General features: G+C 35.3%; 2 protein-coding genes across 2 annotated transcripts; one reads left to right on the top strand and one right to left on the bottom strand.

Annotated features, from left to right (window-relative positions):
• Positions 1-31,105: 31,105 nt before the first annotated feature.
• On the bottom strand, positions 31,106-34,430 carry LOC110730727 (gibberellin 3-beta-dioxygenase 1-like). The gene is made up of 2 exons (XM_021910549.1): positions 33,937-34,430; positions 31,106-31,670 (listed from the first exon to the last, which is right to left on the bottom strand). Exons 1-2 carry the CDS (start codon positions 34,428-34,430, stop codon positions 31,106-31,108), a joined length of 1,059 nt encoding a protein of 352 aa, XP_021766241.1.
• A 13,926-nt stretch (positions 34,431-48,356) lies between these two features.
• LOC110730690 (histone H4) lies at positions 48,357-48,906 on the top strand. The gene has a single exon (XM_021910509.1). It carries the CDS (start codon positions 48,457-48,459, stop codon positions 48,766-48,768), a length of 312 nt encoding a protein of 103 aa, XP_021766201.1. The 5' UTR covers positions 48,357-48,456; the 3' UTR covers positions 48,769-48,906.
• The last annotated feature ends 23,183 nt before the right edge of the window (positions 48,907-72,089 follow it).

The following is a 72,089-nucleotide window of genomic DNA, read 5'->3' as shown; positions in this document are numbered from 1 at the left end:
TCTTTCGGCGAGAAAAGGATGAGCCGAAATATGTAGAGGATAATTCCTCGCTTATCCAAACGGTCCTACAAAGCAAGAACTTTGACCCTTCGAAGCTCATCACTCTAGCGAAAGGATTAGTGCAAGGATGGCGCAAGATGGTCAAGGTGACTACTCTGAGTGGAAGAAAAATCTCGATAACAACAGGCCAAGGACCAATGTTTGAAGAGTCGTCAGAGTTAGAGTCTTTTCCTGTAGAGTCTTCCAAGTCTTTAGCTATAGCAACCCCTATTTCAAATTCTTCTATTTCTACTCCTACGATAGTTAGCAATCAAGTCCCTGAGGACATTTCCCTTTTCGATGTAATGATTTCAGAATTCAATAATATGTCTTCTTCCTCTTACTCCTCGTGTTTTTCAATGGCCCAAGATGACGAGCATTGCTTAACTAACGATGAAAATGATAAAGAAATTATTAAAGCAATGGAAACACTTGAAAAGAAAACATCGATAATTGAGGATACTGAAACGATTGATATCTCAAATGATTCAACCATTAAAAGAGAAGTTAAAATTGGATTAACGCTTAATAAACAAGAAAGAATCGATTTTATTAATCTACTCAAAGAATTTATCGATGTATTTTCTTGGTCATATGAAGATATGCCAGGCATTAATAGAGAAATAGCTCAACACACTATACCACTAATTCAAGGAATGAAACCTGTAAAACAAAAGTTGCGTCGAATGAAACCCGACGTAGCTCTTAAAATAAAATAAGAAGTTCATAAACAAATAGCTGCAGGTTTTATCAGGGTATCCAAATACCCCGAATAGGTAGCCAATGTGGTCCCAGTTCTGAAGAAGGATAGAAGGGTAAGAATGTGTGTCGACTATCGAGATTTAAATAAGGAAAGTCCAAAGGACGACTTCCCTTTACCACACATCAATATTTTATTAGATAATACAGCAAATCATGCGCTTCTCTCATTTATGGATGGATATGCAAGGTATAACCAGATTCTCATGGCAGAAGAAGACATGGAGAAAATAACATTCATAACACCATGGGGTACTTACTGTTACACGATAATGCCATTCGGGTTGAAAAACGCGGGTGCTACTTACCAACGAGCAGCAACTACCCTACTCCGTGACATGATGCACAAAGAGGTTGAAGTATAAGTAGACGATATGATTGTTAAATCAAAAGATCGCCCAGGACATCAAGTAGCCTTAAGAAAATTCTTCGAAAGGCTAAGAAAATACAACATGAAGTTGAATCCATCAAAGTGTGCTTTTGGAGTCACCTCAGGAAAGCTCTTGGGATATTTCATAAGCTCTAGAGGAATAGATATAGACTCAACCAAGATCAAGGTGATCATGTCAATGCCACCACCCAAAACCGAGAAACAAATTCGAGGATTTATTAGCCGGTTGCAATATATAAGTAGGTTCATATCGAAGTTAACAACGATATGCGAACCAATATTTAAGAAGCTCAAAAAGAATGTGCAAGTAATATGGGATGACGAGTGTCAAAAAGCCTTTGAAAAGATCAAAGTCTATCTCGCAAATTCTCCCATATTAGCACCAGCACTTCCAGGGATCCCTCTTAGGCTATACTTAACAGTCACCAAGTGATAGGCCGTCGTCGAGCCTACCAAAGATAAAAACCTAACTTGGTCTCTCTAATGGGTAGAAAGGGCAAGTAAGGGTCGATCCCACAAGGACTAAGGGGAGCACTAACAAATATCAATTTGTGATAAGTTAAGTTAAGTGTTTTTAGGTTTTAAGTTATAAAGAAAAACTACAAACATAATAAAAAGGATCTTGGGAAGGTATCCACCAATTAAGTCATTAACTACAATTTAATATACAAAACATAGGAAATTTGGGGATAAATTAGGGGAAGTCATCTAAGGCACCCAACTACTCTCTCAAGCTAAAGGGATTACTTGAGTCATTAATACAACCTACTCTCGTGGTTACAAAGTATAAAACAAGTGTTAAAGCATAATCACGATGACATAAACATTCCCTTGACTGGAAATTCCAATTCTCATGGCATTTCAAGTCAATTAAGCATAAGGGAGCTAACTCAAGTTCATCTCTCGATCCTTCGTTGAGAAAGCTTAGATAAACAGTTCTAGCAATGGCCACTTACAAGAACTAACAATGAAACCACTTAAGCTAAACTAATTAACATCCCACATTAGCTAAATCAACACATGCAAACAAGTATTTGTGAATTCATCAATGGTTTCAACCATCCCAAGTAAAAGAACTACTCACAAATCATAATAAATTGCAAAACTAAATGAATAATTAATAACTAAGAACATGAAATCAAACACTAATATAACATAAACAAGTAATAAAACAAGAAAAGATACAAAAATAAGCAATTAAAGCAATAAAATAAGAGAGAAAGTGATAAATTCTCATTGATAATGCAAGAAATAATCAAATCTTCAAGTCTCTTTCCTTCAATTCTTCATATTCCAAGCTTTCAACAAGTTTTTCCCACTTTATCTTTCTAGAAATTGAGAGTTTCTCTCTCTAAATACCTAACCTAAGCTAAAACTACCCTAAGAAGATCCCCCCTTTACAAATGAAGCCAAAGGGGTATTATATAACCCCCAAGTAAAAGGACGGAGAACACGAGGAAACGACCCGTCTACAGGTTGGCACGGACGTGCCAAAGGTTACATGGACGTGCAGACCTGTTAAAATACGAGCAGTAGCTACTGCCTGACCTTGCACGAACGTGCTTCATTTGGCACGGACGTGCAGGGACTTGCATGGACGTGCAGCCCTTTTCTAGCAAAATAGCTTATTTTCGGAAGGTCATAACTTCTTTGTTACTCATTAGAATAAGGAATGTAACTAGTTGTTGGAAAGATCCTTATATGAACTTTAATCTCCAATTTGAATCACTTCAAAATGTTGAGTAAAAAAAAAAGTTATGGTCAGTTGAAGTTGACCCTTGTGCAAACAACCCTTCAAGGCTTTTCAAAAGCTTTTCATTTCTCTTGAAGGCACTCATCCTTCTTCCTCCATTTCTCTATCAACCAACCTTTCCCTTCACCGTGTTCACTTATGCTTGATCACGTCCATATATAGTGCTAAAAATAGCTACATTACATCAAAAACACAAACAACCCGTGAAGCATGGATGGTACAAAATTTGTATAAAAATAGGATAAATAATGAACTTTGATGTCGAATAATCACGAAAACAAGGTTCAAAAGTACCCTAAAATCATACCAAATAACAAGTTATCACCAAGGAGACAATGGGGGCTATGCTTGCACAAGAAGTAGAAGGTAAAGAAAATGCAATCTACTATCTAAGCAAGAAAATGTTCGAGTATGAAGTGCGTTACACCCCGCTTGAGAAATTGTGCCTCGCATTGGTGTGGGCCACAACCAAGCTAAGACACTAAATGCTCGTGCACACAGTCTTTGTAGTTTCTCGAATGGATCCACTTAAATATCTATTCGAAAAGTCTTCACTCAATGGGCACATATCAAGGTGGATAGTCAATTTAGCTCAGTTCGATGTAAGATTCATGCCTCAAAAGGCTATCAAATGATCTGTGGTCTCGGATTTCCTAGCAGATTTTCCAACAGAAGATTCGACGTCAGTACATGACAATGAATTTCCAGACGAAGACTTGATGGTCACAGAAGATGATACCTAGACTATATACTTCGATGGAGCCTCAAACCAAAAGGGATGTGGCGTTGGAGTACTATTAGTATCGCCTAAACAAGAACACGTTCCAATCTCTATAAAGCTAGATTTCAACGTTACCAACAACGCTGCCGAATACGAAGCATGTGTGGTAGGCCTTGAAACAGCTTTGGCATTGTAGACACCCATTTGTGTCTCCCCAAAACCAAACCCAGTGATGAGTGCCTTTCGCGTCGAATCATAATCGAATGAAGTGAAAGTGTGGAATGTTTAGTGTTGCGGATAGTTTTAATTTCTTTTCTCTTCTCTCTGTTTTTGAAAACTTATTTTAATAAAACAGCCAATCCAGTTTGGTTGGTCCATGATATGGGTCCAATAGTAGTATAGTTGGATGGGGCTTGACAAGAACTTTCCAACGATATATTATAAGCCCAATTCCGATGAATATTGAGGAAGTTATGGTCAATTTAATAAACTGGGCCCGGTTTGAGCCTTATATGCGGCCCTATGATCTAGGGGAGGGCCTAATATAGATTTATCATTCCTAATGAAATTAGGAATGGTTTTAGTCTTCTAGATTCTTCTAGAAGGTTCTTTTTATTCCCAATTCAATTAGCATTGATAAATTGACTTTTGTTGACTATTCAGAGTTTTAATTAAAATCAAAGAACATATTTTGAGGGAAATACGATTTTATCTTCCTGTACGACAATTTTTATCTGATTTTAAGAAAACGCGTGAATTTCCAAATCAGCATCAAACACCAGCTGTAGATTCTGGCGCTACGCTTGGCGCCTGGCGCTAGCATTGGCGCCTGGCGCTAATGTTGGCGCCTGGCGCCAATAGCCAGCGTTAGCGCTGATCAGATTTTATGTGCACCAGAACTTTGTTTTGATATTTTATCTTTTTGGCTGATTTTCTCTATAAATAACGGGCTAAAAACTCCGTTTTCGATAACCAGTTTTCACCTACAATCACCGATTCTCTCTTCAATTCACCAACTCTCATCAAGATTCTCTTGATTATTCTCTCTCTCTCTCTCTCTATCTCTCTCTCTCTCTTTTCTAAACTAGCTTGTTTCTCAAATACAAAATTCCGCATTCATTAGATCTAGAAACACCTAGCCATATTCGAAGTTGCCTTCGCCCTAGACGTGAAAGAAAGAGGTACGAGGCATCAAAGTAAGTATTTTAATGGTTTTTATTGATGTTATGATATAGAAATCATGCTTAGATTGTTAGTTTGATTCCTAGTATCATGTCTAGGGTAACTTTAATATCAAGTATGATTAAAAGTATGATGCTTCCTATGTTCTTCCTAATATTTATGATTGTTAGTATCATGTTAGGGTTAAAGATTTGATTTTTATATGCTTAGTGACATGCTAGGGTTTGTTATTAATCTTGCTAGTATCATGCCTAGGATCTTGCTATTATTATGCTTTAACATTATTATGATTATTTTTTTATGATTTATAATTATAATTGTTATAATTATTGTTATGATGATTATTTTTAATTATGATTGTTATGATTATAATTTTATTATTTTGATTATTATTATGTTGCTTGATTACATATTGTTATTGCTTAATCACGCCTTTTATGCATGTTTAAAGGGAATTGGTACTTTTAATCATGCTTAATAAGATAATTAATAATCTTGTTAGGGTTAATTTGGTTATAGTTCAAGTGATCGCCAATAATAGATTTATTTGTGCATTAAATTCAACCAACATAGATAAACAGGTTTAGGGCTAATCCTATTGATTGCATGTTAGTCAGAAAGCGCACATGAATACGATCAGAATAAAGTAGAGGCCTATTATTAGGGCAAGTTCAATCTCTTTTAGGTTGGATTTGTACCTTCATCCCCGAACCCTATTTAGTTCCGGACCTATTGGAGTTGACGATCTCTTGGATCGTTAAGGGGTGTAACCTTCACCTCGTGAACGGTTTACAAGTTCCTAAAAAACTTGTTGGCGACTCTTTTTCTCTATCTTCTTCCCTTTTGGATGCCACCGTACTTTAGTGTATTATCACAGTGGGGTTCAAGCTAGGGGGTTAACGCTTGAAATATTCCCTACAGTTTTTGGCGACTCCACTGGGGAGGATTTTTATTTTAATTCCTGAATTTGTTTCGGCAATGATTTAGAATGAGTGGATGATACTCGAAACGTTCTAAGTATTTCATGTGCGTAATTTTGATTAACAGTATTTTCATATGCATAAAAAAGATCTCATTGGAAAGACCATCCGTAATGAGTTAAAAACATAGGATTTTACACGTAGGAAATTTGAGAAATATCTTTCACAACTAGGACCAAAATAACACTGCGCGAAACTGGAAAATTTTATCGAGCACATAAAATTGTTGAGGCATGTAGGAATTAGCGTCAGCAACCAGAGCATTGGCGCCAGACATTTAACTGTAGCGCCAGACGACAGGCTTGTCGCCAGGCGCTACAGCTAAAACCTGGCGCCAAGCTCTGTTTGTTGGCGCCAAATTCTTCCAATACCGAGCCAGAAATATGCGTTCTAATTTCGACCAGTTTTTCATATTGTTTGCTCGATCCTACTTCCTGATTGAATTTTTTCTCACTTTTCCGAAACCCATATGTGTTCTACATATGGAGATAACCCTCTGGGAATTCATGCTCCATCTACCTGATTGAACGCTCTGAGCAACAAAGGGTACATCCGAGAATGTTGAATTCACCAAACCATGGAAGCGAGTTTTTCTAAAACTCGCGGTGTCCCATCCACTCGCGCCAACCCTTCACGGTTAGGCTTCCGTGCGGTGCATCTGGACAATTAACCATGGACCCTCTATTGACTAAACCATATCCCGAACTTTAGGGAACTAGAGCCATGGTTAGGTTGTAAACTCATTGCATCATATTGTGCCTACTTGACTAATTGTGCATTATTTGTTGAGCATATATATGTTTTCTTAACCGTTTGTTTGACTTGTGTTGAGATTTAATAAATTAATGACTTAAATAACTTTTCCTAATTAATTAATTAATTAATTAATTTAAGTAAATAAAGTCTAATATTTTAATCAGAATTGACCTAGTACGACTTTAGGCATACCCCTGTTGATTAATAACATCGAAAACATTCTCAGATTGAAGCTCCAGCATTGGTGCCAAAAGATGAGCTGTAGCGCCACTCTGTGGAGTGTGGCGCCTAGCGACAGCTCTGTCGTCTGGCGCTACACTACACAGTGCAACGCCAGTCCTGTCGTTTTGCCGACAATTCAGATTATTGGTCGAGTCATCACCTAGTGTCTAATTAACCAGTTTGCTAATTAATTCGGTTAATTTTCGCTGTCAATAGTACTTGGTTGAGTCATTAATCGAGTTTAGTCACTAAGTCCCATGGTCTTACACAAGATTCCAAGCATGACACTTACACTCACTAGTCTTAGCACACACTTTGAGTATATGTCACCATGACTATGTCTTAGGTTCATGCATAAGTCAGTCTTTTCCGTCATTTAAATTGGGGGTACATTCTATTCCTAGTTCTTCATATCCCTCCATCTACATCATTTTTCTTCACATTCTATTCCATCTTTCTTCAATTCCTCCATCCATTGCATGTTGAATAAAGTTTGAGTCAAATAATTAACAATGAATATCCCCAAATTCCTTTTCCACAGAACTTGGTCGAGGAGAGAAGGGCGATTAATCAAGGACAACACCTTTATTCAAGTCTCACTTTTTGATAAACCAATTCGTTAAAAGAGGAAGGCTAAAAAGATAATGGCAAGTCAAGAAGAATTCAATGAACTTAGGAGTCAACTGAATGACGTGACTAAGGTGTTAAAGGCTTTAACCCTCAAAATTGATGACCCTGTGAAGCAACAACATGAACCTCATGCAAGAAAGTTTGAGAAAGCTGTCTAGTGACTATAAATTTCAGGGCATGAGTTCACAAGGTGTCTCGCTAGACAAGGAACTTCTTCCGCATAAGTTCAAGGCAACAGATAACCCTTACTTCCATCTAAGAGCTTTCGAAACTATAATGAACATTAAGGGTATCGATAAGAAGGCTTTCCCCTCTCTGTTCCCACTATCTCTCGAGACCGTTTGCCAGCAATGGTTCTTTTCTCTCGAGAAAGGAAAAAACTCCACCTGGGAGTCCATAGAAAACGCTTTCATACATGGATATAAGTGCAACATCCAAGACGAGACGGACCATAGACAACTTGAGATGTTAAAACAAAAATAAAACGAAGGGTTCACTTCTTTCTTCAATAAATGGAGGGAAACTTCTGCTAATATGGTCAAGCTCCTACCAAAAAAGAATCTGTGAGGATGTTTATCAAGAACCTCCAAGGGAAGTATTCAACGCACTTAAAGTACCAACACAACTTGAATACTTTCAAGGCTGTCTATAATATAGGCATTGACATTGAAGATGACCTTCTGAAAGATAATAGTGCGAAAGGAAAGAAGAATGACCATCCTTCTTCTTCCTCTCCCATTAATGAGGTACGTACCACGAACGCCTCTAAATCGCGAATCAAAAGATCAAAAAGGGTGTTCACTCCACTTGGTATGAGTTATGAAACAGCTTTCGAGAAGCTACACCACAAAGGACTAGTCATGCCCATAGGGCCTATCAAAGATCCAGTTATAGAAGCCAGGCCACCCAAGTGGGACCCCAATAAGCACTGCAAATATCACCAAGGAAAGGGTCACGACACTAAGGAGTGTTGGAAACTCAAAGAAGTTATTCAATATCTGATCGATAACAATGAAACTTCCGAAATTCTAGCCATCGAAGAAGATCAAGCATCCTTCGATCATCACTTTTTATCACACCTGTAGGAGAGCCCATGATCGAGACAGCTTATATAACCTCTCTCGATGAAGTGGCCATGATTGGGGAGGATGAAAGTACTTTCTTATATAACACCAGGGAAGACTTGTCAAATCTAACAGAGGACGTTCGAAAACTGCAAGATGTTGTTGCCATGCTCTTGAATGTGGTAGAAGGACTAGCAAATCGAGTGATGGTCATCGAACAAAATCCTCGCCAAGGGTTTAATGAAGAACTCAATGCTCCTAACCCACGGGCAAAACGGATCATTGAAGAATACACACCAATAGGAATGACTTACAATGAAGCTTTTGACTCTCTTCACGATCAAGGTCATATTCACCCCATTGGTCCCAACCAAGACCTTCCATCTGAAAAACGTTTTCCCAATTGGGATCCAAACTCCTATTGTCGATACCATAAAGGTCGCAGTCACACTACTGAAAAGTGTCTTGCCCTCAAGGATCGTGTTCAAGACTTCATTGATTCTAATCTCTTTCATGTTCCTCTGCACGACAAGAAGGCCAAGATTAGTAACAATAACAACAGTGGCTGTAAAGGGAAGAAGAACGACTATCCTTCTCCTTCCGAAAACACCTACTCTAGCAACAGTGTTGGTACTTTCGACCTTAATGAGATCTTAAGATTTAGAAAGCAACAAAAAAGGGATTTTACCCCTATTGGAATTAGCTACGATGATGCTTTCGATCGACTCCATGCCAAGGGACTCATTACTCCTATTGGACCTCTTCAAGATCCCCCGCTTGAGAAGAGAGTGCCTAGTTGGAATCCAAATGTGCGCTGCAAGTACCATCAAGGTAGGGGTCATGCTACTGAGAGCTGTTGGAAGCTAAAGGAGGCTATCCAACATTTGATTGATAATAACAAGCTTCCCACACCTCCAGTTAACAAGAAGAGTGAGTGATGATAAAGCAAACAACACAAGACAAGAGGCGAGCTTCAACGACGAGATTTCATGACATCATTTTTTTTTCTTTTTCTTATTTACCCTTTCCCCAATAAGTCTAGCATAGGAATCTTTTCTTTTCCTTAGATTAATTTTGTATATTCTTTCTTTTTCCTTTTTTAATAAAATGAGCATTTATTTCCTTACATATGATCATTTCATTACATTGCATAAAAAAAAAAACAAAACAAAAAAAAATCCATGTCGAATTAAGCACAAGGTATACCGATGATTTAAGGCACCCTTTGTAGCCACATCATATTGCCTTTCACCTTTCTAATTTACAATCCTTTCTTGATAAAACCCTTTGAGCCTCGTCTAACAATAGACCTTTCTTTTTTCAACCCACATCTACCTAACCTCGGGATGGGATGGTGTGTAACTTATGCAATCTCAAAAGCTTGAGTGATTTCAAAAGATCAAAATAAAAAATAATAGCACAAATAAGCAAAAGCAAAAAATAAATAAAAGTGTACAAAAGGGTAAGTGTTCCAATGTCTTTGATATGAAAATATCTTTGATAAGAACACGTCTCAGATTGTGTCTCTTATCGAGTGCTCGGTACCGTGCCTGAGAAACATGAATGCCAAGTGAGTGATAGACTGCATGATCGGGATTGCCCACACTTATAAAAATAAAATAAATGCTAAATCAAAAAAAAAAAAGAGAGCTAAAAAAGAGAAGCAAGCCTCAAGCATAAAAATATAAAGACTCAAAATCAAGGTTGCACACCTTGGGGGCTTATCTAGGGTCTTGAGCCTTTTTATCTCCTTCTTCTATAACCTTTAGCCTAACCACGTTACAACCCTTAAAAAGACCTTTTTGAGGTATATACACACTTGTGCGAGGTTCGGCTAGAGCTACGTTCGGCCTGATTCCTAACGGATACGTAGGCAACCTCACATCAAGGTGCGGCTGTAATAAAAATGCATTCATATTCACACACTCACACCATGATCATATCAAGGGATCCCCTGTGCTCATCCCTATTCATTTAGAGCTAGACTTGGGGGCTTGATCCCTATATCATTAGCTTGCCTAGCCTAAGAGTCACCACCATTTGACTCTTTTAAAAATAATATCTTTCCACACATTTAGCCTTTGTGGCCTAACCTTAGTATCACTTTCACACACCGCACAGATACATGACCAAATATACTTTCCCTTAGGAACCCTTTGTCATGAAATCTTCACACAACACTGAAGCATTCCTTGTCATATCAACATCACTCATCAATCATAATTGTCATTGCATCACGAAGTATGAAGTGCTTAGCCTCCATGCCTAAGTTACCCAAATACTTTCGTCATTGAGTCAACCATTGAGATAGCCTAGGAAAGATTAATCCTTGCAGCTTGAGAGATAGTATCAAACAACATTTAACTAAGCTCATTCAACAAGCATTCGAAAACTTCGATTCTTTTTCGGGTCTTTCTTTTTCGGGAGAAAGTCGGTACCCTCCACAAAAATGACGGAAAATTTTTGCTTTTTTGCAATTTTGAGTCACGTTGAATCAACACTATGCACACACGGGTCATGAGTCTCATGTGTCAAACACTTTGAGTCAAGTCAACCTCGAGTTAATCACATACCTTGAGTCATGTCAAGTCAATGAGTCAAGCAACGCTAAACCTTAGGTCAACCCTAAGATAATTAAAGAGATTAGCAAAGTTCTATAGTCAAAAATAAATACAGGTGCAGCAGAATAGGGAAGACCCTACTCCAGCGCTTGGCGCTAGATCTAGCGTATGGTGACAGAGCCAATTCTTGGCGCCAGAGATGTTTCAGCAGCGACAGATCTTGAAGCCTCTCAGAAAGGTGATTTTGCCTTCATACAGCAATTTCGGGTTCCTTGGTACGCCAGTTAGCCCCTATAAGCAATTTGAAATGATTAAGTAGTCTGTTTGATTACAATCACAATAAGTGATCGACCTGATGAAAGATCGTCTCACTTAGCTTAAAGCGCCTAAGCGTTGGCTTATCACGGATATAATGGTTCACAAGCAGCAAACCGCCGACGTACTGGCATAGTGGAAGCAAAGTTCAAGCGAGCTTTAAAGATCGACAAGCATTAGTCTTTGGAAATTTTTCTTCAGAACATTATCGCGGCAAACGTTCAAGTATCGAAGCTCTATTGTTCAGAGACGCGTGGACAATCATTTCAAAGCTCTTTTGTTCAAAGACGCGTGAACATTTCCATCAAGCTCTTTGCTCCAGAGACGGGTGGGCATATCATCCAAAAGAACCTCATTTGTTCAGAGACGCGTGAATATTCCCATCAACCTCTTTGCTCCAAAGACGCGTGGGCATCCTATTATCAAGCTCTTTGTTCAGAGACGCGTGGACATATTATCAAAAGCTCTATTGTTCAGAGACGCGTGAACATGTATTTCAAGCTCTATTGTTCAGAGGCGCGTGAACATATCAAAAGAATATAAAAGAGAAGCTCTTTGTTCAAAGACGAGTGAACATCGAAACAGCAAGATGGCGTTCCTTAGATTGTGGAAAGTTGTCAAAAAGAAACTGAAGGTGATTTCAAGTGAAATTATCTTCGATGGTATTTCCTTGGACGTGGAGTATTATCATAGCGGAAGAGGATTGTTCCAAGCGAAGCAATATTCGATAGTATTCCCTTGGACGTGGAATATTATCAAAGCGGAAGAGGATCGTTTCAAGCGAAGCAATATTCTAAATCAGAAGCAGTTACAAGCGTAGCGGTTTTCAAGTGGGATGTAATTCTCTTGGCAAGAGGTCATCAAAACAATAGTAAAGTAGCAGCAAATCGGATACTTTAGAGACGTGTGAAAGATACGCGTTTCTTAACTCTCTTATCTGTTTAACTAACGCTAGTTTGCAGGTATCGGCGTTACAAGAGTGACTTAGAATCAGAGAACCTTCTGAATCATTCTCCGTCCCTATCGATACTTTGACTTTTGTTTTCGAAACTTGTGTTTCTCCAAACTCAGTCAAAGTGGGGGCTTCTATAGACACCCATTTGTGTCTCCCCAAAAACAAACCCAGTGATGAGTACCTTTCGCGTTGAATCATAATCGAATGAAGTGAAAGTGTGGAAAGTTTAGTGTTGCGGATAGTTTTAATTTCTTTTCTCTTCTCTCTGTTTTTGAAAACTTATTTTAAGAAAACAGCCAATCCAGTTTGGTTGGTCCATGATATGGGTCCAATAGTAGTTTAGTTGGATGGGGCTTGACAAGAACTTTCCAACGATATATTATAAGCCCGATTCCGATGAATATTGAGGAAGTTATGGCTAATTTACTAAACTGGGCCCGGTTTGAGCCTTATATGCGGCTCAATGATCTAGGGGGGCCTAATATAGATTTATCATTCCTAATGCAATTAGGAATGGTTTTAGTGTTCTAGATTCTTCTAGAAGGTTCTTTTCATTCCTTATTCAATTAGCATTGATAAATTGACTTTTGTTGACTTTTTACAGTTTTAATTAAAATCAAAGAACATATTTTGAGGGAAATACGATTTTATCCTCCTATACGGCAATTTTTATCTGATTTTAAGAAAACGCGTGAATTTCCATATCAGCGCCAAACGCCAGTTGTAGCGCCTGGCGCTAATGTTGGCGCCTGGCGCCAATAGCCAGCGTTGGCGCTGATCAGATTTTATGTGCGCCAGAACTCTGTTTTGATATTTATCTTTTTGGCTGATTTTCTCTATAAATAACGTGCTAAATACTCCGTTTTTGATAACCAGTTTTCACCTACAATCACCGATTCTCTCTTCAATTCACCAATTCTCATCAAGATTCTCTTGATTATTTTCTCTCTCTCTCTCTCTCTCTCTCTCTCTCTCTCTCTCTCTCTCTCTCTTTTCTCAACTAGCTTCTTTCTCAAATACAAAATTCTGCATTCATTAGATCTAGAAACACCTAGCCATATTCAAAGTTGCCTTCGCCCTAGACGTGAAAGAAAGAGGTACGAGGCATCAAAGTAAGTACTTTAATGGTTTTTATTGATGTTATAATATAGAAATCATGCTTAGATTGTTAGTTTGATTCCTAGTATCATGTCTAGGGTAACTTTAATATCAAGTATGATAAAAAGTATGATGCTTCCTATGTTCTTCCTAATATTTATGATTGTTAGTATCATGTTAGGGTTAAAGATTTGATTTTTATATGCTTAGTGACATGCTAGGGTTTGTTATTAATCTTGCTAGTATCATGCCTAGGATCTTGCTATTATTATGCTTTAACATTATTATGATTATTTTTTTATGATTTATGATTATAATTGTTATAATTATTGTTATGATGATTATTTTTTATTATGATTGTTATGATTATAATTTTATTATTTTGATTATTATTATGTTGCTTGATTATATATTATTATTGTTTGATCACGCCTTTTATGCATGTTTAAAGGGAATTGGTACTTGTAATCATGCTTAATAAGATAATTAATAATCTTGTTAGGGTTAATTTGGTTATAGTTCAAGTGATCGCCAATAATAGATTTATTTGTGCATTAAATTCAACCAACATAGATAAACAGGTTTTGGGCTAATCCTATTGATTGCATGTTAGTCAGAAAGCGCACATGAATACGATCAGAATAAAGTAGAGGCCTATTATTAGGGCAGGTTTAATCTCTTTTAGGTTAGATTTGTACCTTCATCCCCGAACCCTATTTGGTTCCGGACCTATTGGAGTTGACGATCTCTTGGATCGTTAAGGGGTGTAACCTTCACCTCGTGAACGGTTTACAAGTTCCTAAAAAACTTGTTGGTGACTCTTTTTCTCTATCTTCTTCCCTTTTGGCCGTCACCGTACTTTAGTGTATGATCACAGTGGGGTTCAAGCTAGGGGATTAACGCTTGAAATATTCCCTACAGGCATTGGGGGTGAAGAAATTGCGAATATTCGGAGACTCTTCATTGATCATCAACCAAATTTCCAAAAGATGGAAAGTAAGGAGTGAAAGTTTAGATCCTTACCAAACTTATCTAGAAACTCTCACCAACCAGCTGCAAAAGGTAGAATACACCTATCTACCTAGAGAGGAAAACCAATTTGTTGATGCCTTGGCAAGACTAGCCTCAATGGTTAGGATTCCTACGGAAATCGAGCAAATTCCTCTAACCATAGAGAAAAGGCATAAACCAGCTTATATTCAAGCCATAGAAGATTATGAGGTGGTCCAAGAAGAAGAAGAGGAAGAAGAACCGTGGTATACAGATATACTTAATTACGTCACAAAAGGAGAATATCCTACTCATGCTGAAAAAAGAGCAAAGCGGGCATTAAGACTCTTGGCTTTCCAATACGTACTCATAGACAACGAGTTACATAAAAGGGTACCTAAGGGTCGAGCTCTCCTATGTGTAGGAAAAAAGGATGCCCAAAGAGCTATGAGGATAGTCTAAGAAGGCATTTGTGGAACCCATGTTAATGGCAAAATTCTAGTCCAAAAGATAATGCGAGAAGGATACTATTGGACTACCATGAATAGGGATTGTCATCAATATGTAAAAAGATGCCCTAAGTGCCAAATTTATACCAATTTACATGTTCCTCCGTCTCTAATTTACACCTACACTTCACCATAGCCATTCTCGACATGGGGAATTGATATTATCGGTAAAATTACCCTTCTTGGGACAGAAGGTCACGAATACATCTTAATAGCAATTGATTACTTCACAAAGTGGGTTGAAGCACAATCATATGCTAAACTCACTGCAAAACATGTAGCACTCTTTATCGAAAGGAATATTATTTGTCGATACGGAGTCCCACATGAGATGATAAGTGACAATGGAACTCACTTTCAAGCTGAATGTGAAGAATTGTTACAAAAATATGGTATTCAACATCGTCATTCTTTCCCTTATAGACCTCAAGCAAATGGAGCAGTTGAGGCAGCTAATAAAAACCTAAAGACTATAATCGAGAAAATGACAGAAAATTACAAGGATTGGCATGACAAACTCCATTTCGCACTTTGGGGTTATCGCACATCAACAGGAAATACGCCATTCTCCTTGGTTTACGGAATGGATGCCGTACAACCTGTGGAGCTAGAAATACCATATCTACGCATTGCACTAGGAAGTAAACTCGATGAAGTCGAATGAACTAGAGCAAGGTATGAAGAGCTAATTCTACTTGATAAAAAACGACTAGAAGCTCTACATCATACCCAATGCTATCAAAACCGTATGGCTAGGAACTTTAATAAGAAGGTCAAGACAAGAAACATCAAAGTAGGAGACTTGGTGTTAAAAGCATTAAGGAAAAAAGTTTTAGATCTAAGAGGCAAATTTAGGCCTAATTGGTCCAGACCATATATCATCAAAACCATCCTATCAGGAGGTGCAACAAAACTAATTGACATGGATGGCAATGAGTTCTCAAATATGACGAATCTTGACCAACTCATAAAGTACTACCCATAATTACTTGAGTAGGACACTCAAGATAGCTACGTTTGGCCTAATTCCTTAGGAAAGGATACGTAGGCAACCCTTTACGGGGTGCGGCCACTTTAATTTTCACAAACCTCGCATCCTAGAAGTAATAGAAATTCGACAGAATAGAAGCGCCACATAAAGAGGTCTGTCGCCGGCCGACAGACTACAGCGCAAAACGAGAGCGCCTGTCGCTCGGCGAAAGACAGAAACGCCTGGCGACAGTTGCAAAACAGCAGCGCCGTTTTTCTGGGAGTATCTGGGAAAATTTCGGTGTTTTTCGGAAAATTTTCGACTTCCGTACTCGAAAAAATTTCTGGAAAATAAAATAATGTAATTTGTTTTCATTGCTTTAATAAATTAAATTTTTTAAAAAGTTGATTTAATTAAAAAGCTGAAATTTCATTAATAAAATAATATAAAAATTACATTATTGATAGAATTCAAATAAAAGCTTAATAAAATAAAATTGACTTTAAATTTAAACTAGTCTAATAAATTGAAAGTTAAGCAATGCTTCAATCTTCCTTCTCTTTCTTTGCCCTCTTCCAATTTTTATCTGCATCCTCTTCATCGTCCATGACTTTAGCTAGTAGGCATCCTTTAGAGGACCTACATTCAATTTTAGAGTAAATGGTTTCTCCCTTAGCTAGGACTCCATGTTTCTTTTCTACCCAAACCTTCTTTTCTGAACTGTCAGCTTTTCTTTTCCCTTTATCCTTTGTAGAGTCTTTCTTCTTCGGCATAGGAATGGCAACGGATCGAATTCGGGTCGGATGGAGCTCCACCCGCATCCACCCGAATTAATCATCTGCTCCACCCGATCCACCCGCCACCCGCAAAACCCATCACCCGCATCCGATCCATCCGTCATCTGCGGATGAAACGGGTGGATCGGATGCTTAACGGGTGATAATTATAACCCTACTCTAACTATAAAATCTAATACGTTAGAATAAAAAAATAAAAAAATAAAAAAAAAACTTTTAGCCAATTTTAAATTTAAAAAGTAAACCATTAATTAAATTTTTATTCCAAATTATAGCAATAATAATAATCATGAACTTACTTTTTTTTTGAACGGAATCATGAACTTATTTCGGTACTACATAATTGGGAATTGAGGGAGGTTTTATATTTTTTAAAATAAAATTAAAGAATTTTTAGAAATTTTTTTTTTTTAGAAATATACCGTACATACATAGTGTACTATACTAGTAAATAAGAAAATTAGAAATTATATATATATATATATATATATATATATATATATATATATACACACGGATGGACTACGGATCGGGTGACGGATGAAACGAAGCCCCACCCGAATCTGACCCGATCCATCACCCGCTTCATCCGTCACCTGCCCTTCATCCATTTAATGCGGATTTTCGTCCATTTATTTATTTCGAGTGGATCGGATTTGCGGATATCCATTTAGAATTTCCATCCCTACTTAGGCATCACAGGTGTTTTGAATTCAATCTTTTCACCCAAGCGTTCCTTAACAGGAATCACTTTGTCACCTAGACGATCCTTCACATTGATTCAACTCTGATTTTTCTTCATGTCCTTTATAGGCTTATTAAGAAGCCATCTCTTCACATCATCAGGCAAGGAAGGAGGAACATTTTGGGTAATCTACTATCCGAACTACTAGGGCGAGGGGAACTTGTATGCTTCCGAATCTACATCAGAATCCCCGGGAGAGTAATGATATATGTTACCTCCAAAATCATCCTCAGAATCTACATCCAACTCCTCGGAATCCACTTTTTGACCTTCGTCATCATCATCCCCAGCCTCTTCTTCTAACACTTCACCCTGCACCTGCTCCTCTTGTGGTTCACCCTCCTCATTGTCCTCATCTTCTTCTTCCTCATCTTGTGCCTCATCCTCATCTCCTTCCTCATCTTCTTCCTGTTTCTCTTCTACTTCAGGCTACACTTCCTCATGAACCACCAGTGGTTCCTGTGGTTCCTGATGAACCACCGCAGCAGCCTGATCAGCAACTCCCCCTTGCACCTCTTCAACAACTCGACAAGGGACCTCTGCAATAATGAACATCCTCATCATCCGAGGAAATATCCATGTCAACAACCGACCCTCAACATTAGCCACCACACCAGATGTCTCTCCTAAAACACCCACAGACATAGACACCTTTAACTTAGAATCAACCTCCGCCTCATCATCATTATCACTATCAATTTCAATAACACCAACACAGTCACTATCAACGCTAACCCTCTTATGCCCTGATCCTTTTTTACCAAAATCCTTAAATTGAGAAATTTCAGCCTCCAACTCAACCAACTCCCGCCGTAAAACATGACATTTCCGATCAGCCTCTGTACGGGCATGCAGATTCACAGCCAAGGAATCTTCAAGTTCAGGATTCCTCCTAGCCAAAGACTGGAAATACGAATTTTTATGTTCGCTTGAAACAGGAGGAAACTTTGACGAAGAACCACTATTAAAATCAGCCATTTTAAGCAGCAGATGAAAATTCAGAGGAACTCAAAGTTTTTTTCTTTGAAATCGCTTTTAGGAAGTAAAATTTGACAAAGAAAATCGCTTATGAGAAGAAATAATTAGCAAATTGAAAATATTATGTCAAATTTCGAGTCTCTTCATTTGCAATTTGCTACAGTGAATTAGTGCTATTGAAATTCGCAATGCATGTATCTTCATATTGTCTTTGTAATAACACTGCAAACGTACTACACAAGAATAAGAATAAGAACATTGTAAAAATTGATAAAAGGCTGAAAATATACTAGGTACATCTAATTAGTACAAAATCAATGTACCAATAAAATATCGCGCCGAAAAATCACTAGGGCATTTAAAACTTTTATTGCCTTAAAAAAAAGGACTCGTAACTTTCCACTTTTAAACAAATTACAACTAACGAATCGTTTACACTTACTTACAAGTTATTAAACCGACAGATCAAAAAAATCACTTAGATATTTAAAACTTTTATTGTCATTTTTTTTAAGTACTCATGACTATTACGCACAACTTACTTACACATGATTAAACCGACACATCAAAATATAATTTTTGTCAGTTTGTCACATCACGTTTAATTTTTTTTTTTTTTTTTTTTTGAAACTTTATTTCAATATAGAATACATAGTATTCCTACATTTAAAGGGAAAAAAATCAACCAAAACAATTCACTCTAAATTCACGAAATATCATTTCAACAAATAAGTCATTATATTCCACCACAACAATACGATCGACAATAACAACCTCCAGAATTTCCCATTTTGGACTATGTTAATAAAAATCAATTATAAGCTGCCACATGGTATAATTAACGTTAATGACTAACGGAGTTAATGGAAATAGCATGTTGTGACATTTTATTAAAATTGAATGATATATAGTGAATTAGAAATTTTTTGATGGTGTTTAATAATTATCTAGCACTTGCTAGAATTGGGTTTTACATGCATTGGATTAGAATTCCAGAAATATTAAAAAAGCTTTCTTTGGAAAAGGTAAGTTAATTTTGAAAATTGGGTTTGATTGAAATGTTTAACCATATTGTTGACTAAGCTTAACTTACGAATTCAACTATATTTTTACTCAGGAGCTTGACCCTAGTTATACTTGAGAATTTGACTTTGATATAAAGATTAACAAGATAAATTAGATTGAAATGTTTGACTTTGAATTTAACCAAAGTTTGACTTGATTGCTTTGACTAGTGTTAACTAGAAGGTTTACGAAGGTTTGACTTGCATGAGAGAGGATAGATTATCAATAGATAGAGAATAAGGAGGGTAGAATTAAGATAAATGGGAAACAAAAGAACTAAAAGATGAGAAGAAAAAAAAGTGCGATTTGAGATAGAAGGTTGTTAGTATATGACCATTAGAATATTTTAGATTTCTAAACGTTTGATATGAACTAGAATTCTAGAAGCTTTAGGACTTATGAGATAAATAAATAAAAAAATCTATAATTTTATCTTAAGTCATGAAAACTAAAGGAATCTGACTAATGAAAAACTAAAGCTAATTTAAAGAAAGGAAAGAAAAGTTGCGTAAAAATAACTAACCAAAAAGTTAACTAAGAACTAAGGGTTCGCTTAGTATCATTGTGGTTTTCTGTTTTTTGGTCTTTTGTTTTTTAAAATCATATGATATATGTTATATAATGAATCAAAAATTAGTCAAACTTATTAAAATCATGATAATTTTGAAAACTGACAACTAAAAAGTGGAAATACCTTTTTCTTGTTTCTTATGTTTGGTTTTTTGTTTTAAAAAAAACTAGAAACTAAAAATAAAAAACAATGTCAAACAAGCCCTAAGAAATCTAATTAAAAGCTACCCCCATTAAAAACTGTGAATTGGGTTTATATAGAAAACAAAACCCAATCCTACTCAAATACCTAAACTAATCATAATTAATCAATAACCCAAATACCAAGTAAGAGTCTCACGCCCAGATCAGCAATGGGCTGCCCGATCGAGCCCGTTACCTCTCGCCCAACACTCCACGAGTTGAATCTTTTCACTTGCAAGTGGGCTGATTCAAACCTTGAGCCCAATCTCTTCTTTCGGACTTGACTTGATTATTACTTGGTATGTGATACTAGTTTGTAAAACTTGGACTTCTTCCTCAATTGAGCCCTTAATCACAGAATCAAATTTAATTAACTCAGCCTTAGACTTCAAATATATGGTCATAAATTTACAATCAAACTCCAATATCTTCATAGTGGCTCAATAAGCTCGGGAATTATCATAAATCTGCAAATTCCTACAAAATAATACCAACTTTACAAAAACACTAGAAAACATATATTAGTAATAAAAATTAGCTCCGCAGAGCTCAAATAAGCACAAATATGACAGTGGGACGGGGAATAAAAATATATATAAAATAGACTCGTCAATTACTAAAAAGATTAAAGGTATCTAAATCGGTTGTCCAAATTATCTTACTAGGGCATGTTCTCATTGACTGAACTGAGCTGAACTGAACTGAACTGAGCTGAACTGAACTGAACTGAACTGTTCTGAAATGAATATTTTATAAGAGAAGGAAATTAGGAGCTACACTGAACTGAACTGAACTGGACTGAACTGAGCTAAACTGAACTAAGCTGAGCTGAACTGAACTGAACTGAACTTAACTGAACTGAACTGAATTTCAACGTAAGAGAACAGGCCCTTAGTCATGATATTCAATTACATATTCCCACTAAACATGCAACAGGTGATCAATAATAAATAGAATACAACATCATAATATTGTTGGAAGCAACTTCGCCATTGAAACAAACAATTAAAATATCAAAATCAATATAAAAATTGTTAATAGTGCAATAAAAAATAATTAAAGCATACGGAGTAATAGCTTACTTCGATTGTGTTCATTTGTTTGAAACTATAAAACAATAAAATAGTTAGTGATTTCAAAAATAGGTAAAATCAAATTAAAAAGGAAAAATTGATTCTAATAATCCCACTTTTGCCCGATTTGCTATTAATAATCCCACCTTTTGATTATTATTTAATAATCCCACCTTTATAGTGCATCTTCTTCTATTAGTCCCTTATGACCGGTAACCTGTACATTATGTAAACTCTTTTTTTTAATTTAACTAACATATGTCACTAAGTATTTAATCAACATTAAAAAAAAAAAAGAGTAAAGAAAACCTAAAATAAATTGAAAAAAACCAGCACATCCCCACAGCCCCCAACCCCCCGACCACCGTAACACCACTCCTCCAGCAGCCCCTACTCTGCACTCACACTACCGGAACTCAACCCTCCACCTAGAGAAAAACCGGCCCCTTTCCCTTAAAACCACCCCGATTTCCAACCCCACCCACGAAAACAGCCCTCTACCCTTTTTCCCACCTAAAAAACCATCCATCTTCCCTTCCGCAACGTCAAATAGCTCCATATGAATGAGAGTAGATTGAACATGGATTCGATTAACTCAATCATTGAAACCGCCATTAATGGAGCTCAATTTGAGTTGAAATCCAAATATTCTTCTACTAATTTTCAGATTTTTAGGCTATATGAAATATGTATACTTTTGTTCAGAAGCAATGAAATATATACAAGTATATAATAGCAGAGGCGGATCTAGCGGGGGTTTAGGGGCTATTATGGCTGAGCAGAAGTTCACCAAAATAACTTATATATTACTGTCAACTATCAAGTGATCAGAAGCTCACCAAATACACTATTTAAGTCTTTAAAGATCCAGAAGATCATCACCTACTAGAATTACAAGCAAGTGATTTATGCTTGGATAACAATTCTTTTGACTGGAGCTATTATATGTCAGCACATATGAAATAGGAGAAGAAAGAAAAACGTACAACTGCACAACATATGTCTCCCCATTGACATTGATCTCCAGAGGAGAAAATATTATTGAAAATTTAATAATAAATACACATGAAATATAAAGTTAATGAATAAATGATTCTTCATCGAAATTGTTCTCCAGAAGAGATAAACTTTGATTGTGATCCTCCCAATGAAATTAATTTTAATGAAAATTTATATACTAAGTTGGTATAGAATTAGACGCCCCTATAAAAGAGATATTTTACCAACTTAGGGGGAGAAGAAATAGCAAAAGTTGGGAAAATCGAAAAAAAAATTAAATAAATAAAGAATATTTATGATCCCTGTAATGGTAGTTTGAAAAGTTATATATATGCCAACTTTTGTATATATATTATCAAGATATGTTGCACATTTATGATTTGATTTGTATTCAGTTATGACTCATGTTGCATAGCATTGAAGATACATTTTTGTCATATTAATTATGTGTATACATTGAGATAAAATCTTGCCAATTGTACTTAAATCACTACACCTGAAGTGTAGGTTGTATATGATTGGTTCCAAAATAAAGATATGTTTAATAGATATGATATTTGGCAAGATAGTGCAGTTGACACTAATAGTGTAATAGTATATAAATACCATAGTCTATGAAATACCCTAAAAGTGGTATAGATATCTAAATTATTATAACAGATGGCCTATGATGTAAGAAAAGTTATGATGGTACAATGAGAAATGTATTCAGATATCATAGTAAAATAGCATGCGGAATGTAAGTTAAAGGAATTTTATGATACCGGTACATAATGAAACCAATGAATAATATGCATATACATAATGGAATGGACTAATAAATAAGGGATCTAAAATATATGTACATTTTGATGTCGACATAATGATAATGATCATAAGTTTATCATGGACCCGAAGTCCAATGAAATATGGAATTTTAAATCCACATTGTACAGTGTCTTGCATCATTTTGAGTCTTATATTCATGCGTATGTGATTCATAGGTTAATGGTTTATTGCATATGTAGGAAGTTAGATGCATTACTCATTGTATAATTTGTTTATATGTTATCATGTTTTATATATCTCATATTGCATAGATTAATTTCTTACAATGGTTGTGATGTATGTGAATGTTCATTCAAAGTATAGTAAGACATATTTACAAATTTGATGAAAAATTAGAAAGAGATATTTATATTCCAATGGACTTATAATTGTAATGAAATTATTGATGACACTTATTTAATAACATGTTATGAATCATGTAAAAGGAGTTCCTGAAGAACTTATATACGACGTATTAAATGCCCAACCCTACAAATTTTTATGTCTTGAATATTGCAATTATTATCAAACTCTTGAAAAGTCTATGTGACTACATTATTGACATCTCAACCTGAAGTTTGAGCATATGAGAGTTAGTAAGATTTACTATTTGTATTTACAAGAGAGTTATCCTGTCAATCATGAAACATCTAAATAATATCAATGGAATACTTATGCGCGAGAATGTTTTCTCATGGTCCAGAAGAACCATGATTAGCGTACATAATTACATATGTTATATTATAATTCATATGAGATTGAAGAATGACATTAATATTAACAAGTTTTGTCATCAAATTATTATTAATGAATGTTAAATCAAATAATAATCACCAATATTTATTATTAACGACTTCCCGAAGAAGTCATAACCGCATGAGTTTAACCTTTTTAATCAACTATTAAATAGATATTTGGAATGGTGATATTAGAAATAAACACATGTATGGTGAAATGAAGATACTTCACATGTTCACGTGAAGACTTGAAGAATTAAAGATGCAACTTCAGCTTAGGAGATTCGAAGATCAACGTATGATATTTTACTTACTACATATGAAAAGATATCCAAACATATTGGATTCATTGTTGCAGCACTAGAAGATCTCAAGTTATGTATTCATCAGGGGGAGAAAATAGGCGTTGCACTCTTTTCCCTTGACCATGGTTTTGTCCCACATTGGGTTTTCCTGGTAAGGTTTTTAATGAGGCAGCATCTCAAGCGTATTACGAAGAATGTTGTACTATTTTTCCTTCATTAGGTTTTTATCCCACATGGTTTTTCCTAATAAGGTTTTAACGAGGCACGGTTTTCGATAATGGACATCCAAAGGGGAGTGTTATGAAATATCGTATGGATGACCATTATGCTCCTTATATCATTTCGGAATATTCTAGATATATGATTTATTCTTATCTAAACATATTTGTGGATGTCCATCTTGTATCACTCTAGAACTTTCTAGAACTTAGGGTATATTATTCTCCAAGCAAACTCTATCAATTATTGTACTATATATATATGTATACCTCCATCATATGAAATACAAGTAGAATACACATTTCAATTCCCTCTCAATCTTTATATTTCTCCTTATTTTACTACATATAGCCTTTTAATCAATATATCTTCTAGTTATGTTAAAAAAAACACCCACGAAAAGTCAGACCCCCGATTCTCCTCCTTTCAAATTGAAGCTTCTCTAATGGAGAAATAATCCCAAGCTTTGCGCCTCAACAAAACACCTTCAGCAATCATCATCATCAAATCAACATCGTTTATCATCATCTCCTATCATTGAGCATCAATCAAGGCCGTTCGATTTTTATTAAAATCACGCGAGAACCTCGTGAAGAGGTTCGGTCAAACCGAAGGTTGGTGTGGCCGAATTATGGGTTGGTTCGGTCGAACCATGGGTGTGTTCGACCACACCTCTTCAAATTAGAAAAGTTCAAAAGTTTCTAACTGTTTTTTGCTCTTTTACTTCGACCGAACTTTTCAATATTTTACCCGAACTCGATTGATTTGGATTTGCTTTGATTTTTGCAATTGCAGGGGAGCTGTTTTGCTCTGATCTTGGGCGGCAATGGCGGCCAGAACTTGCAGGGGAGCTGGGTTGCTGGATGCTTGGTGATGCGGCTGCGCTTGAGGTGGCGATTGGAGGAAGCAGGGGGCTGCGTTGATTGTTAACGGTGGAATAAGGGAGCAGGGGAGTTGTGGAGTGAAAACGGGGCTGACTGGTGGCTTCAATTGAGGTGAGGGGTTGATTTGGGTTGTTTGTGGTTTTGGCGTTATTGGTGGGCTGCAGCTGCGATGGTTTTGGTTACTTGATTGTAATTGGTGGTTTGGGGGTGATTGGAGGTAACTACGGTGGTGCAGGTGGCTGTTGTTATTGCGGGTGTTGTGATTGGTAGTTGTGGTCAGGTGGCTGAAGTGGTGGTCTGGGTTGTGAGCTGCGAATCGGCAAAGGGTGAGAAGCAGCTTGAGAGTGAGATGCGGGGCATGGGAGTGAATTGGAGCAGACGAGTGTGGTGTGGGATAGGAGATGGTGTAGTGAAGGTTAAGGAGAGCAGCAGTCAGCAGCTAGCAAAGAACTGCACACACTTTGATTCGTCCCCGAGTTCCGAACTCACTTGACATGAAACCCGGGACCCTACACACAAAACAGAGTAGAAATCAAGACAAATAAAATAAAATAAGTAAAATGGAAATAAATAAAATAAAATGGAAAATAAGAGAAATAAAACTAAACTAATAAAAAAATAAACAAAAACTATACAAGCAAATAATGTAAAATAAAATAAGAAATAAACCACAAACTAAGGGTTCGTTTGGCATCACTGTGGTTTTCTGTTTTTTGGTTTTTTGTTTTTTAAAAGTATATTATATATGTCACATAATGAATCAAAAATATTTTAGACTTATTAAAATCATGATGATTTTGAAAACTGACAACAAAAAAGTAAAAACACCTTTTTCTTGTTTCCAGTTTTTGGTTTTTAGTTTTAAAAAAAAAAACAGGAAACTGAAAACCAAAAATGATGTCAAACAAGCCCTAAGTAAAACTACGAAAGTGACAAGGAAAAGAACGAAATAAAATAAATCCAAAGCAAATAAAATACGAAAGTAATCTAGAAACCAATTAGATAAAGAAATTAAACTAACACATACTAAAACTAAGAAATAAACTAGAAACTTTATTAAAAATAAAACAAGAGAAAAAAAAAAGAAAATAAGATAAAATAAACACGAAAAAGAACCTAAACACTTTCACTTAGAGTGACATAAATGTCACTCATCACTTGGTTTATGCAAAGAGATTTGAGTGTAGTAAGGACTCCTTGAGGTATATAAGGGAAGTATGGTGAATTTAAGATGACATTTCTTAGTTTAGACACCTAATTGTTTCTCCCCTAATCTAAACTCGATGATGAATGACCTTTTACCACCAATTGGTTAGGTTGGGCATTATTAGGATTTAAGAATTGCTTAAAATTCTAGTTCATTTCTATGTCAATCCATCTAATCCAACCCACTCATACCCCTAACATCGATTCATACCCTTTTCCAAGCCCAAATCCACAAATAAGAACTTAATATTTTTTTTCGTGACCACAGCCCAAAATCGAGCAAAACTGAATTATTGGCCCCATCACTTTGAATCAAATGATTTGGTTGAATATACCTTTGAAATAAGCTTTCAAACAATACATTTTATCGTACAACGCCACACTATTTTGTACGACAGTACATTAAAGTGTGTCACGGTACTAAAATTTCATGCTCGGTCTATCTTCTATCGTCTTCTAGCCTATAAATACGACATTCATTTTAGGTTTCCGAAGAACGGACAGAGAACGTGAAGAACACAACAATATACAAGCCTAAACACAATAATTCAATCCTTTTCTCATCATTATACTTATCCTAATCATAATCTTCAAGCACGCAATTCAAAGTTCCTTTGCAATACTTGAACTTCTACTCATCAACCTAGGCTTAAAAGGTTATGAGAGTTTGGAAAAATCTAAACTCTATTTAATTTAATTTAATTCTTTTTAATTTAATTTATCATTCCTGTAAGTTACTAACTATAGACACCCAAATGTGTCTCCCCAAAATTAAACCCAGTGATGAATACCTTTCATTTCATTTGATTATCGAACAAGGCGAAAGTGTGAAAAGTCTAGTGATGAGGATGTTTTTATTAAAATATATCTTCTTTCTGTTTTTGAAAATATTTCTTTTCTTACCTTATTTATGAAAAACGTGCATTCTAGTTTAGTTTGGTCCATGACAAGGGTCCAATAATGGTGTAGTTGGATGGGGTTTGAAAAGACCTTTCCAACGATATATTATAAGCCTAATTCCGATGAATAATGAGAAAGTTATGGTCAAAATACTAAACTAGGCACAAACCGGATTTTACCTACGACCCACTGATCATGTGGAGGGTCCAAAGGTCTAATCCTATTCCTAAACTAATTAGGATTAATTAGAAGCTTCCATAAGTTTTTAAAAGATCTTAATTATCCTTTTTGAAAAGATAAGATTAAAGAATTTGAGTTAAATAAAAATTTTCCTTTTTTTAAACTTTCCTTTTTCTTAAATCCTAATTCTATTCAAATTTAAAGATGTTCAAAGATAGTCATATATTATTTTCGTGCCTCATAATATTTATCCAAATTTTATATGGTTGGATAGATCTTGAAATTATCTTTCCAATGATATATTATAATATTAAATCTGAATTATAACGAAAAATATATGAATGAGATATAAAACTCTATCCAAAACTGACACCGTCCTACTATTTCGGCCATATATTTTTATCTACAAAAGATTTTAATCTGATTCATTTGGGTTGGAAAGTAGACTTCAAGAGCTTTTCAACGACATATCATATGCCTTATTTGGACTTCTAGATCAAAAGATATGATTAAAAACAAAATCCGCAAAAACTACTATCCATCGAGTTCTATTTCGATTCGAATTCGGATTCTCTTCTTATTCTTCGACCCTCTTTTTTCTCTATAAATAGAGGCCATATATCCCCTTTTTCAATCACCAATTCCCATCAAGAGTCTCTTGATTACTCTCTCTCTCTCTCTCTCTCTCTCTCTCTCTCTCTTTTCTAAACTAGTCTTTTGCATACAAAATTCCGCATTTACAAGATCTAGACACACCTAGCCAAGTTCGAAGTTGTCTTCGCCCTAGACATGAAAGGTTTTAATTTCTGAGGGTTTGGTCCCAAATCTAGTCTAAACTTTCTTAATCTTTATTTCAATTATTTAATTTAATTCTTTGGTTTTATTATTTTCCTTGAAGTTACTAACGTGTGTATTTTGTTATTAGAAAGAGGTACGAGGCATCCAAGTAAGTGCTTTAATTGTTTACATTGTTATTATGATATAGAAATCATGTTTAGAATATTATTATGATTACTAATGTCATGTTAGGGTGTTTTGATCTTCCTAGTATCATGTTTAGGGAAAAGGTATAATATCAAATATGCTTATTATGATTCCTGCGATGCTTTCTATTTTCTTCCTAATATTTTTGTTAGTATCATGTTAGGGTTAAAGCTTTAATCTTTATTGCTTAGTAACATGCTAGGGTTTGTTATTAATCTTGTTAGTATCATGCCTAGGATCTTGCTATTATTATGCTTTAACATGATTATTTTTATAATTGTTATTGTTATTGTTATTATGTTGTTTGATTATATTTTATTGTTATTGCTTGATCACACCTTTTATGCATGAAGGGAATTGGTACTTGTAATCACGCTTAATAAGATAATTAATAATCTTGTTTAGGGTTAGTTTGATTATAATTCAAGTGATCGCCAATAATAGATTTTTTTGTGCATTAATATTCAACCAACATAGATAAACAGGTTTAGGGTAAACCTATTGATTGCATGTTAGTCATAAAGCGCACATGAATATGATCAGAATAAAGTAAAGGTCTATTATTAGGGCAGGTTCAATCTCTTTTAGGTTGGATTTGTACCTTCATCCCCGAACTACCTGTCATGGTTCCAGACCTATTGGAGTTGACGATCTCCTGGATCGTTAGGGGGTTTAACCTTCACCTCGTGAACGATTTACATGTTCCTAAAACTTGTTGGCGACTCTTTTGCTCTATCTTCTTTTCCTTTGGACACCACCGTACTTTAGGGTGTATGACCACAGTGGGGTTCAAGTTTAGGGTAATGCTTGAAATGTTCCCTACACTAACGATTTTACATGATGTAGCAATTTAAAGAAGCACGAGCAATGTAAGTAATTGCTTAACTTATTTATTTTGCTTGTATCACGTTTAGGTTTATTATTATGATTTGGATGTTTTAATTAATATTATGATGTTGCTTCTAATTTTTTTTCGTACTAGTTTATTTATTTAGACCACCACTTCACATGTTTAATCAAACATATGTAATTGAAAATCACCCCTAATAAATTAATTTGGATAACCGGATTAGGTTCTCTTTTAATTTTGAAGAATTAAATAAGTGATCACGATACTTAGAATTTTATGTGCATTATATTTAATTAACTTAGTAATATTACTTTGGATCAAATTTAATCCTTATTTGTATGTATTCGAAATCACAAGAAACATTTATTCACTACAAGAATCGCGTAGAAGGAAAAACAGGCAAAGTTGACTTCCATGACTCAACTTCGTACCGTCATCCCTGATCCTTCATTCGTGGTTCGTAACAATATGGAGTTAGTAATCTTATGGATTATGAATAGGGTATAACCTTCATGGATCAAATCGTTGTTGCCTTTTTGTTTGTCCTTTACGTGGTTGACTTTAATGATCCATGCACGGTTTACAAGTTCCTAATAAACTTGTTAGCAGCTCCCTATTTTTTGTCACTAATCATAAATGTCAAGTCTCACTTCCTATAATTGTCAAACATATTAACCACATGCTTAAGTACGCATGCTTCAATTGACGCCTACAGTGAGTGCGTAGTAAGTATGCTTAAAGAGAATTAATTTTTTTTCCATAACTCGTAGAATGGGTCCTATATTTATAGGATAGAATTAATTTGAATTAGGAATCTTAGTATCAGACATTTAGACGTGTTTCTATAAGATTGATTGATTTTTTCCTCTTTTCCTTTTTATTTCTTTTTGTTATCACTTTATTGTCAAATTGACTCATAGTACTAAAAAAAAGTACAAATACTCCGTGTAAAATATGGTACTCGTTCTGTCACTAAATATTGCTCCAAGGTGATCATTTAACAAAAATACAAGTTCTCAGAATAGAAATGACATTTATTGATGAAAAAGTACTAATTCACAATATTTGATAATAATAATAATCATGGTATTAAGTGAGATTTATGTGTCTATACTTGTGAATAAGCATAAAATTCATGAAACATATATTTGAAACTAGGGATGACAATTCAATCCGAGTTCGATTCAAATCCGATAAAATTAGTCTGAATCCAATAAAATAGATCCAAATCCGAATAGGAGGCGGATCGCACTTGGACCCTATGCAAAGTCCGACCGAGTCTTACTCGAGTCCGAGTCTGATAGTATGAGCATATGATTTATAACTTGGGACAATTGCTTGCTTGTTTTGTAGCAAAATTTTGTTAACTACGTTATGATATACTTCACTCGGTATGACAATACAAGAAATTATAGTATATGCACATTACAAAACAAAAAATAACAAAACAAAAAAAAAGAGATCATTTCGGAGGTCCGAATAAACGGACCGGATTTGGAACCGAAAATTACAAGTCGGATTCGGACTCGAATTTGGATCCGAGTCTAGGGTTCGTTTACTAAACGGAGGTCCGAATAAACGATATGTTGTCATTCCTGTTTGAAACATTAATATAAGGAACAATGGTAAATTACATTACTCTTCATGTAAAAATTTAATTTATTCAACCCTCTCATTGTAAAACGGAAACAAAAGAACACTTAAACAAGTTCTTAACTCTAATTAATCCTAGTAACTTTTCCTAACAAATGAGACTGCCAAATCTAAGTACTTCAATTTAAGGCTTGCATACTCTTTCACCTTTATAGGCTTAAATTGAGGACCCCCACAATTTGGATAGTCCAAAAAGGGAGAGACTTCAAAGTCTAATGGAAGGCCATAAAAGTATGCAATGGATAACCTTTGTTTTTGTTTATTGTTGATAAGTGCCCTATGAATCGCACTTGGAAATCTTGCATTTGAAATTATGTGTAAGAGATCTTCCACATTCACCACCAAGGCGCATGGATGTGGGTTAACCGAGACCCACCCAAATTCGTCTTTGTATACTTGGAGTCCACTTGCATTTCCACTTTGGTGGAGGATTGTAAAGAGGAGACTATCTGTGTGGGGCCCTATGCCCATTGTTTGGGTTGAATCAGGGCATGGCGGGTACGAGTTGAGATTAAGTGCAATAATATGATCTTTAGGTGTAGCTTCTTCAGGTTCGGGTATGTTAAGTGATTTGAAAATCAAACTCTTGAGTTTGTCACCAAGGTCCTTCATCCTTGTTTGGTACTCAAATATCACTTCACTATATAAAGAAAAACAACAAATCGATATGGTTTTATAAGAAATAATGATATATTTAGTTTTTAAAGACACCTTGACTATCCAACATACCTGAAGTCGTTTATTATAACCAAATACATCTTAAACTAACATATTTAGGGTAATAAAATTGTGTGCAAGAAAATAGTATGAATATATGGGACAATTAGTGTAAATAGCGTATAGGGAGACCCGTATGTACAATATTTAGGTGAAGTTACTTCCCTAGCCCTCTAGGAGGGACCTTTCCCATGATATCATTTTTAAGGTTATTCAATAATCGCTCTAAATTGGACTGAACTAAAGAGGTCCGGTCATTTAGTTTGGTCTAGTCCAAAACCCCTAAAACAAGTATTAAATTTGACCTTATTTTATTAAAGGAAAAATTGCAAATTACCACCCAAAAATAGGTCCATTTTCTAAATAACCACCCATTAAAAATTTTATTTTAAACTACCACCCACTAAAATATTTAATTACGCAGATTACCACCTTTTTCAATTTTCCGTTTGATTTCAGGTGTGTGGGGCCCACAGTCGTTACTTTCCTCCTTATTTTTTTTCTTTTTTGTCGACTTCACTATTGCATGCTACTGAAGACTTCTCCTCTGTCAATTCTCTCATTCCATTCTCTCTGCAAATTCGCCCATCTCCGTAAATTCTCACCCACTCTTCAAATTAAGATCCAAAATTGGAGATTAAACCCTAAATTTGTTTCAATTCATATAAAACTTGCACTTTGTAATTGGGGTTTTGCGTGAAGGTTCTTTGCGAAAGTCGCCATCTTTAGGGCGTTTTACTGGGGACCACGTGCTGAGTTCATCACCTGACATTGCTTGCTGTCAATGGCGAGTTGGCGACATCAGAGGTAAGAACCCCCAATTCATAGAGAAAAACACAATTGGGCAAAGAACATGAACCCTAATTAACTAAACACCCAATTTCCCCCAATTCAAATACAATAAGAATCCTAATTTGCGAAAATATAAACCCTAATCAACTATTCAATCAGTCTTCCCCAATTTAAGCATAATAAGAACCCTAAATTTAAAGATTGAAATACTTTACCTGATGTGAATTAGCCTCTGAAATTTCTTGCGAAGCTTCAATTCTGCAATTACCAGGGGGTGAAATTCGTGTAAATTGGGGATAATTTGGAGTATAAATCCCAAAAAGGGGTGGGAGATATATTTTAAAAGAAAAAATCGGGGGGGGGGGGGAATTCATTTTGGAAGCATCAACTAGCCGTTAATAGCCCGTTATATGGGCCCCATACACCTGAAATCAAACAGAAAATTGAAAAAGATGGTAATTTGCGTAATTAAATATTTTAGTAGGTGGTAATTTAAAATAAAAAATTTAATGGGTGGTTATTTAGAAAATGGACCTATTTTTGGGTGGTAATTTGCAAATTTTCCTTAATTAAAATTATAAATTAAATTTATATACTGTTTAATGATCACCTTAAATTTTCTACGAATATATTACATTATGAGATACTTATTACACATTCGGTAAAATGGGTATCAAATAATAATATTTCATTTTTTATTTTCCCTTTTTTCTGAATTTATTATAGAGGAAAATAGTTCTTAAACTGGTGTTGTCCGAACTGATTTTATATAAGTCCATTCATGGTTCGGCCTAATCGTTTGGATTTAAATTTTTGAATTTTTAATATTGGCTATGTTTAATATGATATTGAATTCATAAACAACGAACTCTAGTTATTTCCACATTAAAATGGAGTATGTAACAATGTTCCACAAAATTATGCAACACTTGGCTAACAACTTAGCTATATATCTAAAATTTTATAAATATAATAATAAATGATTGCATACATGTGCTATGCATTAGAGATAAACAATGCACGCAGGGTGACCTTAACCATTTGTGGGGTCAATAACCTCCATTTTAGTTTATATATTTTTTTAATTTCCCTTGTTAAAATTGATTTCTTTTTCTTAATTAGATAAAATAATGCGTTATATGAATCCGCATAAAAATATTCAACTTTATTTTGACCCTAATAAATATTATTTCTAGATCTGCCAATAAAATGTATGGTCTTATCATTTTTATTTTTCATAAATTTAACGAAAAACAAAATATAAGAAACAAGAAAATTTGGTTCATAATTTTCTATTGTTAATTTCATAAATTATGATTATTTTAATTAGTTTCACAAATTTTAATTTAATCTTTTTAATGGAATGTATCATATGACTTTCAAAAAAATGAGCTTACCAAAAACCTTCAAAATCATTAGGCCAAAGTTTCTTAGCGTCATGATAATAAGAGTTACCCGTGATAGTGAACCCCTCATTCCACATTTGATTGCTGAAAAATAAAGCAAGTCTCGGATAACCATATCCAGTATCTTCATCAGGGGCTCGTAAAACCTTCATCTTTTGCTCAAATGGAAGATTGAATACATTTTTAGCTTGAAACTCGACTTGATCTAATAACTCTTTAGAAACACCGTGATTTGTGTCTTGAAACATCCCCCAAGTCTCACATGCATTAAAAATGAGGCCTAAAGCCTTAGGATCTTCAAGATCAATTATTGGAATAGAGATTAAAGCTCCAGATTTCTCATTATCGGGGTTGATTTTTGCATCCTCAAAACATTGTGCCCATATATGAGATTCAGGAACATTTTTTATTGAGCTAAAATCTATGGGAACAATAAGGTGATGTTGCATGGGATGATCCTTGTCGACATTTGAAAGAAGAGACATTTTGTTAAATGGAAAAGGAAAAAAAAACCTTAATAATATAGAGAACTTGAGGTTTTAATTTTTATTCTACTTTGTGAGAAAGATTTACGATTTATTCAAAATATGGGAAAATTTTCAATGGAAGCTTTGACAGACATATAATGTGTTTGTCTTTTGACTGGTGTGAACTTGTGAAAATATGTATTTATAGGGTTATAAATATTATATAAATAATCTGAGATTAATGACATGTGTCATATATCAAGTAAATAATGGAAATTATCATGATATCAGTGCAATATCAAATACCAAATCAAATATTTCTATCTTTATAAATTAATATTAAATGTTAAAAACTTTAAATGTTATAACATATTAATTATTATTTTTTTTTTAAAAAAAAAAAAAAAGGTAAGAAATCAACATGTTTGATTTTGTACATACAATAAGGCAACTAAATTATATCTTGTATATAATTGATACAAATTGAATGACTAATGCATCTAAAATGATCTTGTGGTACTCCCTCCATATTTTATTACTTGCTCTACTTTTCTTTTGCGACTGTATTTTATTAATTGCTTCATTTCATTTTATGGAAACTTTATACAATCTTTTTACCATATTCCTCCCAACTAGTGGTCCCCTTATATATCATATTCTCTCTCCTCCCCACTTATACATGCTTTTACTTTTTTATTTTATTTTTTTTATTATTCAACCAACTCCACTTTTATTATATTTTAATAATTATCTGGCACTCGGTGGAATAATTGGGTTTTACATGCATTGGATTAGAATTCCGAAAATATTAAATAAAACTTTATTTGGAAAAGGGAAGTTTATTTTAAAATTGGGTTTGATTGAAATGTTTGACCATAGTTGTTGACTAAGCTTAACTTACAAATTCAATTATATTTTGACCCAAAAGCTTGACTCTAGTTAGACTCGAGAATTTGACTTTGGTTTAAAGCATAACAAGTAAAATTAGACTGAAATGTTTGACTTTGAATTTGACCAAAGTTTGATTTGATTGCTTTGACTAGTGTTAAGTAGGAAGGTTTACGGAGGTTTAACTTGCATGAGAGAGGATAGATTTACAATAGATAGAAAATAAGGAGAGTAGAATTAAGATAAATGGGAAACAAAAGAACTAGAAGATGGATAAAAAAAAAGTACAATATGAGATAGAAGGCTGTTAGTATATGACAATTAAAATATGATTAGAATTCTAAACGTTTGACATGAACTTGAATTCTAGAAAAGTCGGAACTTATGAGATAAGGAAAATAAAATAAGATTAAAAAAAAGGATTTCTCACCAAATGCCCATGAAGTATTTTTTATTCACCATATACCCGTGAAAATTTTCAACTTCACCATAAACTCATGACTTTCACAAACATATCATCAAATACCCAAATGACTAACAAACGTCAACTCCATTAGTCATTAAGGCTAATTATGCCACATGGCATATTCTAATTGGTTCATTTTATTATTATTTTATTTAACAAAAAAATTAAAAAAAAAAACCAAACCCCAAGCCACTTTCCCCACCAACCACCACCCCCATGGTAGCCCAACCCTTTACCCCCACCCTCATCGGCGACCAACGTCCTCTCGGAGCCGGCGGCCACCCTCCTCTCCCCTTATCCCATGTCATCGTCGCCCCTCTTCTTCCTAGTTTTACCTTCCCCTACCCTAAAACCCTTCCCTCCACTCGAAAAACATCTCTCTCCCCTCCCGTCGCCGCCCAGCCAGCGCCCAAACGCCATCCCCGGCGTCGCCGAAGCTATTTCATCCTTTTCCCTACTATCTCCACCCAATTTCCTCCCTTAAACCCTCATCCCAAAACCCTAAAACCACAAAATCGAAAATTCTAGGGTTCGAACCTTTCGATTTTGGGGTTTCGGGATGGAGGTTTAAGGGGAAGAGGGACAGAGAGAGGGAAACTGTAGTGGGGGAGGATGTACAACACCAACTTTGGGGGAGGGAGCAAGAATGGACAACGTCCGACGTCGGCACTGGAGTAGAGGAAGCAGAAGTGCTCGTACCGAAGGAGTGAGAAAGTATGTACAGGCTTTGGTAGTGTCGGTGATGGTTAGGGATGCTAGGTTGGGGTCACTGGTGGGGGGAAGGACTGACGCTGGTGACGGGATGGCGCTCACCGATCGCTGGTATAAAAAGGAGAGAAAGGGGTACTCCATTTGTTCAATTTGTGTATGCGTAGTATCATGCTAGGAATGTCATGTATGTTACAAGTGATGGATTTGTAGCATGTTTGTTTGCTTATATGCTTGGAATTGATGTTGGTTGATCATGAATTAATTTGCAAGCATGTGAACATGTTATTTGCGGCATGTTACAAGTTGAATATGCATGAATCATAGAAGTATGTTTAATATTCAAGTATCAAGGAAGCATGAAATTAATAAGCTTTGCTTATAAGATTAAAAGAGCTAAAGTTAGAATTATTAAGCATGATTCATGAATTTGTTTCTCACCCATACATTACTAGGGTTGAGTCAAGAAGTTAGTTTATTAATTTATTCCCTCATATAAGTTGAGATTGAGTTAAAGAAGTTTATTAGTGCTTTTATGCACCAAGATACATAGTAACAATGCAAATTTGTGCACAAAACTAGGCAAGAAACCTTTGCTTAATGAAAATAAATAGTATGTGCTCACTAATTAATTCAAAAATGAACTGGAAGTATGTGTTGGTTATTGTTATGTTTGTTCTTGATTGATTAGTTGGAGTCATTTCAAGTTAAATTAGTAAATCACATAAAGTGTATATAAGAGGATACACACCTAAACTCTTGGAACGTATATACCTTGAGTATAAACATATGAGGGAGTTATGGGGTTTTATATTAACCATAGTTTCTACAGGGGTACTGGATGATGTACTTTCTTTTATCATTAATGTGCTAGAATTCTGTCACAAGGTGACATAGTAGGTACCAATTGGGGTAGCTCCCTATATAATTGGAAGCTCAATACTTAAATGGGCTATTTTAAAGAAGGAAACTTATTTAATGCGTAATCCAAAGCTATTATTTAATAATAAACATTGTTAGTTATGAGTCAAAGGTAAGTTGTTTTATGATTTGTATGGCGAGCATGTTTCATTTATTGACGCTAGGATTTTCATGTTAGTGTGGTGCACATGTACTCAACTTTTGTTGATTTGTAATCTTGTGCTTGTATTTTGCTTTCCTTTGAATTGACCCTATGATGACCAATTTATATGGTGAGTAGAGAGGTTGAAATAAAGAGAAAGTGACAGGTACTTGAAATATAAAGATCATAAAGGAAATGAGTGCAGAGAGTTACAAGTTATGCTTTCCTAGTATTATATTTATTTTGAATTGGTGATTTATCGTTCATGGACTAATTAACATTGTTATGATTTATTTTAAGTTGGTTGTAAAAGGACCATGTTTTTATTCATTCCAACTTGTGAACGTTTTATTTTACTTATGTTCAGAGGTTGTGAATTCAAGTTTTTTTTTTTTAAAAAAAAGTTTGTTTTTAGTTTTATCTTCCGCGGTGTGACTTTGAAAATAGCCTTAGCAGTTATCACGATGGCAAGGTATATTTTGGTTATTTCCTAAAATGAGTTTTATTTAGAGTAGAAAGAGTATTTTAAAAGGAGGAAATCTCCAGGGTATTACAAAGTGGTATCTGGGAGTTTTAGTTGGTTTTAGTTACCACTAAAGCCAAGAATGTTTTTTTAGGTACCTATGTTTTACAACTTGGCCAAATGTTTATTTAACTAGTTTTGAAAATATTTTTAAGAGGTCTGAATTTTTTTAAGGACCGAAACTTTTTATAATTTTTTATCTTATTTTCAAAAATAAGGGCCGATTTATTTTAAATTTAATTTATATTATTTCAAACAATTAATTTTCGAAAATAAATTTTGATTTAAAAAAAAAATTATGTGTGTAGATATGCGAAGGAATTAAGGTATGTAATTATGTGTTAATTGTTTTTGGAAGCATGTGGTAAGATTGGGTATGAAAGAAAGGGCATATAGGCTAGAATTGTATGTTTTCCTATGAGCATATCTTATTTATGCAAGGTGTTCAAGCATGTTGTATGATAATATGTATTTAAGTGAAAGCATGTTTATGTAAATTGATACAAAATTGTATGATTGAACACCAAACTTAAATGTTTGCAAGGAATTGTATACTTGAGTTTGAAATAGAATTTTCTTTATTCAGTCATGACCCAAAATACCTTGCAGGATGTTTGAATTACCTAGTAGATTCACTAACATGGGCACGTTAGCAAAGAAAGACTATGGGAATGTTTGGGATTATATTTTCAAAACTAGTTAAATAAACATTTGGCCAAGTTGTAAAACATAGGTACTTAAAAAAGTTCTTGCTTTAGTGGTAATTAAAATCCAACTAAAGCTCCCATATACCACTTTGTAATACCCTGGAAATTTCCTCCTTTCAAAATACTTTTTCTACTCTAAATAAAACTCATTTTAGGAAATAACCAAAATATACCGCCACCATGATAACTGCTAAGGCTATTTTCAAAGTCACACCGCGGAAGATAAAACTAAAAACCAACTTTTTAAAGAAAAAAAAACTTGAATTCACAACCTCAAAACATAAGTAAAATAAAACGTTCACAAGTTGGAATGAATAAAACCATGGCCCTTTTAAAACCAACTTAAAATAAAGCATAACAATGTTAGTCCATGAATGATAAATCACCAATTCAAATAAATATTATACTAAGAAAGAATAACAAGTAACTCTCTGCACTCATTCCCTTTATGCTCTTTATGTTTCAAGTACCTGCCACTTTCTCTTTATTTCAACCTCTCTACTCACCATATAAATAGGTCATCATAGGGTCAATTCAAAGGAAAGCAAAATACAAACACAAGATTACGAATTAGCAACAGCTGAGTACATATGCACCACACTAACATAAAAATCATAGCATCAATAAATGAAACATGCTCGCCATACTAATCACAAGTCAACTTACCTTTGACTCATAACTAACAATGTTTATTATTAAATAATAGCTTTGGATTACGCATTAAACGAGTTTCCTTCCTTAAAATAGCCCATTTAAGTATTGATGAGCTTCCAATTATATAGGGAGCTACCCCAATTGGTACCTACTATGTCACCTTGTGACAGAATTCCAACGCATTAATGATAAAAGAAAGTACATCGTCCAGTACCCCTGTAGAAGCTATGGTTAATATAAAATCCCATAACTCCTCATATGTTTATACTCAAGGTATATACATTCCAAGAGTTTAGATGTGTATCCTCTTATATACACTTTATATGATTTACTAATTTAACTTGAAATGACTCCAACTAATCAATCAAGAACAAACATAACAATAACCAACACATACTTCCAATTCATTTTTGAATTAATTAGTGAGAACATACTATTTATTTCATTAAGGTTTTTTGCCTAATTTTGTGCACAAATTTGCGTTGTTACTACGTACCTTGGTGCACAAATGCACTAATAAACTTCCTTAACTCAACTTAACTTATATGAGTGAATAAATTAATAAACTAACTTCTTGACTCATCTCTAATAATGTATGGGGGGGAAACAAATTCATGAATCATGCTCAATAATTCTAACTTTAGGTCTTTTAATCTTACAGGCAAGGCTTATTAAATTCATGCTTCCTTGATACTTGAATATTAAACATACTTCCATGATTCATACATATTCAACTTGTAACATGCCGTAAATAACATGTTCACATGGTTGCAAATTAATTCATGATCAACCAACATCAATTCCAAGCATATAGTCAAACAAACATGCTACTAATCCATCACTTGTAACATACTTGATATTCCTAGCATGATACTACGCATACACAAATATTCTTATGCGCATAAGTACTCCATAAGTATTTGTTCAATTTGTAGATCGAAAATGAGTAAAAAGAAGTGTGTGGTATATAAAGGAGAGAAAGGGGTACTCCACAAAAAGAAGAGGTTGGGTAGATTTGTTCATTTTATGTAAATGTGGGGTCATTTTGTATAAATGAGAAAAAAAAAATTCGTTTCGTACTAATGAACAAATTGTGCATGCAAATGCGCAGATTTTATGTGAATGAACAAGTATTACAAATCTGTCATTGGTTGTACCTTGCAAGTTATAACTGGTTATATAATTAAAATTACCTTCCGAGTCCACTGTTAGATGACCTTCCTATGACCTCCCTCCTAGGCACCAGAAGCCCTCTAGCCGATAACCAGTCAGCAAAATAAACATTAAATAAATATCACTACAAAAAAATTGTCCATATAGAAACAAAATTTTATTAACGGAATTCAATCCATTTCTAAATTATAGACGGAATTACAAAATCCGTCTCTAAATTTGAGACAGAATTAAAAAAATCCGTTTATAAGTTAGAAACGGAATTGAAAATCTGTCTCTAATTAGAAACAAATTTCTTTCTTCCGTCGCTAAATTAGAATCGATTTTTTTTCCGTTGCTAAATTTAGAGATAGATTTTTTTTCCATTGCTTAATTAGAGACAAATTTTTTTTCCCGTTGCTGATATGAGCGACGGATTTTTAATTTCGTCTCTAAATTATTTTTGAAACGATTTATGTAAAATATTACTTTAGAGACAATTAGAAATGGAAGACATATTTGAAAATATGTTTCTAAACTAGAGACGAAATTTCTTTCACTTATAATCAATTATGTGCGTAGAAGTAAACAAATAATATTTGGTATAGTTGGTAAGAGTTTCACTATGTAACTTAGAGGTCACGAGTTCGACTTTTACCAAGATTCTTGAGATTGGGAATTCAAGGAGTCTTACATGCAAAGTCGAGTCCAGTTGACCTGGGTGAGGTCCTACCGAATAGTAGCTACTTTTAGAGACAAAATATTTTTCCGGATTTTTTTTTCCGCTACTAAATTTAGAGATGGATTTTTTTTCCTCGTTGCTAAATCTAGCGACAATTTTTTTTTCTGTCTCTAAATCTATTTAATGACAAGGTTTTTAATAACGGAGTGATTCTGTCGATATATCCGTAGCTAGCTATGTCCAGCGACGGATTTTAGATAAAGACAAATTTTACCTATCACTAAAAGGCCAAATTATTGTAGTGTATTAGAAAAATTGAGTCGTGGGGATTGAAATTTGATTTGCATGCAAAGTAAAAAGCCTATAATCAATTTGAACTTTTTATGATTAATAAATCTTTCTCTATGTAAAATTGTTGTTAAAAAAAATCTTCCCCATATTGGCTTTGTAATGGTAATATGAAGTATAACTTTTTAGTTGAAAATTTTGGTCATTAATTCAAATTGACCATTACTTAATGAAATTGAAATCTAAATTTCAAAGAACATACTTGCAAAACAATTGTAAATTTCAAAGAACGTACTTGCAAAATTAGAAATTAGAATTCAACTCCAATGGTTTATTTAATACACCATAAAAAAAAAAAAAAAGAGAGAGAGAGAAGTAAAATTCAAAATATGTTTGCATTCGATTACGCGGAAGAGACATTATATTGGTGAGAAAGAAGAAAAGAAATATTAATAGAAAACAAATGCTTGTTGACGAAAAAAAAGCTTAGAAAAATTATTAAAAAAAAACTGATTTTATTATTATTATTATTATTATTATTATTATTATTATTATTATTTTATTTTTTTTATTGAAGAGATGAAACGCATACTAGGAATGTTGTGAAATTAAGATGAATACCATTATTAGGATTGTTGGTAAAAACTGAAGGAGATGAAATCTTTTATATAATTTAAGATATGTTTTCCCAAATTCCTCCAAAATTCTAATCCTGTAATTTTGTGCACTTTTTTTTTTCTTTTTTAATAATAACCTCCAAATAACTTCCTTTCTCCAAATAAAATAAATAATAAAAAAAAAAAAAATTCACTTCTACTATTTTTTTTCTTTCTAACTATATATACATATTATGTATATTCCGTGCGTTAGCACGAAATGCACTCGTCTTTCATTCACAGCACTCCAAATTCTCATTCTTGCAATTCTAACCCTTCTATTTATTTATTTATAATTAAAAAATAATCAATAACCACCCTTTTTACTCATAACTACCCATATCACTCAATTAAAATCTAGCCCTTCTATTTTTTTAAAAAAAAATAACCAATAACCACCCTTTTTTACTCATAACTACCCATATTAACATATCACTCAATTTTTTTTAAAAAGAGACCCAATAACCCCCTTTACAAACATCACTTCTATTTTTAAAAATCTCTGTGTTCCGAAAGCTAGAGGTGGGATGGGATTTCGAGATTTAAAGTGATTTAATCAAGCACTTTTGGCAAAGCAAATTTGGAGACTACAATCGGATGAGTCCACTTTGTTGCATAAAATTCTGAAAGCAAGGGATTATAAGCATACTTCTGTTATAGAGGCTTTACGAGGACACGACCCAAGCTACTCTTGGAGGAGTATATGGGGAGCTAAAGGTTTCTTGCGCGATGGACTATGTTGGAGAGTTGGTAATGGCTCAAGTATACGAGCTTGGAGAGATCCTTGGTTAATTAAAGATGGGCGTCCGTTCTGCCCACCTATCCCCCTGATTGTGATGAAAATATGCTAGTCCGTGACTTGAAGGGTGGGATACAGTAAAGGTGAGGGGTGCTTTTGATTTAGAGGTTGGTAATTTAATACTTGCTACCCCTTTCTCTCATATTGACAGTACAGACTGGATGTTCAATATTGATTTGGTAATAAGGATGGGATTTTCTCCGTTAAATTAGGCTATTGGCGAGCCAGAAATGGGCATGAAAGCAATTATGTATCGAATTGGGATGATGAGATCTAGAAACTGGCTTGGTGTGGAAAGCTTAAGGTCCACCAAAACTTCAACATTTTTTGTGGAATGCTGTTAAGGGCAACTTGGTTGTGAAGGACAAGTTACAACACCTAGGGCTGTACAGAGTGCGGTTTAGACCGTACCAAACCGCAAACCAAACCACTATTATTTTGCGGTTTGGTGCTGTTTAATTTGTGGTTTGAAAATTGCGGTGCGGTTTTTAAATGACCAAACCACGGTTTGCGGTTTGGTGCGGTTTTCAAAATTATTGAAACCAAACCACACCGGAAACCGCACTTTAATGCGGTTTGCAATTTTTATACTATATTTTCATTGAAATTATACAAAAGAACTAAAGCATATGAGCTAATATTTGACTAATAGTTAATTAAAGGTTAATAAAAAGAGTTTAATATTTGAATTATAAACTAATAATTATAAAATAAAATAAAGTTTTTGTTTTAAAAAGAATACGGTTAAACCGCAAACCGCACCGCACCAAACCGCATTTTGCGGTTTGGTGCGGCATTTTGAAAAAATTACAAACCGCACTTTTGTGATTCAAACGGCATCACGATCACCCCTAACAACACTGCCACATTACTACTGGTGCTTCCTGCCAAATGCGTGGTCTAGCGAGGGTAACTATTATTCACTCTATACTAGAGTGTGAGGCAGCCAAAGCAATATGGAGTTGCAGTGATCAGCGCTAATTCCTTGAGGGGACTTCGTTAGACACTTTTGCAGCTTTGTAGGAATGGTTAAATAGGAAGTATAATGCTGGTATTGTTTGCTCTATGTTAACTCTATTGTGGGCCTCATGACGATGTCGAAACATGCTCATTTTTGGGGATGATAAACCTGATTTTGTGATGTTGGCAGCTAGTTTCAATCGATTGGTGCAAGACTATAATTCCTATGTTGTGAAGGTGTTCTAACTTGCTGTTGCTGCTACTACGAGTTCTGTGTTGAGCTCTAATTAGTGGCAGTGTTCGTCTATGGGTTGCTTCAAGATCAATGTTGATGCCCACATTCCTAAGGTTGGCTTGGCGGGGTTAGGTGTAGTATGCAAGGATGCAAATGGCACTATAATATGGGCTGCTGCGAAGAGAGTTGACACGTCTTCCCCTATATGTGTATAGGAGAGGGTGTCAGATATGGAATGCAATTGGCAAGGAGGCTTGGGTATGTCAATATTTGGGTGGAGTTGGATGCTATAAACGTGGTCAATGCAGTGACGAGAGGCTAGAGGTTTCTCTCCAATTAATCTTCTCCATTTTTGATGATATTGTTAAAGATAGAGTTTCCTTTGATTTTTGTACTTTTTCACATGTTAAAAGAAATTGTATCACCGTACCTCATCTAGCGGCTGGATGGAAATAGGTGAAAATGTGGAACTCGTACGATTTTCTCCATTCCCTCAAAGTATTACTACTTTGGCGGAGTTGGACATTATTTAAATAAAATGCTCTATCTTTGTCTTTCAAAAAAAAAATTTCACTTCTATTTTTTTCTTAAACATACATACTATACATATATCCCGTGCATGAGCACGGATACACTTTAGTGAACAATAAAAAGAAAGAAATGGATGACAAAAATAAAAAGGCTAAAGAAACACTTCAGTTAAATCAAAAGGGTATTTTCCAAAAAAAAAGGACAGAATTAGAGCATGTGACATGTTAATTTTCCTGTCATCAAATACTAAAGTGTACCCGTGCTAATGTACGGGATATATTATTCGCGAAAGAAAAGCTATCTAGAGCCCTATAGAATGAAGAAAGGCCTACCTGACCTCAGAGAGAATAGAATGAGTAGCCAACATGATTTAAAGAGAAAGGTTGGTAGTTATTAGTCCCTTGAAATAATTTTTTTTTTAAAAAAAGAAAAATAGTGGAATATGTAGTTATTATTGATTTTTTTAAAAAAAAATTTAGAATTTGTGTATCTATAGTACTCCGTAATATATAAAGAGAAAGTGCATTTTGAGTGATAAATTTCACTATCCAAAAATTGCTCTTCTAAATTTACAAAATTACCTCTCCTATTCCCAATTAAAAATCAAAACTTCAATTTTTTTTAATAAAAAATTGCTCTATCATTGGTTAAAAAAAAAGAAAAAAGAAAAGAAAAAAAAAAACTGGTATATTCCACGTTAAACAAAAAAAATGCTCTATTCATTTCCAAAAAAAAAAAAATGCTATATATTTTTATACTGTACACGCGTAATGCGTGTCTCTTAGCTTGTTGGAGTAGAGTGGTGAGAAATTGGAAAAAAAAAACCAATTTAAATTATACTTCGTACAAGTGTAATACTAGTAAACTACTCGTAGTAGTCCGTACTTCCTCCGTTTTTTAATAGTTGCAACACATCCTTTTTCACGTTATTTAAAAAATGTGGGTTCACATGTTAAAATACACTTTAAAAAGGGTTGAGTGGCTGTTAGAAGTGTAATTTAGTGGGTCATGTCACTCATGTGCTTTAAAATAAAACTTTTGCCCAAAATAACTTTCCATTTATAGTGTGTTGCAAGTATTGTGACAATTTTATTTTAGGAAAGTGTTGCAAATATTAAAAAACGGAATAAGTATACATTACTCCCTCCGTTTTTTAAATACTTGCTTCATTTCCTTATTTGAAAAGTATTTATAATATTAATGGAAAAATTGATTCTAATAATCCCACCTTTGGTTGGTTCGCTGATAATAATCCCACCTATTGATTATTAATTAATAATCCCACCTTTGGGGGTCATATTCTTCTAATGGTCCCTAACCTGTTGCCTGTTGGTAATCGGTTAGATAGGTTAACATGACACATGTCCTTTTGTGATTCGTCCAAATATATAATTTTTATTTATAAAAAAAATTAAATTTTAAAACTTAATTCCCCTTTCCTTTCTTTCCCATGTATTATCCTCCATTAATCCCGGTGAAACCTTAAAAAAAAAAACCCAAACTGGCAAACTCAGCCACCTCCTCCACTAAAATCGGGCACCTACGCGTAAAACCCGACCCACGAACCCCCCCCCCCCCCTCATTGACCCACCCACAAAAGCCCCACCAACGTTAACGTCCGACCACCCCCACCCACGTAAACGACCGACCACCTCCACCCACAAACCAACCTCCCCTACCTACGAAAAACATTACCTAAGATCGACCAGCTACCCACGAAAGACGAAACTCCTACCCAAGATCGACCAGCCACCCAGCCCACAAAACCCTCACCCCCCCCCCCCCCCCCCCGAAATCCCTTCCCCCGCAAAATTGACTTTACTACTTGACACCTGACGACCGACGCCTACTAGGCTACAAGTAATGAATTTCCTTGAGAAATAAGTACACTGCTACCATTCTTGTAGGAAGAGAGAGAAATTAATCTGGGATGGGAAAGGGAGGGGAGGAGAGAGAATTGGGGCTAATTGACTATGGAGATGAGGGAGAATAGAGAGGAAAAAAAAATACCTATTCTTCAAGTTAAAGGTCACTAAGGACCATTAAAAGAAGATAACCCCTAAAGGTGGGATTATTAGATAATATTTCAATTTCTCTGTTTTCTTTTAGATGCAACACACACTTTTTCACGGTATTTAAGAAATGTGGGGTTCACATGATATAATACACTTTAAAATGGGATGAGTGGTTGTTAGGAGTGTAATTTAGTGGGTCATGTGCTTTAAATAAGGGAAATAATATAGTTTTTCCCTAAATTTACTTTCCTTTTATAGTGTATTGCAAGTATTGTGACATTTTCATTTTGAGAAGTGTTGCAAGTAAAAGAAAACAGAGGAAGTAATTATTAGGTGGAATTATTATTTGTAAACCGGTTAAAGGTGGGATTATTAGAATTAATTTTTCCATAATTAATTCATTTCTCTCAACTAGTGGACCCAACATAGATCATACTCCCTCCGTTTTTTTTATTTGCATCACTTTCCTTTTAAGGGTGTTTTTTTTACTTGTATCACTTCTATATAGAGTAACTTTATACTATATTTTATTATTTCTCTCTCTTACTTTAAACGCCCCTCAAATTAATTTATCATTTTTTTCTCTCATGGTCCCCACTACTCTCTTACATAATTTCAGTTTCATGATCCCCACATTACTTTTACCATAATAAATTATTCATCCACTCATATTATGAATTCATTCTCCTAAAACTCCGTGTATTTGCAAGTGATGCAAATAAAAAAAAACGGAGGGAGTAATGTAATAATTTCATATTCTCTCCACTACTTTTGCTTTTTACAATTTTTTATTTATCTACCAACTTCATTACCTCTATATTTTATTACTCCCTTCGTCCCTAAATTACATTCTTGTTTGGAAATTTACACGGGAATTAAGGAGGAAAGAATAAGACAAATAACAATAATTAGATAATGCAATGGGAAGTAAAAAACATTAAATAATGTATTTGAGTAAAACAAAGATAGATTAGTGATTACTCATGATATGTCATCAATTCTTTGCAAAAAAAAAAGGATCAATCACATGCTCCTAATTGAAATTTTTTAACCAATCATATTCATTGTAATTTGGCACAAGGATTCTGAAAAATTAATGGCTGAAACAATACATTAGCCAACCAAACATTAAAAGTGGAATGTATTAAACATTAAAAGTGGAATGTAAATACATTAATTATACATTAAAAGTACAACTGAAAAAGAGAGTATATTTGAGATATTTAGAAAAAAAAAATACTAAAATTAGAAAGTTGGAATACCCAAAATAAAAGGAAGGAATGTAATTTAAGGACGAAGGGAGTACTTTTTTTCCAATTTTTCCTAAAACTCCGTGTATTGAAAAATGAAGCAAGTATTAAAAACCGAGGGAGTAGCATAGATAGATTAGTACGGAGTACTCCGCAATGAAAGACCAGCGCTAACACGAAAAATTTGAAAGTAAAACTTCAATCCAACACACAAAACATCATCTTTTCCCAACCATCGATTAAAACCAATCAACGGTCACATTCTCACTACACCAACACACACGGATCCCCATTTTCATCCGTCCGATTAAAACTCAAATCAACCCCACAAATAAACTCCCCCCCATTTTCCTCCCTCCCTATAAAAACCCCACCACATTCCCTCATTTAACCACTATCAATTCCCACCATTTTCTCTGTCCTCTCAAACCCTCAATCTTCATCTTCAACCTTCTCAAACTTCAACAATGTCGGGCCGAGGAAAGGGAGGCAAAGGGTTAGGAAAGGGCGGTGCAAAGCGTCACAGAAAGGTGCTTCGCGACAACATTCAGGGTATCACAAAGCCTGCCATTCGTCGATTGGCTCGAAGAGGTGGTGTGAAGCGTATTAGTGGTCTTATTTATGAGGAAACTCGTGGTGTTCTTAAGATCTTTCTAGAGAATGTGATTCGTGATGCTGTTACTTACACTGAGCATGCCAGGAGGAAGACTGTTACTGCTATGGATGTTGTTTATGCTCTTAAGAGGCAGGGTCGTACTCTCTACGGTTTCGGCGGTTAGGGTTAGGGTTTATGTTTTAGTTTGATTGATAAGAGTATTGAATGTTTATGTAAATTTCTGATGTTGTGTTTTCATTTTGATGGAGAAATGAATGAAATAGTGATTTCCTCTGAATTTGAAATTGAGTTTTGCAATGTTTATGTTTTTGTTTTGTGTATCTTTGCTATAATTTGGAAATATTTAGTTCTGGTTACTTGTTGATTATATACTGCTAAAATTGGCTAAAGGGGTTACTGATTAATCTGATTATGCTTTTCAAATCTATAATTTGCAATGTTGATTCAAGAGATTAATGAATATACTAAGGTTGAAGTTTTTTGTAATCAAGTTAACTAGATATACTCAATTTGGTTCTCCATTGGTACATTTAATTGCGATTGTGGGATATATTGGTTTATTTGGCTATTGCTGTTTTTGACGTTTCTGCGTTGTACTATTTGGATACTGTGATAGAATTTGAATTGAATTTTTTTTGTTGTTACTTCGACCATGATTGCAAGCATTGTTGGCTAAGATCCAAAATAACCCATGTCTCCATGACTCGAAGTTCTGATGATAATTTTGTTGAGGATGAAATGATGTCTTCCTCATACTTGAGGAAGGTTTATTTTGGGCCTATTTTGAGTACTTGCTTGCATTGGTTCAATTAAGATTCTGTGGGAGGGAGATGATAGCCCAAGTGAGAAAGGTTATCCTGTCAAATTTTGATGATGTATAGTGCTTCAACTGCTACTGATGCATGGTACAGGAAAGCCCCTTCTGCTTACAAATTTGGAGAGAAATAGTCACATCTGCAGAAGCTAAAATGTTTTTTAGCAGCCATGTCAATCTGTGTTGTGGTTTTTGTTATTATGGTGCTCGTTGAAAGGCGAAAAGGGCCTCTGGTTCAGACCAAAATCATGTATGTAAAGGCTTTTCCATATGAGGGAATGCAAATAGTTGCTGGGTTGGTCTGAGAGTGGTTATTAGAAAGAAAAGTTGCTGTGGGTACAGCATGTGTGCATCTTAAGCGAGCAGGAGCCACAAAACTCTTTGCTATGCTGGCATTGATGCATCCATTTTCTTTGTAACTTGGTTGCAATTCACAGCTATATTGGTTTACTTGATGCTATGATGGAGTTTCAGGGTATTGTGAGTTTGGTAGATTGGTAGCTATCTTTCCTGGATTGCCGACTTATTTGGCTATGTAATCCTTAAAATTTTGAACTCCATATATCCTTGCAATGTTGACGAGTGATTCACATTACTAGTGTAGTAGTGGGTGCTGCCTCAGGCCCTCAGCTGTGCAATTCTGATACTTGGAAAGGAAATCTTGTTTTTGTTTATTGAAAGTACATGGTCACTATAATGGTCACTATAAATGGTCATTCTTTATACTTGCAAGCTTTGTGTTTGGTCTTCTTTTCTTGCCATAAATCGAGGCTTGAGTGGAGTATTGTGGAATAGCATAAAGCTGCTCAAATGCTTGATTATAGCAGCCTCGTAATCTTTTTGGTATGCTACTATGCTCTCAATCTTTGTTACAAAACATCAGACAGGCGGACAAAGAGCTATGGTTTTGTACCTGTGTTTTTGATTATGCTGCTCAATCCTTTTTTACGTTACATTTTGTTCGGATATAGAGCAATGGTTTTATACCCTATTCTGCATTCTTGATGGCTACTATGAGGAAAGGCAGCAGCAGCGGAATCTGAAGACCAGTAGCATCAGCAGTGCCTGCAGCCCAGGGTCCGAAGCAACGGTTACTTGCATCCCAATTGAAATTGGTAGTTATTGCATACATGTTCGTGCAACTGACTAACTGAGGTTCTCACCATCTTTTACTACTGAGTCCTAGGTTGAGTCCAATTAAAAAAATTCCGAAACCATTTCAATATGTATGGTGTTTTTTTTCATTTTTTGTGCTTCTACACTGACCCTACATGGAATAAACCTCTGGTGCGTTTTCAAACCACTCCAATAAGCTTGTGACCCTGTCGTTCAAATAGGGGAGGGGGGTTCAAGTGTAAAAACTTGAAACAGAAGACATCATTCAATTATTTTTGTGCTTCTACACTAATCATTCAATGTTGAACTCTCGTACCCTACTAAGAGATTGGAATGAGAAGTCCAAGCTTAAGGGTTACGTAGCTTATAATGAGATAATAAGACGGAAGCACTAAAACGCTGTATATAAGGAACTAAAGAAGATAGTCTAAGTTATTAATGTACAGAGTATACTGCTAAATATACTCATCCATATCAGTAGAGTGAATAAGTGCTTTGTAACTGCTAAAAATCTTTGCATTTCTTTGGACAATAGATTTACAAACAAATTGTACAAAAACCGTGCTGTATATGTTGTCATTATAACCTTTTTAATAGCTATCTGCAATACCTCATTAACACTTTAAAGCATGCTATATATATATATGCCTATTGCACTACTCTGAACCAAACCGTGTTAGCAAAACTGATGTTGAAGAACATATGCTCTACACATTTATCCGTGGCGTGTTAGAAGACAAGCAACATCTAGCATCACACTTGATCCCCGACCTCATTTCCTCAGGCTATTTTCGGTAGTAATTTGTTCAAAATACACATGTAAATAATGCAACTCCTAGGGATTATTACATCATTACAGATTACTCTTCTCCATCCCACTTTCTCATAATCACCTTTAATGTATTGAGAAAATCCCTTTACTTAGGATTTCATCCCGATTTGTACTCTGAACTAGCATGTCTTTAGTTCCCTAAACTTTCTTCACCATCCTTGATGCTTGATTAGGAAAAAGGAACAGTTTAGGCGTAGCTTCTATTCACATAGTTATTGTGAAACCTTTTGACCGGCAATTTTTATTTCTTAATTGCGAGATAAAGCCTGTAAAAGCTTAACCAAGCAATTACATTCCAAGCATGAATATCTTTTAACATTCCAACCACCTGCTACTCTAGGTTTACAGGAAGAAAACCAAGCAACAAGGATTTTTCGTCGAAGATGCAGTATATCCATTCTGCAAATATATCTTGCAAACTCTTTCTATCTACATAGTATGTATAACCTTCTTAGGGATAAAGAAAATCTGGCTCCTGTATGTATGCAGGCTGAACAAAGCATTTGTGAGTTTGTGACTGTAGGCACGAAAAATTTATATAAGTGCCACATCGGATATTATATGGGTCAAAAGTCAATTTGTTGACTTAATGGTTTGACTATTTATTTAAAATTAATTATTTTGGGTGAAATAATATAAATTAGCCCATTTTAATTATTTTGATTAAATTGTTCATTTAATAGTAAAAGCCTATTTAAATGGGTTAAGCTACATAAATGAGTCAAGATTACCAAGTCAAAAGCCCAACTTCATTGTACATTAAACCCTAACCCTAGGGTGTCTCACTCTATAAATAGAGACTCTCTAATTCATTTGAAGAGAGAAAAAAACCTAGAGAGAGAAAAACAGAGAGAGGAAACCTGAGAAAACAGAGAGAATCAAAATAAAGAGAAAACCTGTCATAAAATACTCTAAACCTCTCCAGAGAAAACCTCTCCAGAGAAAACCTCTCAAAACCTAGAAGAAGAACAACAAGCATTCGACGTGCCGTTCTACTCTAGAAGATTACTCGTGGAAGAGATCAAGCCTCGACGGCCCTCAACACGAAGGAAAGAAGAACATCAAATCATCAAGAACTCCGGTTAAACCTCTACATCAAATCTTCATTGATCGAGATCAAGCCTCGTCGGCCCTCAATCAACAACCCAAGTCAAAGGTCTACATCAGATATCTTCGATAGAGATCAAGCCTCGTCGGCCCTCAATCAAGAGTCAACTGAGCCCGTGAAACAAGTTAAAGATAAAGTGGAGATCGAATCAGAGGAGAAAATTAGAGATTGTACCCCAAAATTATCAGATTAATAAAATTAACACTTTGTTGCATTAGTTTTGAATCTATCTTTTACAGATTTAAAATTTGTGTTTACAAATTTGGCACTCTCGGTGGGACAATTTCTACCTCTCATCTCTTTCTCCACAAATCAAATGACGAAGCACGTAGAAGAAATGATGACAAAGAGCGATGCACTAGACGATGTCGTTAATGTCATGGCAATTGAAGCAAACACCATCAAGGAGGAGTTAGCAAATATGAAACTACTTCTTGAGAAGCTCATCAAGGACAATGAAGAAAAGGGGGCACAAATTAAACTCCAAAGCGAACAAATTTCTGCGCTCGAAAGAAGACTCGAGAAGCGCCCAATTGAAGAAATTGAAGGTGATAGTAGCGGGTCAGAACTTAGCTCGAAGACGAAGCAAAGTTCAAAAAATGAAAGGCCCCATGGTGATTCATTCAGCTTCCAAGCAATCCATGAGATGATAGCTAATGCTATTAAACAACAGCTCGACAGAGACGTCAACAAAGATAGTCGCTACAGCAAGCCTTGCACAAAGAGAATTGATAAGATAAGAATGCCAAGCGGCTATCAACCTCCGAAATTTCAGCAGTTCGATGGCACAGGCAACCCCAAGCAACATATTGCGCACTTCATAGAGACCTGCAATAATGCTGGGACCTCTGGAGATTTGCTCGTAAAGCAATTTGTTCGCTCTCTCAATACTGTTGCTTTCGATTGGTACACAGATCTACCTCGAAAATCCATCGACAGTTGGGAGCAAATGGAGGAAATGTTCCTCGATCGTTTCTTCAGCACTCGGCGCGTTGTCAGCATGACTGAGTTGACACAAACCAACCAGTTGGAAGATGAACCAGTCGTTGACTACATTAATCGATGGTGAGAATTAAGCCTTCAATGCAAAGATCATTTGTCCGAAACTTCGGCAGTCGAGATGTGCATCCAAGGCATGAATCGGGATCTTGCTTACATTTTGCAAGGCATCAAGCCCAAAACATTCCAAGACTTGGCGACTCGAGCTCATGAGATGGAGTTTACGATAGCCAATCGTGAAGACAGATCTGATTAAATGGTCATCAACATCCAAAGGGGGCAAAGATGAAAAAGCGGTCCTCAAAGCTCCTAAGCAAGAGTCTAAACTGCATAACAAAAAAAAAAACATACACACACACACACACACACACACACACAAATTGAACTACGTCCGGCTTGATCCAAAAAGTAAATTGGAATTACTTATTGGTACGTAGGCATTTGGGATATAGAAAAATTTATTCAAGGGCAGCCGTGAAAAAAAATAAAATTAAAACTGCACGATGGGGGGCAAGTTTCAATTTGTTCACACAAAGTCGAATGATGTCATTTGAAGATTGGAGAAAGCTTTCAAGCACCAATACTTCACCAAATTTATTGGAAGATCCAGAGAAAGCTGCAAGCACTGGAGATTCGTAAATTGTCGAACATGGACATTGATTGGAGAAAGCTTCCAAGCACCAATAATGGTCCACCAAAGTTATTGAGATCCGGAGAAAGCTTCCAAGCACATGAGATTAACTCAAAACATTAAATACGAAGATTGGAGAAAGCTGTCTAGAACCAACGCTTCACCGACAAATGTTGCAGATCTAAAATAGGAAAAAAAGCACTTAAAAACTTTGAGGTAGCCTCCCAGCTAAGCACGAATGGCCACCATTCTTGAGATTCGAAGAAAGCACTACACCACCGAGTCGGGTAAACAAACTCCATCAATTTGACATTGATAATGAAATAGACTTCCAGCAAGCTTATCGTTTTGAGATCGATTTGGAGAAAGCTTCAAGCACCAAATCACTATTGTTGATAGCAACACTCATAGAAGGGAGACCAAAAAAGTTTCCTGTTGTCATCTCTACTTCTCGGCGATATGGCCTTCTACTCATGTAGTTGAACCTCTTCTTCATCAACATCAACAAGACAATGTTTTGAAAGCAAACTCATCTTACAGTTGACATGGTTGCTTCGAGTAAAAAGACGATCAAGTTGTTCAAGATCTTGATTGTTGAAAAAAAAAGGAAAAACAAAAAAAAAAGTCACGTTGATCATGATGGTATCATGGATTCATGATCATTCATGATTATCATTTTCAATATAAAAAAAAAACAAAAAATTAAAAAAAAAAATTAAAAAAAAAAATTAAAATAAAGGAAAGTAAAGTCACGTGTGGATGTCATTAGATCATGATATAATCATATAATCATGATCATCATATTTTCCAAAAAAAAAAAGAAAAAAAAAGGGCAGAAGCAAAGTAGCAGCCACAAACTACTTGGAGCAGCCTAAATCAATCACTTGATCGGATGAGCAAATGTGGTCCGATTTGGATGAAATTTTGTCACATTGTTGAGAACACTCAAAGCTACAATTTGTACGGTGTAATCGTGAAAATGCTCTCTGGTTAGTCGAGAATAAGGGCTGGACGGAAGCTTCATCTTGGAGTTGTTATGTGCGTGCATGGCGTTGCGAGGCTAAGAACGTCACTCCAATGTGTCGATGTCGGAAATGTAAGGCTATGAGTACACTTGTGTTAGTTTAGATGAACTACTACGAGAGGGGGGGTGAATAGTAGTAGGTTCCAATCGCGGAACTTAAGCGGAAATAAACAATTAAAACGTAAAGGAACTTAAAGCACGCATCAAGTTTTACGAGGAAACCATCCAGTGCCTAACTGGAAGTAAAACCTCGGCCCTATTGGGACTTATAAACAAATTCCACTATAATAGGCAACTCTCCTAGTACAACCTATTACAGAGACTTTTGCTTTGCAAGTTCCACCACGGACACTTGACTATATGATAGGACACCTCCTACCAGACCTAAGACACCTACTAGGACCCTTTTCTCCCTTTACCCAGGACACTTCCTAGGTGACCCAAGACACCTCTCAGGTTCCTTTCACTCACTGTGCACTCACAGCCACCACTTGAATTTTAGAGAATTCAAACTCATACACAAGTGTGAATTTAAGAGAATTCACAATCTCACCCCTAAACCAATTACAACACAAAGACACACTCTAACACATAAATGGAAAGCTACACATGAAACCCGAAATCAAAATGATAAAGCTTTAACCTTTGGCAAACTTACTCTTAAGCACTAAGTGGTTTTCACGCTTAAAAACTCTCATTTTGCTAAGCTGAAGTACTTCTATATTTATAGGAGTTTCTCAGCTACACAAACTAGGATTTTCGCAAATAAGATAAATCAAACAGAAATCTGATCTTATCTTCTTTAAAATCGAAATAAAAACAGATTTAATTTCGCTTTATCTGAAAACCAATTTTATCAAATTCGTTTTAACTAAAAGATAGAATTTTATGAAAAAGATAAAACCGAGTTAAATCAGATTTTATAAGATAAAATCAATTAAGTACTTTTTCATAAAACTAAAGTTATCTTTTACGAATTAATCAGCTTGCCAAGCTTTATCTGATTTCTAATAAATTCCATGCATAACAACCATTAATATGCTTACATCAACCTACAAAAACAAACTTATCTTTTATACAACCATTAAGTTATGAAGTTCATCTTTTTCGATTTATATCTCGATCTTTGCACTGATCCTTGGTTATTGAGGCTTGCCCCAGCATTACACCGGAACCAGGTCGTTACAACCCGTTTTGAAGTTCCTGTTGAGAAACTTCGGGAAGTTCCATTGCTGGAACTCTTCTTCTGTCTTTACTTATCCTCTTGGATCTTCTAAAGTTCCTTTGTCTCAGTTCCTACTTCAGCCACTGCTTACTGAACCTGCAAACATCACAACACTAGAAAATCCTTATTAAAAGGAAGTTTGCTCAATTCTTAACATCATCATCAAAACCTCATAAGGGTCAACAATTTCCCCTTTTTGGATGATGACAAACTGAGCAAACTCCTGAGGATAACAAGTAAAGAAACAGAAGGTTGATTTTTCATTTTTCAATTTTTTTTAAAAATTTTTTATAGGCTAATTAAAGAAACTAAACAGAAATAAATAACAAAATAAAAAGAATGAAAAACAAACAAAAAGCAAGTAAACAATTTAGAGAAGAGAACAACCTTTGTTACTTACTCAACTGGAACTAGAACAACCTCAACTTTCCAAGTTTTCTCCTTCTTTTCCCCCTTTTGGCATTATCAAAAATCTGAATTTTTAAAGTTTTATTCATCTACTCACAGCCCCACAGGCAATTCATCCAATGTGGGAAGCTGGAAGCAGCGTCGGCTAGCTCTCTTAAGCTAGTACTTTCACACAAAATACCTTTTTTTTTTTCAACAAGCAATGCATGCATGTATAGACAAAGTTCCAGAATTTAAACTTAAACGCATAGCAACCATCCAGAAAAGTTAAAGTTATTACAGACCAAGTTCCAAATAACGAAAACAACCAAGTTCCAAAATTAAACAAAGTTCAAAACATCCAAAGAAAACAGATCATTGTTCCAAAAACCAACAAAAAATAGATTAAGCTAAGGGATGGTTGGGATAGGCTGCAAAGGTGATCAGACATCAAGCGCTTTCAAGATTTTCTCAAGATCTGCCTTGTTGTCTTCTTGAGCTTTCTTTAGTCTTGCTTCAAGGCTTGAGATGGCTTTCTGGAACTCCTTAGCTTGAGAGGCATTAGTCCTCTCCATTGTCTTCATCTTTCCTTCCATGTCAAGGAGCCTTTGTTCAACCTGCATAAGTCTTTTAGATAAATCATTAATTATCTCATCAGCTCCTCTTTCTCCTTCACTTAACTCCAAAGGATCATTTGCACTTGTTCTGGCCTGAGTTCCAACTGAGAGCCTTCTGCTCTTCCTAACAGGACCTCTCATCTGGGACTCCTCTTCCTTCCCTTTATTCTTCTGCGCTTCATACTTCACGCACTTCCCCCTCACAACAGCAAGGCTTAATCCCCTCAGAGTAGTTTCATTTATCACATTTTCTCCTTTCTCCCTCATATGCCCATAAAATTCCTTCAATTTCACACCCAAATCTTCAAATACAGAAGCAAGAATTGCAACATATCCTATTTTTAATTCTTTTTCTTTACAGTGCTCTAAGTGTTGGAGCATGATTGCTGGGAAATTTATTTTAATTCTTTTGGACATGCAAAAGATTAAGGCCATATCTAAGTAGCACAATTCATTTTTCTTTTGTGTCCTTGGAACCAAGGACTTTTTCACCAAATTAAATAACAGTTTGTGCAATGGAGAAAGATCATTATGATTCATGACACTTACACCTTTCCTACCACCCAAGTAATTAACAATTTCAGTTTTAGTATGCCCTGCCACCTTCACAGTTACAACTTCTTTCATATAAGTATCAAACCCCTCACAAGGAACTTGAAGCAGAGTTCCTAATCTAGCAGCATCAAACTCAATATCAATACCATTCTCTTTGCTATAACACACACCATCTTCAAATTCAAATTCCTTAAAAAATTCATCCATAGCCAGAGGATACAGATAGTTTTTTTCTTTCACAGTAAACATAAAATCCCAACCCTGAAACTTAAGCAGATCTAGAAATTCGAAATTCACCATTCTACACCATGCATCATCTATTCTATACCCTACAACATACCTGTCAGCTTGACTTTTCAAGGCTTTGTCATCTTCTTCCCCCTCAGAATCATTCTTTCCCTCTTCAGGTTCGTCCTCTATTGCTTCAATTTCACGACTTTGCTCATGCAGTGATTTCTCCGATTTTTCTGTTTTTCTTTTCTTCCATTGAGCAATCCGATCAAGGAAATTTGGTAGGCTTGTTGCTGAAGAGGTAAAAGTTTCTTCAACAGCTTTTGGCTTAGTATTTTTAGGTTCTGATGAGGTGTGGAATAATTCAACAGGAGGTTCCAGGTTAATTGGTTGTGGGCTAGGAGATCTGGTAGGTGAGTTTTCGTTGTGGTTCTTAGGGTTTTGGGTTTTTTTCTTCCATGGTTAGAGATGGTTTAGCTGTAAAAATTAATTTTTGTGGTTGAGAGAAAGTTTGAGGGTTAATGTGATTTGACACAAGTGGTTGGAAGAGTATTTATAATGAGGGTAAATTTTATGAGGCGGTGCTTGGAAGGTGAAGAGATAGATTTTAGGAACAATGTATTTACTTTGATTTCAAAACAAGTGTTATCCGGATGGATTTTCAAATTCAATGTTTATCCTTTCAAAAGTTTAATTTTTAGAAAGATAAAATTTTGAAAACAGAAATTTTGTAAAGTGCATCTAGGAACGTGTCATATACATGTCTACATTAACTTGAAAATTATTTACAGTCTTAAGTGTTAATTATACTAACCTTCAAGAATTTACCAATGGTGACATTCCCGTTATGTTTATCACACCAAGTTTGTGATAGATGTTTTATTTCTTCTAGTTGGTCCAATAATTGACAATACCATATCTAGGAACTTCAGTTGCAATCAATTCAGCTTGATCATCCCAAGTTCCAGTCTCATGTTCTCAAAGCGTTATCTGCTCAAAGGCTTAGTTAGAATATCAACAATTTGATTATCAGTAGGACAAAATTCCAACTTAATATAGCCTTTTTCCACATTATCTTTTAAGAAGTGATGTCTAATGTGGATATGCTTAACTTAGAATGTTGCACTGGATCTTTAGAAATACAGATAGCACTATTATTGTCACAATAAATTGGAACGCATTCAAATTTTAAACCAAAATCACATATTTGTTGTTTTATCCACAACATTTGTGAGCAACAAGCTGCAACAGCTACATATTCAGCTTCTGCTGTGGACAAAGCAACTGTATTCTGTTTCTTGGAACCCCAAGAAACTAAGCATGGTCCAAGAAATTGAGTCATACCTGATGTACTCTTTCTATTAACTAGATCACCTGCATAGTCAGCGTCTGTGTATCCAACTAAATCAATTGATTCATTTCTTGGATAGTAGAGACATAAATCATCTGTTCCTTTGAGGTACCTAAGTATCCTCTTGACTGCCTTAAGATGAGATTCCTTTGGATTGGCTTGGAACCTCACACATAAGCCTACACTGAACGATATGTCAGGTCTACTAGCAGTTAAATATAATAAGGAACCTATCATACCTCTATACATCTTCTGATCTATACAAGTTCCAGCTGTGTCTTCATCCAGTCTGATGTTAGTTCCCATAGGCGTTCTTATAGTTTTGGAACTTTCCATCTTATATTTCTTTATGAGTTCCTTCACATACTTTTGCTGGTGAATCATTATTCCTTTCTCAGTTTGCTTAATTTGCAATCCAAGAAAGAAGTTTAGCTCACCCATCATGCTCATTTCGAACTCACTACTCATAAGATCAGCAAAATACTTCACCAAAGATTCGTTAGTTGCACTAAAAATAATATCATCTACATATATTTGTACAACTAAAATGTCAGTTCCTTTAGATTTCAAAAACAATATTTTGTCTATTTTTCCTCTTTTAAAACCATTATCTAATAGGAACTTGGACAACCTCTCATACCATGCCCTAGGTGCTTGTTTCAGCCCATAGAGAGCTTTATCAAGTTTATAGACATGATTTGAGAATTCTGGATCTTCAAATCCAGGGGGTTGTTCCACATAGACGTCCTCTTTTAGTAAGACATTTAAGAAGGCACATTTGACGTCCATCTGGAACAACTTAATGTCCATAAAAGCTGCAAAAGCAATAAGAATGCGTATAGCTTCTAACCTGGCAACTGGTGCAAATGTCTCATCAAAGTCTATGCCTTCTTGTTGATTATACCCCTTGACAACCAACCTAGCCTTATTTCTCACAATGATTCCATGTTCATCAAGCTTGATTCTGTATACCCACTTTAGTCCAATGACTTTCTGGTGTTCCGGTCTAGGAACTAGGTGCCAGACTTTGTTTCTTTCAAATTCACTTAATTCAGCTTGCATTGCTATAATCCAGTCTGCATCTTGTAAGGCTTCATCACAGTTCGTTGGTTCCATGGTAGATAGGAATGAGTAAAATGCACAGAAGTTCCTTAGTTGGGACCGAGTCTGAGTTCCTTTGGTTATGTCACTCATAATCATGTCCACTGGGTGTGACTTTTGATGTTTCCAACGTTTAGGGGTAAAGTCTTTGATTGGATACAATCTTTCTGGTTCAGCACCATTGTCTTCTGTCTCTTGATTCAGTGGCTCTGGATTCTCAGATTCTAGGTTATCAGGCTCTGGATGTTCCTCTTGAGGAACTTCTGTTTCAGTTGCTGTTTGATTTTCAACTGTAGGCTTCTTGTCTTGCTGCTTCATGGATGCGGTTGATTCCTCATCAGGGTCATGTCTTCTTACCAACCCTATTTCGAAATCATCATCATCCTGTACATCAATCACATAGTCAGTTTCATAAAAAATTATATGTACAGACTATTCAACACACATTGTTCTTTTATTGTAAACTCTATAAGCTTTACTATTCGAGGTATATCCTAAGAATACAACCTCATCACTCCTTTCATCAAATTTTCCCAAGTTTCTCTTCCCATTATTGTGTAAAAAGCACCTGCAACCAAAAGATCTAAAGTAAAAGATATTTGGTTTTCTTCCTTTTATTAGCTCATAAGGTGTTTTGTTGGTTATTGCTCGAATAGAGACTTTATTCAATATGTAACAAGATGTGTTTACAGCTTCTGCCCAGAAGTTCCTAGGTAGTCCACTTGAAATCAGCATTGTTCTTGCCATGTCTTCCAAGCTTCTATTTTTCCGTTCAACAACTCCATTTTGTTGTGGAGTCCTGGGGGCTGAGAAGTTGTGGTTCATTCCGTGTTCATCACAGAACTCATCAAATTTTGAGTTTTCGAACTCAGTTCCATGGTCTGACCTCAGGTGGACTAGCTGATGACCTGTTCTTCTCTGTTCTTTCTTCACAAAAGCAGCAAACTAATCAAATGTATCATCCTTGCTTACGAGAAAGAAAACCCAGGTATATCTGAAAAAATCATCTACAATAACCATCACATACCTTTTTCCACTTCTGCTTTGTATCCTCATGGGACCACACAAATCCATATGGATAAGTTCCAATGGTTTTGTGGTGCTTACAATATTCTTAGATTTGAAAGATATTCGTGTCTGCTTACCTTTAACACATGCACTGCAGACTTTATCTTTTAGGAACTTGATGGATGGAAGTCCTTCCACAAGTTCCTTTGGCCTAAGTTTATCAAGCAAAGAAAAACTAGCATGGCCAAATCGTTTGTGCCATAATAGGGAATCATTCTCAATGACACTAAGACAAGTCAAACTACTACTTGGAACTTCATTGAGATCCACAATATATGTGTTCCCTTTTCTGGTTCCTTCAAGAATAATATTATTAGTGTCATTTTTAATGATTCTACAAAGATTAGAAGTAAAGCTAACTGAGTTACCTTTATCACAGAATCGAGAAATACTTAGCAAATTGTGTTTAAGACCCTCGACTAAAAAGACATTTTCTATAGCATGGGAACTTGACCTTCCTACTTCGCCAATAGCAATAATTTCACCTTTCTTATTATTACCAAAGGTCACAGTTCCTCCATAGTAGGCATCCAGTGAGAGAAATTTAGATTTATCTCCAGTCATGTGCTTAGAACAACCACTGTCGAGGTACCAAGTGTTGTTCCCCCTCACTGGAACCTGCATGAAAACTAAGCGTTAGTTTCTAGAACCCAGGTTTCCTTGGGTTCCAATGTTTTAGAAGAAGAATCATATTTCTTCATCCAGACCTGTTCAACATGCTCAGTATTCTTAAGAGTATCTTTACTTCTTTTAGGACATGCAGCTCGAAGATGTCCTGTACTACCACAATAGTAACATAATTTTTGACTAGGTAGATCCACATACTTCTTATTTTTCATAGACTTTTTCTTATATCCTAATCCTTCTTTATCTTTGTTTTGAGAGTTAGCTATCCAAGATGGAATTCCATTATTAATCACTTTTTTTTCCTTTCCTGGCTCTAGCAAGTTCCTCCTCCAAGGTTTGATTTTTTTATTTTAACTTCTTCCAAATCTGATTTCAATTTTTCAAAATTTGGAAGTTGGTTGGTAATAGGAACTTCAGAGTCAGGAAAGTCTATTCCAAGTTTCAGTTGGGCTAGCTCTACATTTAACAAAATATTATCATGTTTCAGTTTTTCAACTTGTTCTTTTAGAAGGATATTTTTATCATATAAGTTAAAGAATCTAGTTTGTGTATCAGTTTTCATATTATCTACCCATTCACTATGTTCTTTGTGGATTTTTAAAGCTTGATCAGTTTGGAACTTCGACCTGTTTAGTTCTTTACAGTCATCCTGAAGTTCCAGAATGATGTCCATCAGATTTTCTTTGTTTAAATGTTTGAGTTGTCGAAAGTCATACCATACCTCAGATTCAAGTTCCTTCAGCCGTTCTTCATCATCAGTTTTAGCCATTAAGCATAGGTTGGCTGTTTCTTCCAAGGATTCTCCTTCTCCTTCATCTTCTGAGTCAGAGTTTCCCCATGCAGCCATCATGGCTTTCCTGACGTCCTCTTTAGAGAATGATGATTTGTAATATTTATTTGGCTCCTTCCCTTTATACTTTGGTTTCTCATCCTCTTTAAGTTGAGGGCAATCTCTGATGAGATGGTCCTTGGAACCACATCCGAAGCACTTGATTTCCTTGGAACTTAGTTGTCCTCTTTTGTTCTTTTCTCCTCTCTTTCCCAGCATCCTCCTGAATCTTCGTACCAACATGGCTGTCTCCATGTCATCATCTTCAGAGTCACTTGAATCATAAGCCTTTAGAGCAAGGCTCTTGTTCTTGGAACTTTCAGTGTTAGCTCCAAGATGAAGTTCATGAGTGAGCAGGGATCCATTGAGCTGTTCGAGGTTGAACTTGGTGAAATCCTTGGATTCCTGTAAGGCAGTAACCTTGGATCTCCATCTCTCATCTTGAGGAAGACTTCTAAGAACTTTTCTTACCTGTTCATCAATGGGTATGGACCTGCCTAAAGATTCCAACTCATTGACAATGTTAGTAAATCTAGTGAACATATCCTGAATGGATTCTTTGTGTAGTATTTCGAATCTTTCATATTTTGACATTAGCAAATCAATTTTGGAACGTTTAACTTCATTTGTTCCTTCATGTGTTACTTGTAACAAATCCCAAATTTGCTTTGCAGACTTACAACCCATGATTCTATTGTGCTCATGAGGTCCTAGTCCACAATGCAAGATTTTCATTGCTTGAGCATTTAACTCGTATTTTTCATAATCTTCTTTATCAAATTCAGCTATTGGTGTAGGGATTACCTCTTTGTTTGCATTGGTTTTTGTTACCTCGAAGTCACCGCTTTCAATGACTCTCCATACTTGATAATTTTCAGCTTTGATGAATATCTCCATTCTATTCTTCCAGTATGAATAGAACTTGCCATTGAACATCGGTGGTCTTTGGGTAGAGTACCCTTCTTCAAGTTTCTCGTGTGCATTCATCTCTTCAGGAACTTTGCTCTACAAGGTTGCTTGTAAATTCGTGAGAACCTGCTCTGATACCAATTGTTAGTTTAGATGGACTACTACGAGGGGGGGGGGAGGGGTGAATAGTAGTAGGTTCCAATCGCGAAACTTAAGCGGAAATAAACAATTAAAACGTAAAGGAACTTAAAGCACACAACAAGTTTTACGAGGTAACCATCCAGTGCCTAACTGGAAGTAAAACCTCGGCCCTATTGGGACTTATAAAAAAATTCCACTATAATAGGCAACTCTCCTAGTACAACCTATTACAGAGACCTTTGCTTTGCAAGTTCCACCACGGACACTTGACTATATGATAGGACACCTCCTACCAGACCTAAGACACCTCCTAGGACCCTTTTCTCCCTTTATCCAGGACACTTCCTAGGTGACCCAAGACACCTTTCAGGTTCCTTTCACTCACTGTGCACTCACAGCTACCACTTGAATTTTAGAGAATTCAAACTCATACATAAGTGTGAATTTAAGAGAATTCACAATCTCACCCCAAAACCAATTACAACACAAAGACACACTCTAACACATAAATGGAAAGCTACACATGAAACCCGAAATCAAAATGATAAAGCTTTAACCTTTGGCAAACTTACTCTTAAGCACTAAGTAGTTTTCACGCTTAAAAACTCTCATTTTGCTAAGCTGAAGTACTTCTATATTTATAGGAGTTTCTCAGCTACACAAACTAGGATTTTCGCAAAAAAGATAAATCAAACAGAAATCTGATCTTATCTTCTTTAAAATCGAAATAAAAACAGATTTAATTTCTCTTTATCTGAAAACCAATTTTATCAAATTCGTTTTAACTAAAAGATAGAAATTTTATGAAAAAGATAAAACCGAGTTAAATCAGATTTTATAAGATAAAATCAATTAAGTACTTTTTCATAAAACTAAAGTTATCTTTTACAAATTAATCAGCTTGCCAAGCTTTATCTGATTTCTAATAAATTCCATGCATAACAACCATTAGTATGCTTACATCAACCTACCAAAACAAACTTATCTTTTATACAACCATTAAGTTATGAAGTTCATCTTTTTCGATTAATATCTCGATCTTTGCACTGATCCTTGGTTATTGAGGCTTGCCCTAGCATTACACCGGAACCAGGTCGTTACAACCCGTTTTGAAGTTCCTGTTGAGAAACTTCGGGAAGTTCCATTGCTGGAACTCTTCTTCTGTCTTTACTTATCCTCTTGGATCTTCTAAAGTTCCTTTGTCTCAGTTCCTACTTCAGCCACTGCTTACTGAACCTGCAAACATCACAACACTAGAAAATCCTTATTAAAAGGAAGTTTGCTCAATTCTTAACATCATCATCAAAACCTCATAAGGGTCGACAACTTGTATGCAACTTCAATATATCACGGCTGAGTTTATATGCTCAAGTGTCTGGCTCTAGGACTTCAAGGTTCGTAGCAAGGACGAGATAGCAAGAATGCTCAATCGTTGCGGAGCTTGGGCAGTGATGTTTTGAGTTGTGAGGCTCGGCACGACTTCAATATGTCAAGGTTGTGTTGCAACGCTCAAGTATCTATCTCCAAGACTTCAAGACAAGGTTCGAGTTGTGAGGCTCGTATACATGACTCGTACGTGAAGGGCGATGATAGCTCCAAGAAAATCACAAACCTGCAAAATAAAGCACACACACAACCAAAAAAACTCATCGCCAAGGCATCTATGATAGCGACTTGTGAGGCGGATGGTTGGCTCATGGCTCCGAGGTGTCATAGCAGCTCCCTTTGTTGCGGTGGTGTCAAAAGAAAAATTCTCCATGGCATCAAGTGTGGCGTGGCTTGGGGGCTTCTCCTACATGTTGGCCAATGAAAGTTGCGTGGCATATCTTCTTAATTATGTGGCTCCTCGGCATCATGGTGATGGCTCCTCCGTGCTATTGATGATGAGTGGTGTTCCTCTGATCCGTGGCTCCATGGCTTCCGTTCAAGACCTTCAAGTAGTAGCTTTGTCGTATCATGGAGTGAAGATAGCAACTTCTCCTTTCTTTTGATATATTGGCGAAGTTCGATATATTGGCAAAGAATAATCTTCACCATAGCCTTATATTTATAGGAAAAACTTGATGGTGTAAACAAACTCTCAACTAGATTGAGATGACTTCCAAGTTTATCTTTGAAGGTGGTTGAGCATTCCGTGCCTTTGATCGAGCAGTTGAGCTTTCAATAAGTTTATCTACAATTTAAAAAAAAAAAAACAAATAAATAAAAAAAAATGATGAACATCAAGTGTGGCGTGGCTTTGGATGCTTATGGAATTGTTAGTGGTTGAAGCCAAACTTATCTTCAATATTGTTGGAGCCTTTCATGGGAATTGGTTACTAGAGCTTTATCCTAAGTCCAAATAATGAAAATAAAAAAAGAAGATACGCATGGGTATTGGAAGGCTTCAAACAGTTGAAGTATATTTCACACATAAAAAGAATAATAAAAAAAAAAAAATGAATTGAAATTCCAATTCATGCAGTACGTGAAATGTTATTTAGTTGCTTAATCATGATATGTTCATTACTATCATAGATTAAACAATCAAAACCAGTACATGCTTATACTTTGTATGGCAAATTTGGCTAATTAAAATTAGCCGATTTGAAAAAAGAAAAAAAAAAAAAAGGATTTCGAGCTCGATCACGATCAAACACTCCAAAGTCGTGTCCGTGACCAAACTCGAAGGGGGCAATTTGTAGGCACGAAAAATTTATATAAGTGCCACATCGGATATTATATGGGTCAAAAGTCAATTTGTTGACTTAATGGTTTGACTATTTATTTAAAATTAATTATTTTGGGTGAAATAATATAAATTAGCCCATTTTAATTATTTTGATTAAATTGTTCATTTAATAGTAAAAGCCTATTTAAATGGGTTAAGCTACATAAATGAGTCAAGATTACCAAGTCAAAAGCCCAACTTCATTGTACATTAAACCCTAACCCTAGGGTGTCTCACTCTATAAATAGAGACTCTCTAATTCATTTGAAGAGAGAAAAAAACCTAGAGAGAGAAAAACAGAGAGAGGAAACCTGAGAAAACAGAGAGAATCAAAATAAAGAGAAAACCTGTCATAAAATACTCTAAACCTCTCCAGAGAAAACCTCTCCAGAGAAAACCTCTCAAAACCTAGAAGAAGAACAACAAGCATTCGACGTGCCGTTCTACTCTAGAAGATTACTCGTGGAAGAGATCAAGCCTCGACGGCCCTCAACACGAAGGAAAGAAGAACATCAAATCATCAAGAACTCCGGTTAAACCTCTACATCAAATCTTCATTGATCGAGATCAAGCCTCGTCGGCCCTCAATCAACAACCCAAGTCAAAGGTCTACATCAGATATCTTCGATAGAGATCAAGCCTCGTCGGCCCTCAATCAAGAGTCAACTCAGCCCGTGAAACAAGTCAATGATAAAGTGGAGATCGAATCAGAGGAGAAAATTAGAGATTGTACCCCAAAATTATCAGATTAATAAAATTAACAGTTTGTTGCATTAATTTTGAATCTATCTTGATTTAAAATTTGTGTTTACAGTGACTAACCAAAGTTTTCTAAAATCTATCAGCCAAAGGTCTACATTAGTTTACTGTCAGCTAAAAGCTTGAAAGAGATAATCCCAGATATTTAGAATGGACCCTTTCACAAACCCAAGTGGCTATTTCGAAGCAGTATGCACTCTCGGCACCTCCCCTGAAACGCCACGAAAATTCACTTTATTCTTTTCCATATACTCTCTTAATCCGACACATTTAAATACTCAAGAGAAGGCTTTAAATAATAGTTTCACAGCAAACATAGGCAGATCAACTGCAAATAATTAACAGATATCTCAGCTAAATCTTTCACATCACAAATAGGAAAGGAGATGAACTTATGAAGGATCTCCTTGTCTTAATCCTTTCTTTCTAGCAAAGGGTTGAAGTAATGCAAGTCCCTCAAAAACCCTTTATTTTTTTTAAAATTTTTTATTTTTTATTTTTTATTTTTTATTATTAATTACAAGATTCTATTACCATTCATTACTTTTTGAACAAAACCCCATGTTTGTAATTAAAGTTCCATTAACCATACATAGGATTTTCTTGCAAAATTACATACAACTGATCCAAATCCATTACAACTCCCACAATTTACGACCTCTTACCCAACATACTGTTAGCTGCACTCGGAGTTTCTGAAAGAATTTTAAAATCTCTTGTTGTACACCTTTAGGACCAGTCAATGTATTTACACTTATATCCTGAGGAGCATGTATATTATGACCTGCATTACCTCTCTTTCAATGCATTGAAGAAAAATTGGTGATTATAGTGCCTAGAGCAAGCTACTAAACTCAACACCTTTTTACTTGAGCAATTTTATCAATTTTAACCAATTTGGCACATTCTTCTGTTGGTATAAATTAATTGGAACAACAAAAAGAAACAAGGCTATGATAACACGTTTTTGGGATACAAAGATTATACACTCAAGAGCGTTAACAGAGAAAGGGGGAGAAGAATGATCGTTCAATCAACCAGAATTGATCTTTTATAGATCAAATTTGACAGTTACATGAAAGGATAAGAACAAGCCGTTATGATAATGGTAACTTTTATCGTGTTAGGCTTTTATTTCCGTGTCCGTGCTAAGTTTTTGATTATAAATATATATAAGTCACTTAGCCCACTTGTCCAAAACACCACTTAGCCCATTTCATAACACATACCCAATTGTTTACAATATAAACAATACAACACCTTCTTATTCTTTCCATGTGGGATAGCCTCCCACACATAACATAATTATTAGAAATATTCCAACATCTTCTTTCATGCAGTTCACTGTCATTTAATTTGTGATTTGTGTGCTCTATAACTCTATTTTACTTTGAATATCATCCAACTCAATTCTGCAAGCATCAATCTTTTCTTGAAAATGGTTAAAATCCTCAATGTGAAGCTAGTGTTTTAATATTGCTCCCTTTGTTTACGAGTCTTTTATTTACTTGTTTCCAATTAATTGCTAGACATATTTTATCTCTATTCTCAACTGTTTTATTATATATATGTATTCGATGTTAACCCCACTAACACTATTGCCCTTTGTTTTAATTTAAGTATCCCGCTTTAATCGACACACTTGTCAATACACAATTTTGACTAATGATATGTCATTAAGTATAAATTATAGGAAGTTGATGTTTGGAAACAATGTTTTGAGACTATTCTAACAAGTATTCATTCATTATATTTATCTTACGTATAAATTACAAACATCGATTAAAGTCTTAAAGCGTTGCATGTGACTAGTATCAAAGTCAAAATGGAACACTTAAATAAAATGGAGGGAATATTATTTTATGATTTTTCTTTACCACCAATTTCACATAAACTATTTTTATTCAAAGTATTTTATTTCCCCTCTAAATAACAATTACAAGTAGCTATATATTATAATATTTCTTCTTTAATTCTCATCCTATCATTATTCTTAAAATTTGTGTATAATCTACCATCGACTATTTGGATATTGTTTCTGATTTGATTCCATTAAAAAAAAATATAAATCATTTCATAAGTTAAGATTATTTTAATAGATTAATTTAAAACAATCAGCAAGCTAGATGCACGCCACTCTCTGTGGCCAGAATCTTAGGTGGTTAACCAATCACTGTACTAGAAAATCATTTTAATTAGACAAAAGAATAAAATTATGAAAAGATAATGAATACTCCGTAATATAATGCACAACAAAGCAAATAACCAATCTACTAAATGACAGATTTAATTGGTTTTTTAAAAAAAAGACAGATTTAATTTGATGATTTAAGCACAAGTTAGAGCTTGAAAATGGTACAGCATATGGTACGTACAAATTGCCAAATTGGTTACTAATTAAAAATTGTTAGTTTATTGCTAACATAATGTCAATGCAGCCAAATTAAAGGTCTATTTAAATGTGATCATCATTGAACCAGGTGTCTTCTTTATAAAGGTACGTTTCTGATTAGTGACGATAATGTCATTTTCATCCCTTTTTCTAGCTCAATCGAATATTCGATTTATTAAAGAAGATAAATTACAACAAAATTGGACAAGATAAAAGAAATAAGATGAGTTTTTCTTTGGTGAGAACGAGCAAATTAGATAAATTGTTGTCAACATCTCCCCAGCTCTAACTTTTTTTTTTTTTTTTAAGCAACTAAAAGAAAAACTTACAACGAGAAATTAATTAGATTACTTCTGCACCAACCCACTATATTATGCGCTTTAGTAAGTTGATCCCTACTCACTTTCCAAATAGTGCACTTGTCCAAAAGTGCCCCTTCCGACAATAAATCCCCAATAGTCCTCAGTAGCCTCATCTCTTTATGATTAGGGCAGTTCAAAAGGAGGATGAGAGTTATAGAATCTGTGAAAATTGTAATGCGTTGATAACCTTTTAAAACTGCCCCTTTGATAGCTGTTAAACAAGATAACAATTCCGCATGTAGAGCCGAAAGAGCCGTACCAAACTCCCCTCCTCCATCCAAGTAGTTGATAGCATCTAGAGAATATGCCCATCCAAAACCAGCGTGCCCTGTATTTTTCTTCCAAGATCCATCCACCATGATAATCACCTCAATGTCTCCTTCTAGAGGGCTACCAGGAAGATCCTCTCGTCTTCCAATGTTGATTCTACTAAATCCTGGGGGTTGTTCCCCCGTAGTATTTAAGTTGCGGAAGGCCCCATTCAATCGTGCGTTTGGTTTTAGGAACGCTTCTAGGCTCTTCATTATGAGAGTGAAAGTTCTATAGTAGTCAGTTAAATATCCCCTTTCATTTCTAAAAACTCTCCCATTCCTTGTTAGCCAAAGACTCCACAAAACTCCCATAAAAATATGTATCCGATCACTTTGTTTCCAATCCTTGCTATGAAAAAGCAGGATTTGTTGCTGAATCCAGTGTCTCAAAGGAGTAGATTCATTAGTTTCAGAGCTTATATGCAAAGCGCAATTCTGCCAAGCATACCTCGCAAAAGATCAAAACCTAAAGATATGTTGAATATCCTCTTCCCCCATTCCGCAAGAGTCACAATCTCCATTGATGTCCACCCCTCTTTTTATCAAGTTGCCCTTAACAGCTAAACCATTCATAAACAGTTTCCAAAGGAATAAACTCCATTTTGGTGGAATATTTAAATGCCAAATGAGTTTGAAGAAAGAGTAGTCCTGGTCAGTTATTTGCTCCAAAGAAAAAATACGCATTAAAAAAGCATACCCAGACTTGACTGTATAGTTCTCCGAGGGATGATGATTCCAGAATGGTAAACCATTTTCATCAATTGCCGACAATTCCATCTCTAGAATTCTTCTGGCCGATTCCCACTCGAACCTTTCACGAACGATATCAACATTCCATTGTCTAGGGTTATTTAATAAGAGATCTTTAACTCTACTATGACCTATCCCACTAAGGGTAAGGTTCGACTTCAGCTCAGGAACAGGACCTTGCACCCATTTCATATTTGCAATTTTAACATTCTCTCTATTCCCTATCTTCCACGCATAGACTTGCACCAGTTTGTTTCCCACCTCTCTAAGCCCTCTCCGGCCCCAGGAAATATTGCTTGTAATCCCAGGCATAGATCTTCCAATACAAATTGAGCATTTATGATTTAGCTCCAACGCACATGCCACAAGCAACTGCGGGTTACAATGCATTCTAAAAACCTGTTTAAACAAAAGAGCCTCATTTAAACACACCATAGATCTAATTCCTAGACCTCCCATACCTTTCGGGAGTTGTAAAGTCTCCCTCTTGACCCAATGCATCCCTTTATCGCCTTTGTTTGCCCAGAAGAACTTCGCCACCAACGAGTCAATCCTATTAGTGACAGAGAGCGGTAACTTAAAACATTTCATAACATGTGAAGAAATACTTACCAGCACAGTGTTGATAAGCGCCA

The sequence above is a fragment of the Chenopodium quinoa genome, unplaced genomic scaffold (assembly GCF_001683475.1).
Source record: "Chenopodium quinoa cultivar QQ74 unplaced genomic scaffold, ASM168347v1, whole genome shotgun sequence".
Taxonomy (NCBI): Eukaryota; Viridiplantae; Streptophyta; class Magnoliopsida; order Caryophyllales; family Amaranthaceae; genus Chenopodium; species Chenopodium quinoa.
This window is presented reverse-complemented; position numbering and strand designations above follow the sequence as displayed.

Excerpts from the sequence above, each read along its gene's own strand:
- LOC110730690 (XM_021910509.1), top strand. The coding sequence starts at position 48,457 with ATGTCGGGCCGAGGAAAGGGAGGCAAAGGGTTAGGAAAGGGCGGTGCA.
- LOC110730727 (XM_021910549.1), bottom strand. The coding sequence starts at position 34,430 with ATGTCTCTTCTTTCAAATGTCGACAAGGATCATCCCATGCAACATCAC. Across the intron at positions 31,671-33,936 it reads AATGATTTTGAAGGTTTTTG|TGAAGTGATATTTGAGTACC; the intron begins GTAAGCTCATTT and ends TTCTTTATATAG.